At 46.2% G+C, this 60317-nt stretch overlaps 1 protein-coding gene across 2 annotated transcripts; it reads left to right on the top strand.

The window, feature by feature from the left end:
* The first annotated feature begins 28805 nt into the window (after positions 1-28805).
* On the top strand, positions 28806-46377 carry LOC138789797 (uncharacterized). 2 transcript variants are annotated; one of them, XM_069968612.1, is made up of 12 exons: positions 28806-28843; positions 30759-30987; positions 36064-36198; positions 36880-37004; positions 40117-40182; positions 40281-40394; positions 42407-42522; positions 42608-42663; positions 43192-43244; positions 44863-44990; positions 45771-45946; positions 46062-46377. In XM_069968612.1, exons 1-12 carry the CDS (start codon positions 28812-28814, stop codon positions 46065-46067), a joined length of 1236 nt encoding a protein of 411 aa, XP_069824713.1. In that variant the 5' UTR covers positions 28806-28811; the 3' UTR covers positions 46068-46377. The 2 variants fall into 2 exon arrangements, with proteins under 2 accessions (XP_069824713.1, XP_069824712.1); XM_069968611.1 differs by lacking the exon at positions 28806-28843 and having other exon boundaries at positions 30529-30987.
* The last annotated feature ends 13940 nt before the right edge of the window (positions 46378-60317 follow it).

Raw genomic sequence — 60317 nt, 5'->3', positions numbered from 1 at the left:
GTGTGTGGGGTCTTTATAATGGGGGAAAGGACTGGTGTGTGGGGTCTGTATACAGGGGGAGAGGACTGGTGTGTGGGGTCTGTATACAGGGGAGAGGACTGGTGTGTGGGGTCTGTATACAGGGGAGAGGACTGGTGTGTGGGGTCTGTATACAGGGGAGAGGACTGGTGTGAGTGGTCTGTATGCAGGGGGAGAGGACTGGTGTGTGGGGTCTGTATACAGGGGAGAGGACTGGTGTGTGTAGTCTGTATACAGGGGGAGAGGACTGGTGTGTGGGGTCTGTATACAGGGGGAGAGGACAGGCGTGTGTGGGGTCTGTATACAGGGGGAGAAGACTAGTGTGGGGGGTCTGTATACACGGGGAGAGGACTGGTGTGTGGCGTCTGTATACAGGGGGAGAAGACTAGTGTGGGGGGGGTCTGTATACAAGGGGAGAGGACTGGTGTGTGGGGTCTGTATACAGGGGGAGAGGACTGGTGTGTGGGGGGTCTGTATACAGGGGAGAGGACTGGTGGTGGGGGGTCTGTATACAGGGGAAAGGACTGGTGGTGGGGGGTCTGTATACAGGAGGAGAGGACTGGTGTGTGGTCTGTATACAGGGGTGAGGACTGGTGTGTGGGGGTCTGTATACAGGGGGAGAGGACTGGTGTGTGTGTGTGGGGTCTGTATACAGGGGAGAGGACTGGTGTGTGGGGTCTATATACAGGGGAAAGGACTGGTGGTGGGGGGTCTGTATACAGGAGGAGAGGACTGGTGTGTGGTCTGTATACAGGGGTGAGGACTGGTGTGTGGGGGTCTGTATACAGGGGGAGAGGACTGGTGTGTGTGTGTGGGGTCTGTATACAGGGGAGAGGACTGGTGTGAGGGGTTTGTATACAGGGGCAGAGGACTGGTGTGGGGGTCTGTATACAGGGGAGAAGACTGGTGTGTGTAGTCTGTATACAGGGGAGAGGACTGGTGGTGGGGGGTCTATATACAGGGGAAAGGACTGGTGGTGGGGTCTGTATACAGGAGGAGAGGACTGGTGTGTGGGGTCTGTATACAGGAGGAGAGGACTGGTGTGTGGTCTGTATACAGGGGTGAGGACTGGTGTGTGGGGGTCTGTATACAGGGGGAGAGGACTGGTGTGTGGGGGTGTCTGTATACAGGGGATAGGACTGGTGTGTGGGGGTGTCTGTATACAGGGGATAGGACTGGTGTGTGGGGGTGTCTGTATACAGGGGATAGGACTGGTGTGTGAGGGTCTGTATACAGGGGAGAGGACTGGTGTGTGGGGGGTCTGTATACAGGGGGAGAGGACTGGTGTGTGTGTGGGGTCTGTATACAGGGGAAAGGACTGGTGTGAGGGGTCTGTATACAGGGGAGAGGACTGGTGTGTGGGGGGTCTATATACAGGGGGAGAGGACTGGTGTGTGGGGTCTGCATACAGGGGAGAGGACTGGTGGTGGGGGGTCTATATACAGGGGAAAGGACTGGTGGTGGGGGTCTGTATACAGGGGAGAGGACTGGTGTGTGTGGGGTCTGTATACAGGGGCAGAGGACTGGTGTGGGGGGTCTGTATACAGGGGCAGAGGACTGGTGTGGGGGGTCTGTATACAGGGGCAGAGGACTGGTGTGGGGGGTCTGTATACAGGGGCAGAGGACTGGTGTGGGGGGTCTGTATACAGGGGGAGAGAACCCCTTTACACAGACCCCCCACACTGGTCCCCTCTCCCCCTGTATACAGACCCCACACACTAGTCCTCTCCCCCTGTATACAGACCCCCCCCACACCAGTCCTCTCCCCCTGTATACAGACTCACACCAGTCCTCTCCCCCTGTATACAGACTCACACCAGTCCTCTCCCCCGTATACAGACCCCCCTACACACACCAGTCCTCTTTCCTGTATACAGACCCCACACACACCAGTCCTCTCCCCTGTATACAGACCCCACATACCAGTCCTCTCCCCTGTATACAGACCCCACATACCAGTCCTCTCCCCTGTATACAGACCCCACACATCAGTCCTCTCCCCCTGTATACAGACCCCACACACCAGTCCTCTCCCCCTGTATACAGACCCCACACACCAGTCCTCTCCCCTGTATACAGACCCCACACACCAGTCCTCTCCCCTGTATACAGACCCCACACACCAGTCCTCTCCCCTGTATACAGACCCTACACACACCAGTCCTCTCCCCCTGTATACAGACCCCACACCAGTCCTCTCCCCCTGTATACAGACCCCACACCAGTCCTCTCCCCCTGTATACAGACCCTACACACACCAGTCCTCTCCCCTGTATACAGAACCCACACCAGTCCTCTCCCCCTGTATACAGACCCCACACCAGTCCTCTCCCCCTGTATACAGACTCCACACACCAGTCCTCTCCCCCTGTATACAGACCCCACACCAGTCCTCTCCCCCTGTATACAGACTCCACACACACCAGTCCTCTCCCCCTGTATACAGACTCCACACACACCAGTCCTCTCCCCTGTATACAGACCCCACACACCAGTCCTCTCCCCCTGTATACAGACCCCACACACCAGTCCTCTCCCCCTGTATACAGACTCCACACACCAGTCCTCTCCCCCTGTATACAGACCCCCCACACCAGTCCTCTCCCCCTGTATACAGACCCCACACCAGTCCTCTCCCCTGTATACAGACCCCCCACACACCAGTCCTATCCTCTGTATACAGACCCCACACACACCAGTCATCTCCCCCTGTATACAGACCCCACACCAGTCCTCTCCCCCTGTATACAGACCCCACACCAGTCCTCTCCCCTGTATACAGACCCCCCACATACCAGTCCTATCCCCTGTATACAGACCCCACACACACCAGTCCTCTCCCCTGTATACAGACCCCACACACACCAGTCCTCTCCCCTGTATACAGACCCCACACACACCAGTCCGCTCCCCCTGTATACAGACCCCACACACACCCGTCCTCTCCCCCTGTATACAGACCCCTCACACACCCGTCCTCTCCCCCTGTATACAGACCCCTCACACACCCGTCCTCTCCCCCTGTATACAGACCCCTCATCACACCAGTCCTCTCCCCTGTATACAGACCCCACACACCAGTCCTCTCCCCTGTATACAGACCCCACACACCAGTCCTCTCCCCTGTATACAGACCCCCCACACACCAGTCCTCTCCCCTGTATACAGACCCCACACACACCAGTCCTCTCCCCTGTATACAGACCCCACACACACCAGTCCTCTCCCCTGTATACAGACCCCACACACACACCAGTCCGCTCCCCCTGTATACAGACCCCACACACACCCGTCCTCTCCCCCTGTATACAGACCCCTCACACCAGTCCTCTCCCCTGTATACAGACCCCACACACCAGTCCTCTCCCCTGTATACAGACCCCACACACCAGTCCTCTCCCCTGTATACAGACCCCCCACACACCAGTCCTCTCCCCCTGTATACAGACCCCACACACCAGTCCTCTCCCCTGTATACAGACCCCACACACCCGTCCTCTCCCCTGTATACAGACTCCACACACACCAGTCATCTCCCCCTGTATACCCCTCCATGCTACTATGGATATTGCAGCTTCCTTCACTCTGTTTCTGCACAGTGAATGGTGCAGCAGCTCACTACTTCCTACTTCCGGTCGAGGCCCCGCCCCTCCTGGTGACATCACACCTCAAAGGAGAGGATACATTCTAGCATCTACCGTGCTGGTTGTGGCACGTCTACCATCTTCTTCTGCATGTTACCTGCTCACCATTATGTGAGCCATGTGGGGCATACTTATCCATATCAGAGCTCTCCCCCTGTATAATGTATAGAGTGGCAGTGAGTGACAGAAGATGTTGCCCAGTACATGTGTGGTCTTTCCCTGGTAATACTGGAGCATTCTACGCTGGCATGCTGCCCGACTTATGCTAAGAGCATGCAGAGTAGTGCTGAGCAAACTGACGCTCCGGCGTCTGGAGAAGTTGGATGCTGCTCTATGGCTGCCAGGAAAACATGGATACAGTTTTGTCTACTTTAGCTTGGGTACTTTTCTGAAGTTTGTAGAGCACTATCCCTAAGGATCAGGGCCGCTGCCGCCCTAGGCAGAAAACCTGGAGACGCCCCATCTTCACTCACCAATTAGCATCAGGATGTTCTAGTTTCTGAACATCATATAGAACAGTCATGTCAAACTCTGGCCCGTGGGCCAAATCTGGCCCATGGTGCCACTATTTTTGGCCCGCCAGGCAATTCAGAGTTTTAATTACATCTGGCCCACCATGGCTACTATGTAAGAGAATATGGGGAGGGCTGGCTACTATATTAGGCTATGTGGGAGAGCTGGCTACTATATAAAATACTATGGGGAGGGCTGGCTACTATATGAGACTATTGGGGAGGGCTGGCTACTATATAAGACTACTAGGGAGGGCTGGCTACTATATGAGACTACTGGGGATGGCTGCCTACTATAAGACTATGGGGAGGGCTGGTTACTATATAAGAGACTATTGGGAAAGGCTGGCTACTATATAAGAGACTATGGGGGGCTGGCTTCTATATGAGACTATTGGGGAGGGCTGGCTACTATATAAGAGACTATGGGGGAGGGCTGGCTACTATATAAGAGACTATTGGGGAGGGCTGGCTACTATATGGGAAACCTGGGGGGTTGGTTACTATTTGGGCGCTATTGGAAGGGCTGGTTAATATTTGGGGCAATTTTTGGGGGGTTGGCTATTATATGGGTTGGGGTTTAATCATGTCATAGCAATTTATCACGTCATGGAATTTATCATAGTACACGTGGCTGGGAGACGCACACCACTGACAGTACCAGGAACAACACACGTTGCTCTGACAGTGCCATTCGCACTTCAATAATTATCAAGGTTGGCCCGCGACTTTGTCCAATTTTTAAATTTTGGCCCACTGTGTATTTGAGCTTGACACTCCTGATATAGAACATATTGGTAATAGCTCCAGGCATCACATCTAACACTGCCATGCCAGAAGTGACCAATACCACCATACTGTGACTGGGTAACACCGCCACGCCAGACCTGACCAATACCACCATACCGTGACTGGGTAACACCGCCACACCAGACCTGACCATTACCACCATACCGTGACTGGGTAACACCGCCACGCCAGACCTGACCAATACCACCATACCGTGACTGGGTAACACCGCCACACCAGACCTGACCATTACCACCATACTGTGGCAGGGCTGTGAAGTCGGAGTTGGAGTTGGAGCTAGTTTTGGCTGGAGTTGGAGTTGGAGCTAGGTTTGGCTAGAGTCGGTGTTGGAGTCGGAAAAAATTGTAGAATTGAATTTTGATATGAATTTTACAAATTTTGCTCATGAATATATATTATGAGCAACATTCTAATAGGACACTGGCCCTATTACATAAGGGGGGTCATGGAAAAGTTGTTAGTTTGGCAGTTTGTTTCTGAGCTGGAAGAGTCCATTGTGTGGGGGAAGATCTGTGCTGTTCTTTTCCTGGATGCTGGATGACTGTATATGAGCAGCAGTGGAATAAGATATCCTGTGTTATATAGAGGAGGAAGAAAAGACATAAGTAGTGTAGCAGTAACCTCTGTCCTCAATGTGGTGTTTTCTCTCTGGGAGAAGATTGTGTGTTTTTCTTCAGTGTTCTATGGCTGCAGCTGTGTGTCTGTGTGAGTGTATGTGTGTGTGCTATGGCTGCAGCAGGCTGTGTGTGTGCTATGACTGCAGCAGGCTGTGTGTGTATGCTATAGCTGCAGCAGGTTGTGTGTGTGTGTGTGTGTGTGTGTGTGTGTGTGTGCTATGGCTGCAGCAGGCTGTGTGTATGTGTGCTATAGCTGCAGTAAGCTGTGTGTGTGCACACTATGGCTGCAGCAGGCTGTGTGTGTGTGCTATGGCTGCAGCAAGCTGTGTGTGTGTGTGTGTGCTATGGCTGCAGCAGGCTGTGTGTGTGTGCTATGGCTGCAGCAGGCTGTGTGGGTGAGTGTGTATGCTATGGCTGCAGCAGGCTGTGTTTGTGTGTGTGTGTTGGTGCTATTGCGTGCCCCCACAGTGACCTTCTATATCACTCTCTATATCACTATGTGTGACCCCTCTCTATATCACTATGGCTGACCTTTATATCACAGGCATCTGGCATTGTTAGCAGTGTTTCTGTGTGTATGGTGTATATTTAGTTAGAAACATAGAAGATTGTCAGCAGGAAAAGACCATCTGCTCCATCTAGTCTAGTTGTGAGTAGTTCAGGACATGGAGGCTGGAGACTGGCTGCATCCACTGCACACACAGAGCAGAAGCTGCTTTATATACAGAATTCCTTTATTCCCTCAAAAGTCGCCCCAGGATCATGTAGGAAATTAGGGAGAAGCTGGTGAGCCAGTGTGATAAATAACTCCCATGATATCTGATACATGCCTTATTGTGTAATCATGGAAACCACCATGTAACTGGAAATAGAAATTTTCTATGTATTTCCTGAAATGTCACCATTTATTTTAGGGGGAAATGTTAGCCAAAATATGTGTTTCCTGCCTTGGATAAAGTTGTCATGCACAAAGTAACAACCCTGTTTTGGCAAGTTTTATCAAACAGACTCAGATATGTACAGGATCTGCAGTAGATCTCCAGCAGATTTAAAGGGCTAGTGCGGCGCTAAAAAATTATTCACAGAATAACACACATTACAAAGTTATACAACTTTGTAATGTATGTTATGTCTGTGAATAGCCCCCTTCCCCGTGACCCACCACCCCCGCCCGTGTACCCGGAAGTGTGTGGTGCATTATACATTACCTGATCCGTGTTGAGGCTGTCCGCCATCTTGTGCCAAACGTCATCTTCGGACACACGGCCGAATCGCTGTTGTATAACTTTGTAATGTGTGTTATTCTGTGAATAATTTTTTAGTGCCGCACTGTCCCTTTAATGGTGCAGATTTGATGCTGTGTTTAGTTATTTAGATCAGATCTGCACCAAAAAATCCACTGTGATACGGTACACGTGAAGCTACCCCAAGAGTAGCTTCACATGTACCAGATTCACAGTGGATTTCATACGGATCCTGGTAGTGTAAAGGTCTATGGGGTTACATATCCGCAGCGGAATTTTCATTCACTGCGGATATGTAACCCGGCCCCTTTAACCCCCCCGGCCTGGAGCATACATTACCTGCTCGGAGCCGCGGCTGTATGTGAGGCTCCCAGCTCCCCATCAGCCAATCAGTGCACAGCAACACTGATTGGCTCATGGGGACTGATGGGAGCTGGGAGCCTCACAAAGCCGCAGTGCCGAGCAGGTAATGTATGCTCTGGGCCGGGGGCTGCGGGCGGTGGGCAGCGGGGGCTTAAAGGGGCTGGCTTACATACCCGCAGTGGAATTTAAATACCGCTGCAGATATGTAACCCTATAGACCTTCACACTTCCAGGATCCTCAGTGGATTTTGCTGCAAACTCACACCGTGAAATCCGCTGCGGATCCGGTACGTGTGAAGCTACTCTTAGGGTACAAACACACACACCGTATACACAGTGTATTTACTGCTGCGATACACAGCAGATACTATCTAAATAACTGAACACAGCATCAAATCTGCTGCGTATACGGTGTGTGTGTTTGTACCCTTAAGGAGAATACATATTAAGATACAAAACTATTTCATATATTAACAGATCAATTATGAGAAAATAGTAAAATATTAGTAAAATAACAAATTGATTATAAGAAATAGTGTGATATTGCATATACACAAAAATACAATACTAGGTAAAATAGGTAAGAACTTTCATCATCACAAGAAGCTTAATTCTTCATCTGCCAATAAAACATCAGCCATGGAAGTGCTAGCAAAGGCAGAGAACCCCTGGAAGAACAACACGGTAATATACAAGTACAAACAACACTGTGCACAGGTACACAGCTACCATTTGTGTCATACTTCCCTTGTGGATACAGAGGAATGCCATGTGTGTCTACAGTGTAGTAACAATATACATCTCCCCTCCCATAATGGGACTTTTCCTTAAAAAAAATCCTAAGTATACAGTACTTTTCTATTTACCCGGTTGCCTACACTATTTTTTGGGGACTTAAAGGGGTGCTCCAGCGTGGGGGCACTTTTTTGGGGGGACCGGGGAGGAGGTGGCTGAAATAAAAGACGTCCACTTACCTCCCCGATTCCAGCGGTGAGTCCCGCATCACTGCGCTCCGGTGCCCGGCCGCTTCCTGGTGTCTGACGCGGGCCCGAGACGTGACGTCTCAGGTCCGCTCAGCCACTCTGTGAAGGAGGCGGGATCCGTTTAAAGTCCGCTCGGATCCCGCCTCCTTCACTGAGTGGCTGAGCGGCCCTGAGACGTAGCGGCCGGGGACCGGAGCGCCGTGATGCGGGACCCGCCGCTGGAACCGGGAAGGTAAGTGGACGTCTTTTATTTCAGTCACCTCCTCCCCGGTCCCCCCAAAAAAGTGCCCCTACGCTGGAGCACCCCTTTAAATCAATTATCTCTCACCAGACCTATATGGCAAGAACACTAAATGAGGTTGGCCTTTTCAATCTGTGGAGATCTTTCAATCATAGCACACATCAATTTTCATGTTATTCCAGCTCTCATAGGTCCCTCGCAATTATCTTGCTGTAGATAACCCGGCAGCATTTTAGATCACTTCCCAATGCATTAAAAACTGCAATAGGGTGGACTCTTAAGTGGGGGGAAGGTGTACTGTGCCATCTCCATCTCTTCTTGTTGCGCTTTGTGGATACAGATGGGGAAATGAACAACGTCCTTAAAAAATTTTTTAATAAATACAAAGGAACTGCTACGCAGGCCACGATATAGGAAAATATAAAGGTCTTTACATGTGGACTCTAGATACAAAAATATATATGTGCAAAACAAAATTAGGGAACTTACTGAAGCTGATCAGAAACGAGTTACAGAAACGTTAATGGCATATGTAATCAATCCAGCTTCAAGAAATATGGGACATTGGGAGGAAACCCAAAAATTACTGCAAGACCATTTACTAAATGCTGCAGATGACAAATGCTTTTCACCAAACAAACAACTAGAATTTAATTAAATAGTGTCCAATGTCCTGATACCGGTTTGGGTTTACAGTATCATAACCATATCACAAGTACCCTAAAAAAGAGAAACTGTATAACCCTTCTTTATTAGGTGCTGAAGAATTTATTGTTTGCAAAGATAAGTGGTCAACATATAGAAAAGACAAACAAACAAATATATTTACACTTATGTACAAATGTCTGCAAAGTCCCTTCCTTGGCTGATATATTGGAACCCCCCTGATATGGGCGTCCCCACAATTCCCAGTGCAGGGGGCTGCCCCTACACTAGAAAAAAACAACAGATGTATCCACCCAAGGAAGATACCATTATTAGTGTTCATAAATATAGCATATTATTGATTTTTAGTCTTATAAAGATACCGGTCAGCCCGCCCCCACCCCCCGCCCCGCAGCTCCCCGTACCCCCCTCTCCCGGCTTTTACCCGCTCGTTGCCTATGCGTCTAATAGCAGCGAGCAGGGAACAAGGGCTGACAGCGCTCTATTGCTCCTCTGCATCGGCTGGGGGTGGGCTGTTTTTAAAGGGGTGCTCCAGCATGGGGGCACTTTCTGGGGGGACCTGGGAGGAGGTGGCTGAAATAAAAAGACGTCCACTCACCTCCCCGGTTCCAGCGACGGGTCACTCATCGCGGCACTCCGGTCCCCGGCCGCTTCCTGGTGTCTGACGCCGCCCGAGACGCTACGTCTCAGGGCCGCTTAGCCACTCAGTGAAGGAGGCGGGATTCGTTTGAAGTCCGCTCGGAACCCGCCTCCTTCACTGAGTGGCTGAGCGACCCTGAGACGTAGTGTCTCGGGCGGCGTCAGACACCAGGAAGCGGGGACCGGAGCGCTGCGACGAGTGACCCGCCGCTGGAATTGGGGAGGTGAGTGGACGTCTTTTATTTCAGCCACCTCCTCCCCGGTCCCCCCCAAAAAGTGCCCCCACACTGGATAACCCCTTTAACTGTTTTCATGTCTTTACCTCTGTGTTGTCTCTGGGGTCCAAGTGAGGTGGACCATCCAGTATGTAAATGAGTATATTATGTCTAGAACCCGTAGCAGGTATTGCTAGAACAGAAAAACTGCACTTCCTACGGCATCAAGGCTTCACTTCCTGGATAAAATGGTGATGTCACGCCCCGACTCCCAGAGCTGTGCGGGCTGTGGCTGCTGGAGAGGATGATGGCAGGGGGACACTGAGGGACACAGGGCACTGGAGGGACACTGAGCATCCCCCTGCCATCATCCTCTCCAGCAACCACAGCCTGTACAGCTCTGGGAGTCGGCTCGTGACATCACCATTTTATTCAGGAAGTGAAGCCTTGATGCAGTAGTAAGTGCAAGGAAAAAAGCACTTTATAATCATTTCCCATTATAAGTGAATATTGGTGATTTGTATAACTCTTGAGGAGCAATACAACATTTTAATAAAAATTTTCGCCGAACTTCTCCTTTAAACAGGCAATAATCTTACATGTCAGCATTCAGCGTCCAGGATGTGTGGGATGCCGATGCCAGCGTCTCTAAGACAAGGAAGCATATGCGGAGTACTCAGTCAGCGTTCTTTAAATGGGAAGGGTGTGGGTCATAGTGAGCTGGCTTTATAATGTCACCAGCAACTCAATGCTATCCCACCTCTACCTATAGTGATGTGCGGTTCGCTAGTGTACCCTGCTGGTGGGGTGGGGGAAGGGGCTATGATCTATGTAGGCTGTTCTGGTGGTGAACATAAGGCCTGCGATAATGTTGGGAATCAGGGACAGTATGACACAAAGACAGGTGAGCCCTGAAACTGGTACATGCCCTGCTGTCCCTGTCTACTTGCCTCAGAAGCTCTAAATAGCAACGGACAACTGGGCGGCAAAACCCTGTACTCAGCTAGGTGCAACACAGAACAAAACAAGACAAACACACACAATAAGGCAAGGTCAGAAATACGGGTCAAAAACACATGAGCAGCGCAGTACAAAACAGAATCCAGGAGGGTATCACGCTGCGGTCGTGTGGGGAGCCGAGAAAGGGGGCCCGGCCTCTAACAATACCTGTTTGGATCCCTGCTAAATACTCCCAGCCACAATACTGCAAGAACTGATATGAAAAAATATCTATAGCCAGTTAGAAATGCTCTAACAAGGCAAAAATTATGTGGGCCTAAAAATTCATGGCTTGAACCTATACTTTTTAGCTGCACAGCTGGAATATATGAAGGGCTTGGGACAGATAGAGGAGCTGGGTATTTCAAGCTGACTAATATCTTGGCTCACAGGTTATTCTCTGCCGCTAGATGCAATAGAAATAGCTCACACTATAGGAGGAGATAGGCTACTCCCTTCCATAGTCCTAATGGCAAGAGTTTGAGAAACAACTAAACTGTTAGGCCCCCTTCACACGTCCGGAAAAACCATCCGGATTTCCTATCAGGAAATCCGGACGGATTTCCGGACCCATAGACTATAATTGGTCACGGACACCCTTCCGTATTTTTCCGGAAGGGTGTCCGTTCCGGAAAATAGGTCCGGAAAAAATAGGACATGTCCTATTTTTGTCCGGAATTCCGGCCTGGACGCCCCCATAGAAATCTATGGGAGCGCCGGAATCACGGGCACTTTCCTGATGTACATCAGGAAAGTGCCCGCGATTCCGGATTACCTGCGCCCCCCAACACCCGCATAACTCACCGGCCTCCCTCCTTGTGTTCACCTGCTGCTGCCGTCCAGGTCAACTCCCCCGGCCTCCTGCTTCCTGGTGCCGCGCGGCCGGACCCCTCACCCAGCGCCTGATTCCCCCCCCCCCCGGAGCTCAGATCAGCGCCCCCCCCCCAGACCTCAGATTATCGCCCCCCCCGGACCCCTCGGGCAGCGGCAACACCAACCCACCATCCCCCCCCCCCCCCCCCCGGACTTCAGATTACCGGCACCCGCCGGGACCCCTCGCTCAGCGGCACACCCCCTGCCTTCCCCCCCGGACCTCAGATTACGGCACTCGCCGGGACCCCTCGCTCGGCGGCATCGGCGGCACCCCCCCACCCCCCCGGACCTCGGATCAGCGGACCCCTCGCAGCACCGATCTCCCTGTCCCCCCCGCCGCGGCGCCGCTGCATCCTCACTCCTGGTTCGAGATCAGAAGACCAGGAACCAGGACAGGTGAGATCACCCCCCTCCCCCCAGAAGTAAAGCTCCCACCATGTCCTGCTGAGAGGTCATGATGGGAGTTGTAGTTCTGCAACCTGGATGGCCACAGGCTGCAGAAGTACAACTCCCATCATGACCTGTCAGCCGGGTATTATGGGAGTTGTAGTTCTGCAACTTGGATGGCCACAGGCTGCAGAAGTACAACTCCCATCATGACCTGTCAGCCGGGCATTATGGGAGTTGTAGTTCTGCAACCTGGATGGCCACAGGCTGCAGAAGTACAACTCCCATCATGACCTGTCAGCCAGGCATTATGGGAGTTGTAGTTCTGCAACCTGGATAGGCACAGGCTGCAGAAGTACAACTCCCATCATGACCTGTCAGCCGGGCATTATGGGAGTTGTAGTTCTGCAAACTGTGACCATCCAGTTTGCAGAACTACATCTCCCTTTTTTTCTTCTGATCAGGAAATCCTGAAGGTTTTTCCTGATGGTTTCCTGATGGTAAAAACGGATTACTGTCAGGAAATCCTGATACTTTCCTGATGACATTTGAGGTCTCCTGATCAGGATTTCCTGACAGTAAAAACTGACACGGACGTGTGAATGGGGCCTTAGGGATTCAAGGCTTTAATGTATATTCTCCACTATGGAAGAACCTGGCACTCCCGGAATTATTTAGGTTAGAGGGATTCTCTCCCTTGTCAGCAATGGGTATATGTTATATTAGCCAGGTATGGAAGGAAGGTAGTGTGGTCTCATTTAATCAGCTGAAAGAGGATCATTCATACCTCCCAACCGTCCCGGATTTCGCGGGACAGTCCCGTTTTCGGGGTGCTGTCCCGCGGTCCCGGAACGGCCCCCAGTGTCCCGCATTATATGTGGCCCCAGCGAAAAAAACAATAAACCAGTAACTCTGATTGGCTACTATGTGGGGCACTATATGGGGGATTGGCTACTATGTGGGGCACTATATGGGGGCATTGGCTACTATGTGGGCACTATATGGGGGGATTGGCTACTATGTGGGGCACTATATGGGGGATTGGCTACTATGTGGGGCACTATATGGGGGATTGGCTACTATGTGGGGCATATATGGGGGATTGGCTACTATGTGGGGCATATATGGGGGATTGGCTACTATGTGGGGCACTATATGGGGATTGGCTACTATGTGGGCACTATATGGGGGATTGGCTACTATGTGGAGCATATGGGGCATTGGCTACTATGTGGGGCACTATATGGGGGGCATTGGCTACTATGTGGGGCACTATATGGGGGATTGGCTACTTTGTGGGGCACTATATGGGGGCATTGGCTACTATGTGGGGCACTATATGGGGGCATTGGCTACTATGTGGGCACTATATGGGAGCATTGGCTACTATGTGGGGCACTATATGGGGGCATTGGCTACTATGTGGGGCATATATGGGGGATTGGCTACTATATGGGGGGATTGGATAATATGTGGGGCACTATATGGGGGATTGGCTACTATGTGGGGCACTATATGGGGGGATTGGCTACTATGTGGGGCACTATATGGGTGCATTGGCTACTATGTGGGGCATATATGGAGGATTGGCTACTATGTGGGGCATATATGGAGGGATTGGCTACTATGTGGGGCACTATATGGGGATTGGCTACTATGTGGGGCACTATATGGGGATTGGCTAATATATGGGGGATTGGATACTATGTGGGGCATGTATGGGGGGATTGGCTACTATGTGGGGCACTATATGGGGGGATTGGCTACTATGTGGGCATATATGGGGGATTGGCTACTATGTGGGGCACTATATGGGGGCATTGGCTACTATGTGGGGCACTATATGGGGGATTGGATAATATGTGGGGCACTATATGGGGGCATTGGCTACTATGTGGGGCACTATATGGGGGCATTGGCTACTATGTGGGGCACTATATGGGGGCATTGGCTACTATGTGGGGCACTATATGGGGGCATTGGCTACTATGTGGGGCATATATGAGGGGATTGGCTACTATGTGGGGCACTATATGGGGATTGGCTACTATGTGGGCACTATATGGGGGGATTGGCTACTATGTGGGGCACTATATGGGGGGATTGGCTACTATGTGGGGCACTATATGGGGGCATAGGCTACTATGTGGGGCACTATATGGGGGCATTGGCTACTATGTGGGGCACTATAATGGGGGATTGGATACTATGTGGGGCACTATAATGGGGGATTGGATACTGTATAGGGCACTATTCAGTCAGCAGCATGTGGTGACTGTAGGGGAGTGGCTATGGAGGGTTGCTATGGGGGCGTGGCTATGGAGGGTTGCTATGGGGGCGTGGCTATGGGGACCGCGGCGCACATGTCCCTCTTTGCTCTTTGCAAAAGTTGGGAGGTATGGATCATTTACTAACAGAATTAATACCTTTAACTTCTTCATTCGCTACAAGCACAGAACTCCGCTACAAATAGCATCTCACCCACTAATTCTAGACATTGGCAGCAGGGACCTGTTGAAGGGTACTATAATTCCCTCTTTATAAAATGCCCACATAACCTTATTCTCAGTCTGTGATAAATGGACATGTGAAGTGGGGGACATAGATGTCTTACAGTGGCCTTAAATCACTTAGACTAACCCTTTCACTCTGTGACGCTCAGTTATTTCTATTACACCGGGTATATAAAACCTCTTACATGTTTCACAAAATCGGTCTTAGACCAGACTCCAAGATGTGGCTAAAGCAATGTACACATCCTACACATGTCCTGGAGCTGTAGATAATTATGTAGAGTCATATTGGAAAGAAATGAATGACCTGTGTTTAACATGTGTTTGGTATCTCTCTAAGGGTCCTATTACACGGCCCGGTAATGGTTTAGCAAGGGCTGCATGGACATTGTTAGCGAAGTCTGTGCAGCTCGTGCCCAAACAGTTAATACATTACCTGTCCATGTTCCCGGTGTTCTCCTGCGCTCTGTATGCGTCCCGGCACTGCATAGGAGAACACCGGGAACATGGACAGGTAATGTATTGACTGTTTGGACAATCGTCAGCCATGCATCGCTATTACACATAGCGATGCCCTGTCGGCAGCCAATGATTTTAGGTCTGGGCCTAAAGAAACGATCGTTTTATCGACTGATTGTTGTCTCTTTTACATAGAGTGATAATCGGTTGATTATCGCTCCCTGTAATAGAGCCCTTAATCTTACCCCTGGACAGTGTATAATAGGGAGACATACAGATTGATGATTATGATAGGGATACAGCGAGTGCTATATCAAGCTCGGAAAATCATTGCTTCAGAATGGATTCACTCCATACCACCTTGTTCTGGAGAATTTAAAACTACAATGAATGGAGTAATTAGATGTGAGAGAGGGGTATATCTGAAAAAGAATTGTATTCACAAGCTTGAATCCATATGGGGGAGATGGATAGATAACCCAGGTCTACCTTCTCCTATACTTCTGAGAATCTGTTGATGTTCCTGAACTCCCTGTAATTACCTTGCAGTTAAAGGAGAAGTCCTGCGAAAATTCTAATTAAAGTATTGTTCTGCCCCCCAAAAGTTACACAAATCACCAATATACTAATGACCTCCAAACCCCCCGGCGTTCTCCTTATCAGCCCCCTGCTTTTGTGTTATAAATAAAGCTGCGGGTACGGCACGTGACCTGCGCCTCTATTCATTCTTATGGATCCTGAAGTCTGTGATGCGGCACATCAGGGGCACAGGGATAGGTAAATAGCATTGTTTATTATGTTCCTTCCTGCCCCTGTCTGCTGCCAAATTTTAAATATCACCAGACTTTTCCTTTAAACTTAAACCGTGTGTTTTAAAATTAAAATTGATCTGAAAAAACTAGCTTCTGGAGTCTGGCTAGAGTCTGCTAGCTCAGATCCTGCTAGTCAAACCATTTATTCAGCTATTAAAGGGAATCTGTCAGCACCCAGCCCTACCTAAGGTGCTGACAGTGTGCTGTAGCTGGCAATCCCCTAGTGAGCATGGTGCCTTTTGGTAATTTGTCTGTGCAGTGGATTATACAAACATACACACATATCTTAGGTCCCCTACTTTAATGAAGAGTGAAAGAGGAGTGTCACATCCGCGGCAGCGCTGTCACTCCTGGTCACGGCCAGTCTCGCCCCCGGCCACGCAGGTTCTGCCGCTGCTGCCCCATCCCCTGCTCTGTGGCGGGGCTCCTCCTCCTCCGTCTCCCTGTCAGCTCGACGGGAGCGTCCCTGTCTTCTAGGGAGTGCGCGCGCTGGCTTTGCTATAATTTAAAGGGTCAGTGTGCCTTTCATTGGCTGCTGCTCAGCAGTTCTCCTATAAATTGCAGCCCTGCCCCTCCACAGGTGTTGGAGCCTCTACATGCTTCCCATTAGTGTGTGGCCCAGCTCTCCTGTATCCAGCCTGTGTATCCTGTTGGTATATTCCTGCCTGTGTATCCTGCCCAGTGGTTACAGCCATTCCTGTTTCCTGCCATCTGACTGCTGTCTCAGTTCCAGCCAAGCCACCTGCTGAGTATCTGTTTATCTGCCTACTAGTCTCCAGCTGCACCTCGTCACCGCCACTAGCAAGCCAAGCCAGGGGTAGCGACCTGGGGATCGCCTGCCGCAGCAAATCCATCCTGCCTTGCAGTGGGCTCTGGTGAAAACCAGCGGCCCCTTAGACTCCGCTAGTGGTGGCACAGGGGAACCACAACTCCTAGCGTTACAAGGAGTTGTTTGTGCCACACTCTGGCCGCCTCACCACTCCTTACCCCTCCCTTTTCTTCATGAATAAATAATGCTGCCTGGCCTTCTGCTCGCTTAGCTGTCAGCCAGTGTCTCTGATTGCAGATCAGTCCTCTGTATTCAGTTTGTGTCTGAAAGAAACACTCAGCTATAGTTGAATCTCTGGGCTCAAATGTGTTGCAGCTGTGGTGTAGGGGTAACTCACCTGTTTACAGACCTACCAGCAGTTCATCAATTGCCCCACCAATTGTACTGGTCAGTAACGTTTACAGTTGTTTTACTACATCCTAGTGTCAGAAGTCATTGGCCTGTATTTTCTATCACTGAAACAGCTCATTGAAAAGGCTCAGCCAGTCAGTGGCAGGGGCGGGATCTGAGCGGACTTGAAACGGATCCCGCCTCCTTCACTGACTGGCTGAGCCGACCTGAGACGTCGCGTCAGACACCAGGAAGCGGCCGGGAACCAGGCAGCGGAGCGCCGCGATGCGGGACCCACTGCTGGAATCAGGGAGCTGAGTGGACGTCTTTTCCCTCAGCCACCTCCTCCCCGGTCCCAGCAAAAAAGTGCCCCCCCACTGGAGTACCCCTTTAAGGAAACTACACTAGCCTCACCACTCTGCCAAATGACATACACTGAACACTACTGTACCCAGCTCGCTCTGCACTATACCATCTGCTGCCACACTTTGTGGTCACCACAGTATCACACAAGACAGACTTAGGTACAGTGGCTCAGCAGACTGTATCATATATAGTAGGCTTAGGTACAAGGCTTAGAAAACAGTGTCACCAGATAGGATTAGATACAGCTGCTCAGCAGATCACGCATAATAGGATTCAATATAGGGCCTTAGCAGACAGTATTTACATAGTAGGTACAGCGGCTCAGCAGTCAGTATCAGATATAATAAGATACACATCTCAGCAGTCCATATAACACATAGTTGATGTAGTGATTGGGAAGACAGTATGTCACATGGTTGTGTTAGATACGGTAGCTCAGCAGACTGTAAAACGCTTAGATACAGCAGACTGTGCCATGCATGGTAGATGGCACAGTTTAGTCCTGTTTAGTCATTTAGGAGGATTTGCACATAACATGTTTTCACTTCTGCTCTAAGTATAAATTTCCTGGAATTTAAGGGGAATATCATGTTCAGCATCAATACACAAAATTGCATCAAGAAAGTCTCAGGAGAGGCCACAGCGTCTCCTCATTGTCCAGGATCACTCTTCTGCATTATTTTTGCACATTTTTTTTAGGACAGAGGAAATTAATTATTTTCCAATGTTGCACCTTTACCCTTCTGCCTTTATCAACAGCGCCAAATGTATTATTGTATTATTACATTTGCTATTATATCAAATATATATATATATATATATATATATATATATATATATATGTATATATATATATATATATTATCAGTGATATCTATAATAATACAATATTTTTATTAAATTATAATAAATTTATGATGGCAAAGCTTGTATTTCATTGTTTGCCCCCATCATTTTGCACTCATTAAACCATAATAAGAACATGGAGACAAAATTTCCTCTGTTCTTACCAATCACATAAACATTCGCCATGGCTAAACATTTCTGTGTTCTCTATAGGGGAAGGTGTAGCCAGACTGCTCTGGCATTGGCTTATCTCTCTAAGAACAAAGGGGTCAGGTGGTAAAATATCATTATGCCTGACCCTTGTATCTACAACTGTAGTGTCCCAGCACAGGTGTGCCACTAACTTTTTATTGCACCTGATCAAAGTAAGTTCTCACAGTGGGATATGGTCTAAGTGTATTCTGTGTTTTCCCCACTGGGTGTCACTGCTGTGTTTTCGTATGCCTTATGTTCTGCACAGCTGAAGGAATGTATAGGGTTAACTGTTCTTGTCACATGTTGTTCTTATGTCCAGTCACAGGTGCAGACCTGTTTCCCTACTTTTTCTATTCTCTCTCCTTCTTTCTTCCTTTTGCACACACAGCCCACCAATCACTGGGAGACTTAGCTGCCCCTACAAAAGAGAGGTTAGTTCCTGGTGGGAGGAGATCTCTAGTCAGTTCAGAGAGAGCAACCTAGAGACAGTTCCTACTGCAGTGAAGCCAGGGCCTGGCTTAGACCAGGACCCTTGTCAGAGACCAAGAAAAGACTTTATTTCTCTATGCAAGTAAAGTCAGCTAGCATGCAGTGCTAGACCCCTCAGGAGGAATGGACATCCTCTGAGGATTACACTTGGGTTATCCAAACCTGCGGAAGCAGTACCTGCCTGACCGGGGGTGGGTACTAACGCCACTTCAGGCTACCTTGATAAGTGCCCAGGTGACCCACACCCTCCTAGCAGCCACAACACCGCCAAGCTACCTGACCAACAGCGCCCCATACTGCTTTTTCGCACAATATTATCTGTTGATGTAGTCTCGAGAAAGGCCCATAGCCTAAGGCTGAGTCTGATCAGCTTTGCCTTTTACAGGCATAGTGCATTGCAGTGTTGATGAGCATTGCAATGCAATATGTCTGTAATCAGGCAATTTTTTAGTAAAGTCCCCATGGTGGGACTAAGGGTATATTCACACGAACGGGCTTGCAGCGAGATTCTCGCTGCGAGCCCGGCAGGTCCTGGCAGTTCCCATACACTACATACTTGCTGCGGTCTAAACGACCGCAGCGAGTATGTAATTCTGCTGCCCTTAACCCCTTCTGCTCCCGGCCGGCTCCCCCGCTGTAAGCATACATTACCTGTCCTTGCTGCACGGGTCCGGCGTCCTGCTCTCCCGTCCGGCCAATCAGTGGCTGCGGCTGGGCAACACACTAATTGGCCGGACGGGAGAGCAGGACGCCGGACCCGTGCAGCAAGGACAGGTAATGTATGCTTACAGCGGGGGAGCCGGCCAGGAGCAGAAGGGGTTAAGGGCGGCAGAATTACATACTCGCTGCGGTCGTTTAGACCGCAGCAAGTATGTAGTGTATGGGAACTGCCAGGACCTGCCGGGCTCGCAGCGAGAATCTCGCTGCGAGCCCGTTCATGTGAATATACCCTAAAACACAAAGTGTAAAAAACAAACAAACAAACACACAAAAAAAATATTTATAATAAAATAAAATTTACACATAATCCCCATAGCCCCAATACAATAATAAATGTAAAAAAAAGTACACATATTTAGTATCGCCGCGTGCGTAATGACGCAGGCAATACAAATATCACATGAACCCCTTAGTGACCGCCAATACGTAATTTCACAGTGGTCACTAATGGGCTTTATTCCGATACGTACACCTTTTAGCGGCGGTCATATTATGACATCCGCATGTAATGGGTTCCGGTGGCTGCTCACGTGATCGGAGGTCCTGCGGCGCCGTCCGGTCCCTTGATGGTCTCCATGGTAATCCCAGGGGCCTAATGAAGGCCCCCAGGATTACCATGGATATGCTATCAGGCTGACAGGCATGGCTATGCAGATTGCCTGTCAGCATGATAATACACTGCACAGTATTAATGCAGTGTATTGTATCAGTGATCAAAGATCACCTTACAGTATTACACTAGTGTACAGTAATGTACGCTAGTGTAAAAGTAAAAAAAAAAGTGCACCAAAACACAAAACACCCCCCCAGCCCCCCCCCCAATAATAAAAATGCATTGTATTCCCTATACACTATAATCCGTTACATAAAACAGATCAAAAACACAAAACCTATGCATGTTTGGTATCGCCACGTCCATAACAACCCAATCTATAAAACTAAATCATTAAATATATCGCACGATACACGCTGTAATTTTATTTTTTTTTTAAAACAGCAACAGAAGTTTATCAATCTGCTTTAGAAAATATGTCATAAAAGAGATCAAAAGTCCTATATATGTAAAACTTGGTGTCAATAGAAACTACAGATCTTTACGCAAAAAATGAGCCCAAAACCAGCTCTGTCGCACAAAAGATAAGAACGCTATGGATCTTGCAATGTGGCGACAGTTTTTGTGGGTTTTTGTTAGGAAGATAGTCGCCATTACTGTGAACAGACTCTGGTCACAGTGATGGATTCCTAAACATGATCAAAGCTCCATTCTCTCTACCACCAGAGGTGTTGGAGAGCATGGGGCAATGATCAGGGACCACCTGGTGTGGTCCTGGTACAAGCAATCAGCGGTATATACTATATACCACTGATCGCTTGTTCCAAATGCTGCCTACACTTTTTTTTTCCTGTCACCGCAAATCATTGGTGACGGGATAAAAAGTCAGGTGCCCCGGGTTTACCTGTAATCACCCCGCATTACCTGTAACCACCCCAGATTACCTGTAATCACCCCGCATTACCTGTAACTACCTCGGATTACCTGTAATCACCCCGCATTACCTGTAACTACCTCGGATTACCTGTAATCACCCCGCATTACCTGTAACTACCTCGGATTACCTGTAATCACCCCGCATTACCTGTAACTACCTCGGATTACCTGTAATCACCCCGCTTTACCTGTAACTACCTCGGATTACCTGTAATCACCCCGCATTACCTGTAACTACCTCGGATTACCTGTAACCACCCCGCATTACCTGTAACTACCTCGGATTACCTGTAATCACCCCGCATTACCTGTAACTACCTCGGATTACCTGTAATCACCCCGCATTACCTGTAACTACCTCAGATTACCTGTAACCACCCCCAAATTGCCTGTAATCACCCCGCATTACCTGTAACCACCCCAGATTACCTGTAACCACCCTGCATTACCTGTAACCACCCCAGATTACCTGTAACCACTCCGCATTACCTGTAACCACCCCAGATTACCTGCAACCACCCCGCATTACCTGTAACCACCCCACATTACCTGTAACCACTCTGCATTACCTGTAACCACCCCGCATTAACTGTAACCACCCCAGATTACCTGTAACCACTCCGCATTACCTGTAACCACCCCAGATTACCTGTAACCACCCCGCATTACATGTAACCACCCCAGATTACCTGTAACCATCTCGGATTACCTGTAACCACCCCAGATTACCTGTAACCACCCCGGATTACCTGTAACCACGCTGGATTACCTGTAACCACCCCGGATTACTGCATTACCTGTAACCACCCCGCATTACCTGTAACCACCCTGCATTACCTATAACCAACCCAGATTACCTGTAACCATCTCGGATTACCTGTAACCACCCCAGATTACCTGTAACCATCTCAGATTACCTGTAACCACCCCGGATTACCTGTAACCACGCTGGATTACCTGTAACCATCCCGGATTACTGCATTATCTGTAACCACCCCGCATTACCTGTAACCACCCTGCATTACCTATAACCAACCCAGATTACCTGTAACCATCTCGGATTACCTGTAACCACCCCGGATTACCTGTAACCACCCCGGATTACCTGTTACCACGCCGGATTACCTGTAACCACCCCGGATTACTGCATTACCTGTAACCACCCCGCATTACCTGTAACCACCCTGTATTACCTGTAACCACCCCAGATTACCTGTAACCATCTCGGATTACCTGTAACCACCCCGGATTACCTGTAACCACACTGGATTACCTGTAACCACCCCGGATTACCTGTAACCACCCCGGATTTCCTGTAACCACACCAGATTACCCGTAACCACACCAGATTACCCGTAACCACCCCAGATTGCCACGGACTACCCATAACCCCCTCGATTGTCCATCACCACCCCAGATTGCCTGTAACCACCCCAGATAGCCAGTAAACACCCCCAGATTGCCTGTAATCACCCCAGATTGCCACAGACTTTCCCGTCACCACCCCAGATTGCCCATCACTACCCCAGATAGTCAGTAACCAGCCCAGATTGCCCGTAACCACCACAGATTGCAAGTAAACACCTCCAGATTACCTGTAACCACCCCAGATTACCTGTAACCATCTCAGATTACCTGTAACCACCCCGGATTACCTGTAACCACGCCAGATTACCTGTAACCACCCCGGATTACTGCATTACCTGTAACCACCCTGCATTACCTGTAACCATCCTGCATTACCTATAACCACCCCAGATTACCTGTAACCATCTCGGATTACCTGTAACCACCCCACATTACCTGTAACCACTCTGCATTACCTGTAACCACCCCGCATTAACTGTAACCACCCCAGATTACCTGTAACCACTCCGCATTACCTGTAACCACCCCAGATTACCTGTAACCACCCCGCATTACATGTAACCACCCCAGATTACCTGTAACCATCTCGGATTACCTGTAACCACCCCAGATTACCTGTAACCACCCCGGATTACCTGTAACCACGCTGGATTACCTGTAACCACCCCGGATTACTGCATTACCTGTAACCACCCCGCATTACCTGTAACCACCCTGCATTACCTATAACCAACCCAGATTACCTGTAACCATCTCGGATTACCTGTAACCACCCCAGATTACCTGTAACCATCTCAGATTACCTGTAACCACCCCGGATTACCTGTAACCACGCTGGATTACCTGTAACCATCCCGGATTACTGCATTATCTGTAACCACCCCGCATTACCTGTAACCACCCTGCATTACCTATAACCAACCCAGATTACCTGTAACCATCTCGGATTACCTGTAACCACCCCGGATTACCTGTAACCACCCCGGATTACCTGTTACCACGCCGGATTACCTGTAACCACCCCGGATTACTGCATTACCTGTAACCACCCCGCATTACCTGTAACCACCCTGTATTACCTGTAACCACCCCAGATTACCTGTAACCATCTCGGATTACCTGTAACCACCCCGGATTACCTGTAACCACACTGGATTACCTGTAACCACCCCGGATTACCTGTAACCACCCCGGATTTCCTGTAACCACACCAGATTACCCGTAACCACACCAGATTACCCGTAACCACCCCAGATTGCCACAGACTACCCATAACCCCCTCGATTGTCCATCACCACCCCAGATTGCCTGTAACCACCCCAGATAGCCAGTAAACACCCCCAGATTGCCTGTAATCACCCCAGATTGCCACAGACTTTCCCGTCACCACCCCAGATTGCCCATCACTACCCCAGATAGTCAGTAACCAGCCCAGATTGCCCGTAACCACCACAGATTGCAAGTAAACACCTCCAGATTACCTGTAACCACCCCAGATTACCTGTAACCATCTCAGATTACCTGTAACCACCCCGGAGTACCTGTAACCACGCCAGATTACCTGTAACCACCCCGGATTACTGCATTACCTGTAACCACCCTGCATTACCTGTAACCATCCTGCATTACCTTTAACCACCCCAGATTACCTGTAACCATCTCGGATTACCTGTAACCACCCCGGATTACCTGTAACCACGCCGGATTACCTGTAACCACCCCGGATTACTGCATTACCTGTAACCACCCCGCATTACCTGTAACCACCCTGCATTACCTGTAACCACCCCAGATTACCTGTAACCATCTCGGATTACCTGTAACCACGCTGGATTACCTGTAACCACGCTGGATTACCTGTAACCACCCCGGATTACCTGTAACCACCCCGGATTTCCTGTAACCACACCAGATTACACGTAACCACCCCAGATTGACACAGACTGCCCATAACCCCCTCGATTGTCCATCACCACCCCAGATTGCCTGTAACCACCCCAGATAGCCAGTAAACACCCCCAGATTGCCTGTAATCACCCCAGATTTCCACAGACTGCCCGTCACTACCCCAGATTGCCCATCACTACCCCAGATAGCCAGTAACCAGCCCAGATTGCCCGTAACCACCACAGATTGCAAGTAAACACCCACAGGTTGCCCGTAAACACCTCCAGATTACCTGTAATCTCAATTTTTTTATTTTTAGCAATTTTGCTATTCTAATAACCGACACCAGCTGCGGTTTTGCTCCAGCAAAATGACGCTCCCGTCCTTCTGAGCCCTGCTGTGTGCCCATACAGTGGTTTATGCCCACATATGGGGTACCGTTGTACTCAGGAGAACCTGCGTTACAAATTTTGTGGTGCGTCTTCCCCCATGTTCCTAGTAAAATTGAGAAATTTTAAACTAAACAAATATATTATTGGAAAAATTCAATTTTTTCATTCTTAATGTCTAATTTTGAATACTTTCCTCTAATGCCTGCGGGGTCAAAATGCTCACCACACCCCAAGATGAATTCTTTGAGGGGTGTACTTTCCAAAATGGGGTGACTTATGGGGGGGGGGGGGGGTGTTTCACTCCACTGGCACTACAGGGACACTGCAAACGCACCTGGCGCTCAGAAACTTCTTCAGCCAAATCTGGACTGAAAATGCTAATTGGCGCTCCCTTCCTTCTGAGCCCGGCTGTGTGCCCATACAGTGGTTTATGCCCACATATGGGGTACCATTCTACTCAGGAGAACCTGTGTTACAAATGTTGGGGTGCATCTTCTCCTCTGTTCCTATTGAAATTGAGAAATTTCAAACTAAACAAACATATTATTGGAAAAATTCGAGTTTTTCATTTTTACTGTCTACTTTTGAATACTTTCCTCTAATACCTGTGGGGTCAAAATGCTCACCACACCTCAAGATGTATTCTTTGAGGGGTGTACTTACCAAAATGGAATGACTTTTGGGGGGGTTCTATTCTGTAGACATTACAGGGGCGCTGCAAACGCACCTGGCGCTCAGAAACTTCTTCAGCAAAATCTGCACTGAAAATGCTAATTGGCGCTCTTTCCCTCCTGAGCCCTGCTGTGTGCCCAAACAGTGGTTTATGCCCACATATGGGGTACCGTTCTACTCAGGAGAACCTGCGTTACAGATTTTGGGGTGCGTTTTCTCTCATGTTGCTTGTGAAAATGAGATAATTTAATGTAAACAAATATATTATTGGAAAATTTCAATTTTCCATTTTTTACAGCCTAATTGTGAATACTTTCCTCTAGCCCCTGTAGAGTGAAAATGCTCATTATACCCCTAGATTAATTCTTTAGCGTGTGTAGTTTCTAAAATGGGGTCACTTATGGGGGTTTTCAGGATACAAGCCTTTTAAATCCACTTAAAAAAAAGAACTGGTCCCTAAATAAATCAGTTTTGGAAATTTTATGCAAATTTGATAATTTGCTGATACATTTCTAAGCCCTGTAACACCCTAAAAAAGTAAAATATGTTTATGAAATGAAGGCAGAATAAAGTATATATATTGAAAATGTGACTTAGTAGCTATTTTATGTGATACGACTTTCTGTTTTCAGAAACAAAGAATTTCAAAGTTTGTAAAGTGCAAATTTTTCAAATTTTTCATATTTTGATGTTTTTTACAAAAAACACACAAGACAGTGACCAAAGTTTGCCTTTAAGATAAAGTACCATATGTTACGAAAAAACAATCTCCGAATCGCTAGCATATGTTAAAGCATCACTGAGCTATAAGCGCATAAAGTGAGACAGGTCAGATTTTGAAAAATGAGCCTGGTCATTAAGGCCCAAATAGGCTTGGTCTTGAAGGGGTTAAAAAGGTCTTAACCCCTTCCCTCCGCAGGACGTACCAGCACGTCCTGCGGGGGGATGGGGAGGTTCAGAGAGGGGCCGCGCCGTGGCCCAGCTCTGAACCGCTGCAATCCTGGCTGCTTACTGCAGTACGGGACCGCGGCTATTAGCGGGTGCCACCGATCGGCAGCGCCCACTAATTAGAACAGTTAAAGGGGTTGTCCGGCGATAAAAAATTATTCACAGAATAACACACATTACAAAGTTATACAACTTTGTAATGTATGTTATGTCTGTGAATGGCCCCCTTCCCCGTGTCCCCCCACCCCCCACCCGTGTACCCGGAAGTGTGGTGCGCTATACATACCTGTCACGTGCCGACCACGGTCTCCGATCCTCAGCAGTGACGTCTTCTTCGGGCGGCCACCGGATCTTCCCGAGTGCTGGCCGCCCTCTGCAGCGTCATCCGAAGCTCAGCCGCGATTGGCTGAGCATAACTGTGCTCAGCCAATCGCAGCTGAGCAGCTGATGACGCGGCCACTGCTGAGGATCGGAGACCGTGGTCGGCACGTGACATGTGAGTATAGCGCACCACACTTCCGGGTACACGGGTGGGGGTGGTGGGACACGGGATAGGGGGCCATTCACAGACATAACATACATTACAAAGTTGTATAACTTTGTAATGTGTGTTATTCTGTGAGTAATTTTTTATCGCCGGACAACCCCTTTAAATGCAGCTGTCAAACATGACAGCTGCCTCTAACAGTCCTGTGTCCCCTTGTCCCTGGTGTCTAGCGGCCGGATCTCCCCCCGCGATACGATCGTGGGGGGGAGATCCGATGTAATGAGCCGGCCAGGGCTCAGCGTCGGAATGACGCTTATCCCGCCTCGGCAATGTATTTAGATGGTCTGCAGCAGACCATTATAATAAAGCACCGATCTGATGGATTGGTGCTCTATTATATACACTGCATTGATCTCAATGGGAGATCAGTGCTGTGTATATAGAAGTCCCCAAGGGGGCTTCTAATTACTGTTAGTGAAAAAAAAAAAAGTGTTTTTAATAATAAAAAAATCCCCTCCCCTAATAAAAGTTTAAATCACCCCCCTTTTACCATTTTATAAATAAAAATAAATACATAAACAAACATATTTAACATCGCCACGTGCGTAATCGCCTGAAATATTAATTTATCACATTCCTGATCTCGCACGGTAAACGGCGTAAGCGCAAAAAAATACCAAAGTGCAAAATTGCGCATTTTTCGTTGCATCAAATTCAGAAAAATTGTGATAAAAAGCGATCAAAAAGTTGCATATACGCAAGTAAGATACCAATAGAAAGAACACATCATGGCGCAAAAAATGACACCTCACACAGCCCCATAGACCAAAGGATAAAAGCGCTATAAGCATGGGAATAGAGGGATTTTAACGAACATTTAGTTTTTTTGAAAGGTTTTGATTTTTTACAAGCTATCAAATAATATAAAAGTTATACGTTACATATCGTTGTGATCATAACATCCTGAGCAACATGCATAACAAGTCAGTTTTACCATATGGAGCATAGCGTAAACACAAAACCACCCCCAAATAAAAAATATTGCGTTTTATTTTAAATTTCACTGTGCATTTAATTTTTTTCTGGTTTCGCAATATATTTTATGCAAAAATTAAGTCAGCCATTGCAAAGTAGAATTAGTTGCACAAAAAATAAGGGCTCATGTGGGTCTGTAGGTGAAAAAATGCAAGTGCTATGGCCTTTTAAACCCGAGGAGGAAAAAACGAAAATGCAAAAACAAATATATATATATAGCCATGAAGGTTTAACTTTTTGTTTGTATACACACTTGCTTTGGAGAACTTACTGCAGAGATGATCCGTGCTGGCCATAAGAGCTTATACTGTACAGCAGAGAAGACTCTGCTGCCTGTAAGAGCTTATACTGTACAGCAGAGAAGACCCTGCTGCCCGTAAGAGCCTGCACTCTACAGTAGAGAGGACCCTTAATGAGAATGGCGCCTCAGGCAGCAGATTCTCAGGTCCCCGAGGGGACGCAACTTCTGCCCAGTCCTTGGCGCTCTATGTATTCTGCTGCCTTTCTCCCCCTGCACACTGGGACCTGTTCCCTGATGAGCCGCTGACTTTGTGTGCTGTGCATCTAAAACATCAGTCTATATGTGCCTAAAACACCAGTGCCCACAAACTTTATACTGTACACACTTGCCCACATACTTTATACTGTACACACTTGCCTACTTACATCCTGTCACTGTGTCAGGGCAGCAGATGCAGGCGCCTGTCCTCCGCCCCCATAAGCCCCGCCCCCAATTGTAGCTACTCACTACAGAAGTCCCAGCATGTCTTCAGGTGGAGGAATACAGGTTATTAGGTAAGATAAACTCTGCTTCTGCAGTATATATTATGGCACTTGTGAAATATGAGGAATATAAGAAATCTCAGCTGGTCCCTTCTACTTACCAGCCTGCTGCTTCTAGGTACTGTCTGTGTATATTGTATTCTGTATATGTAGTGTGCATACATGTGACTAGGTATATAATAATAATGTGCAGACAAAGGGCATGTTCACACAACGTAAGTTAAGTATTAATCACAGTCAGTGTTGCCAATTTGCATTGTGCTGCAGTTGGAGGGAATCCCGGCCGGAGTGCATACACATAGTATACACTCAGGCCGGGATCGCTAGTGGCCGCACAAAAAACTGACATGTCAGTGCACACAACGGAGCGTGCGGCTCCTGCTGCACTTTCCATTGTGTGCAGCGATGTATTGGGATGCCGGCACACATTGATGTGCCCACATCCCAATTCATCAGAAATGAAGATCATGCAGTAACAGCCATTATGATCTTCTCAAACACCGGTGTTTTACAAAGTGTGAACATGGCCATAAACTGTATAGTCAGAATATATGTTTTAATATCAGCCTTCCAGATGGCCCCAGGAGACACTTACTAGTGAATCTCAGCATATATTAGGTGTTTATTAGGTGTTAGGATGCTAGTTTCTTTATTAAGGGATTACAAAATGAACTCTAAAGCATGCTGGTAACTGCTGGTATATCTATGGTATATGCACTGCAGGGAGTGTCGGACTGGCCCACCAGAGGACCGGAGGATCCTCCGGTGGGCCTCTAGCTTAAGAACCTGCACTTATACTGACTGACATGTTGTTTCTCACTGGTTCTTCATTGGTGGGCCCCCAGGATCATTTCCTTTGCTGGGCCCTAGATACCCCAGTCCATCACTAACTTCAGGTATAATTTTTTGTGCAGTCTATATACTGCAGGTATATATGTGTGCTTGTATACATATGTGTAGTATGCTAATGCATATAAATGTATATATTTAGTTGGAGGGAGGCCACAATTCCGCCTCGTGCAGCAGGAAAGCTAGAATTGGCCCTGCTTACACTCTACAGTAGAGAGGACCCTGCTGGCCATAAGAGCTTACACAGTACAGCAGAAAGAACCCTTCTGGCCATAAGAATTGACACCACTCAACACGAGAGAAGACCCTGCTGACCAAAAGATCTAACACTTGACAGAACAAAGGACCCTATTGACTACAAGAGATTGCATTCTACATTTGCAATCAGTAAAAAGAAGTTTGCTGACCATAAGAACTTAGTCTACAGGATGTAGTACCCAGCTGACCATAAGAACTTACAGTCTACAGGATGTAGTACCCAGCCGACCATAAGAGCTTAAGGGTCTTTTACACAGACTGGTTATCATGCAAAAAAACTGTTAAATCGTTCAAATTTAAGCGTTAATCTTTTGGTGTAAGCACGGCAACGATTAAATGGCGAACGAAAATTTGTTTGTATGTTGTTGATCGCATCTTTTGAGCCAACCTCCTAATTGTTGTTAATCATTCTCAAATCATTTAGTGTAAATGCTTGTCGTTTACAGTATATAGATACGAATGCAATTATGATCATTTACAACTCATGTGTAAGTGTAGTGCAGTGCTGTATGTAATGGGCAGTGTTTTTTTCTGAGTAATGTCCTGACTGGTATATGAGTAACTTCTCGTCCGTACTTTCACTTTTCTTAGGCATTTCTTAGGAAAACATCTGTGCTCTGCATTGATCCTTTATTGTGAAGTCAGAGGATAACTTCCGCGTATACAAATTCTGTACTCGGGAAAGGGTTTGGAGAGCTGTATTGCCAGAGCAGAGTTCAGTAACTCTTAAGTGTCTCTGACACCTGGGAAAGGCTATGGCTTTCATACTTCTGTTTTTCTTTTTGGCATTTCTTTTCATTATAAAATGCTACCTAAACAGGATGCCACCTGACCCCTCAGGAAAGTACCCGACACCAGGACCGTGGTTTTACATCAAGAGGTTCATCTACCTGAGGCTGATACGTCATTCACCGATGAAAAGCACATCATATGGAGCTCTGCGGGAACAAGAAATGCATGGGAACAATAAGTCAGGCAATCCAAGTATTTCTCAGCAATTGTCCACAGGTGACCTAGAGGCTCCACAAAAGCTGGTTGACAATCCTTATGTGAGTATCTGTCATTCTGATATAATAATATATACATTAGATTAAGGTGGCACCCCTCTACGCTGCCAGTTTACCTGTCAATCTTCTGTTCATTCATATCTATTATATATTAATGTGAGCAGACACAAACTTTTTTAGTACCTATAGGACTATGAGGGTTGCCCAGTGTTATAAATGTATGTTTAAGGGCTATAGTTGATGTGACTCTTAGGGCATTTCTTTTATTGTGTGGTGAGATGTGCATGATGAAGTGCTGATCAGCAGAAATCAGAACAGTAACAGCTAGTAAAAGGGAAGGTATTATTTCATAATTTTTTTCTTTTTAAAGTGTACCTGTCATTATAAAAAAAACTTTTGACATGTCATAGAGATGTGTCAAAAGTTTTGATCGGTCTGGGTCTGAGTGTTCAGACCCGTACCAATCGGAAGAGTGGGGAGAGGACCGCAGCTGCAGTTAAAAAAACTAAAGTCTTGCACCATAGGGGCCCTCTATAAGTCTGACTCTCTTATATAATTCAGAGCAGAGAGTCTTCTTCCCACTCTATTTCCCAATCGATACGGGTCTAACCGATCAAAAGTTTTTTTTAATAACAACAGGTACACTTTAAGCCAGTCTGAGCACTTTAGGCTGTGTTTTCATATGTGTTTGAAATGCAATGGAAACCATGTGCCCAGTTCTCCTCCAATAGCCATGCGATGTTGCTGATACTGTAATTCCAGCAGTTCCTGAAAACATGTGGAAACACAGGCTAAAAGATTTTCAGCAGTTTATCACATACTGTCCCCATTGGGGTTTCCCAGTTTAATCTTAGTATGTTTTTTGCAGTGTGAGGGGAAAGTGGAGTACCCAGAGGAAACTTACACAAACACTGGGAGACTATACTAATGTAGTCTTGTTTTAAAGGGTTAAAGATAGCCATACACCTTCAATAACTAATGGCCAATGCATCTGAAAAGTCCAGGGGGGGGGGATCCACAACACAGCAATTTTTCCCCTTAAAACTATTACATTAAATGGGCAGCAAAAAAGCACCATTGGTCTACCCTATAACTCACATAGATTGGAAAGAGAAAGGTGAACCAACAGATTCATATAAGCTGTGTTCAAGCATAAAGAGAAAATGGAGCCCGTGCACCAAATTGAAGAGGTTTTACAAGCAAAACAGCAACATTTTAATACAGATCTATGGAGAAAATATGCACCAATATAGGTGTAAAGCCAATATAAAAAAATGCATTTCAAAGCCATCGATAGCCTTTATCTACTGATACGTAGTTCAGGGAAATGTAGTGTAGTTTCTATTTTTTAACAAAGGAGTATAGTTCCCAGAATAGAGAAGTTACTAGAGCAGAGAGTACAAAGCAGTCATTCTCTATGGGGCGTCGGACTCATCTTTGGGAGCGCACGCACAGCTTCGGACGGAGATATCTCATCGGCGGGAGCGGGTCCAGGAGCGGGACTTCTGGGAAGCGGTGAGTATATGAGTCTGCATCTGGGGGTTGGCTGGGCTCTGTCCCGGCACGGGGGTGGGGGGGGGGGGTAGTTGACAGGTCTCCTTTAAAGGAAATGTGTCATCAAATTTTTAAATCAAGATTTAATAGTCATAATCATTATTTACGGCTGTCATTATGAAGAGACAGATATCTTTTCGATGGCTGCCCACAAAGATGGCTGTGAAATCCCATTATGGGAACATAGCCTCAGATGATGGAATATTGAGAGGTAAAGCTTCTGTTAATAAAAGCTTCTGGTAATACCTTTGTAGCCTGATAGCTTATTATACTCCTGTAGTGTGCATAGAGAGTAAGGAGGACTTCATCTACAAATAGGGAAATTGTAAACTCTCTGTCTCCCACTATAACACCTTTGATGTCAGGATGTTAGCAGCTAAGGGCTTAATACACAAAGCAAAAAAGAGGGTTGATAAGGGAATCTTTGCCTAATTCTATGGAAATTAAAAGGGTCCTAGAGGGAAGTGTGAGTAAACCTGACTGCAACAGAAGGATGTGAGTAAATAACTGATAATAGTGCCAAGAAGTGATCCAAGAGCAGCAAACATTAAAAGACAGCCTTAAAGGAGAAGTCCGGCGATTCCTAAAAGCCAGCAGCCTGTAGGGGAAAAAGGAAACTGATTACAAGTTGCCTCTCCTCATGCCTGAGGTGAGCAGGAGGACTGGCCGCGGCACCCCCACTGGAAAATGTCCCGGCTGATGGACTGGCTGGTCAGCCAATCAGTGACTTAAACAGCATCCTGCCCCTTTCACTGATTGGCTGATGGGCTTTCCATTAGCCCAGCCGTGATTTGGAACCCTGGAGCCCAGCGGGGGTCCCAAAATCGGTCCAGTCACTCACTGCGGGCACAGGGAGGGCTAAGTTCCTACTTGTAATCACTTTCACCCCCCCCTCCCCCTGTAGGCTGCCGGCTTTTAGAAATCACCAGACTTCTCCTTTAAGGCCCTATTACACAAAGCGATTATTGGCCTTAATGCTTGTAGTGCAGCACACAGGGGGTCTATATACAACTGGGGCACCACACAGGAGGTCTATATACTTCTGGGGGAGCAGACGGGGGGTCTATATACTACTGGGGGAAGCAAACAAGGGGTATATACTACTGGGGGCAGGACACAAGGGGTATATACTATTGGGGGCAGCACACAAGGAGTATATATTACTGGTGGTAGACAATAAATAACCAACACCGCACTACTAGAGTAGTATATCAGTCCATGCACATCCAGCGGATTCCACTAAATCCGATATACAACAGCAATACTTATAGGAAGATGTGTCTAATGTGCGAGAAATACCTTAAAGTTGCAGCTTTTCAGTGTTCACTCCACGAGATCAAGGAGAATACTCACACAGATGCGAACTTTTTGCGTAAATTTATTTTTCATTACACCGGTATCTCGTACAGGACTAAATCCAATGCTCACAGGCGCATGAGGAAGGAGGAGCCTGTCCTCCGAAACGTCCGCCGCGAGGTTGGATGGTTTGGACTGAGAGTGGAACACGCCAGCCTGTGAGCATTGGATTTAGTCCTGTACGAGATACCGGTGTAATGAAAAATAAATTTACGCAAAAAGTTCGCATCTGTGTGAGTATTCTCCTTGATCTCGTGGAGTGAACACTGAAAAGCTGCAACTTTAAGGTATTTCTCGCACATTAGACACATCTTCCTATAAGTATTACTGGTGGTAGCGCACAAGGGGTATATACTACTGGGGCAACACACAGAGGTCTATTGTTTTGGAACGCGTGTCGAGGGGGGGCCCCAGACATAACTTCGCTTGGGGCCCCAGAAATGCCAAGACCGCCCCTGGTAGTGCTGTGTTATAAGAGTGGTGGAAGCAGACTGCCGCTGACTTCAATGAGCAGCCAGTGTACGAGTAGGCTGGCCTCGTGGCCAGGTGCCCTGACCTGCTGCAGATTTTTCCTCAAAAGCTACTAGCAAGTGATTATAGCCTGCTGAAAACTTAAAGGGGTATTTTGCCCAGACATAACTTCTCATATGTTGCTGCCCATGGTGAGACCAGAGGGGCATCCACAGGTCTGTAGAAATCCTGCACTTGTGCATTAACATCACTGATACAGCAGCTTGCTAGTGTAGCTATCTGAGAACATTTACAGCAGGGGAGTCATGTTAGTATTTCCTAAAAGAAGTAGCTACCGGGCCAGTGGACCAGTGGACCTGGGGGCCAGGGAACACACCCAGTGCACCACATCAGTAAGTTGCATATTGTTTTTTTTTAACTATATTTTCAAATGGAGCAATGGATTGGGGTAAGAAAGCCCTATAATCACATATCACCAGGTTTCTATAAATGTGTGTGTGTTGTATGAATTTGCCATTTGTTTTCTTTGAAACAAATGGAAGAGATGTTGCTGGGCTTATATATATATTTTTTCCAGTGATGCTTAGCTTTTCGTAAACTTTCTGTGAATCACTCACTCTGCTTTCTAAGGAGAACTGAGCAGAGACAATGGGACACAGCGCTTAAAGTGACACTGTCACCCCCTTTTGTGCATTCTGACATCTCTACACAGGTGTAAAGGGTAAATTTAGCAGTTTTCACACCTTTTTATATCATATGTCATGGTGCTTGTTCAAGTAAAAAGTGATCTTTTATAAATGACAGATTGTGTTAAGTGGGCGGGGCCTTGTGGCATTAGCGACACATGGCCCCGCCCACAATGCCACAGTTGGCCCAGCCTCCTTGGTGGCCATTGGTGGGCCGACCTAGAGGGGGTGGGGCCTAGACCTTTAGCCCAGACTGTTCCAATGGCTGGTGAGGGGGCAGGGCCAACGGTGGCGTTGTGGGCTGGGCTAAGTGGCGGTAATGCAGCGAGGCTCCGCCCACTTAACATAATCTGCAGTTGATAAAAGATCACTTTTAAACAAGCACCATGACGTATGATAAAAAATAAGGTATGAAAACTGCTAAATTTACCCTTTACACCTGTGTAGAGATGTCAGAATGCACAAAGGGGGTGACAGTGTCACTTTAACTGAGTTAATCATAACTTTCAGAAACATTGTAATATATCTTACCAGACAAATATGCTTCCTTGTCCTGTTATGTAGCATCACATTTTTGTATGTGCTCAGTATCTGATTCATACTACTGACCTCTTTGTATAATAATATAACTACTATAACACTGCTTCTATGTACTAGAAAATAACTACTATAATACTGCCCCCTATAAACAAGAATATAAGACTATACAGATGCACAAGGATATCCACATATTTCTGCACATTTTTGCTTTTGTATTTTTCTCCCATCTTTGCGCAGAATAGCCCCATGCACTGGAAATAATCCACATCCCGGCTCATTTCTCATCCGAAATAAGTGACTTTTCACCTATTCAAATGTATTTGAAACATTCACCAGACACATATGTAATGCAGTTCACAGTGTGAACAACACCATGTATTCCATTGAAAACAATTCACTGTATATTGAATGTGCGGTCTAATACTGCCCTCTTTTGTACAAGTATAACATTACTATAATACTGCCCCCTATATATTTATGGTAACTAGTACTGCTTTTCTTTCCCTTCCAGGCTATAGATTCTGCTTACTTCACAGCCTTCTCTGAGGTTGAAAAAAGTTTTATCATCACTCGTGTCGCCAGGAGACCAGGGAACTGCAGTGAAGTTTGGCTCTTTATGAGGGTGGATGGAATTGGGGATTTTGAGGTAAGTCTATAATGTTGTATATATTACTGCCAGTATGGTTATTGTTCATAATGTATAGAGGTATTATTTAGACATAATATGGCAGTATTATTTTATGTATTCTTCTGTTATATTACACTAAAAACCATCTAAAAACAATTGTAGCAAACATAGAAAATATAAAAAGAAGAGATACAGCTCACCATGAAGTGGATGGAGTGACAGCAGGCAGGATTTGGTAAAGGAGGGTGCTCGATCTTCAGGGCGTTGGCCAGACGCCGCATGCAAGGTATAGCTGGAAGGAAGTAGTGTGGAAGACGGCACTCCTGGACGTAGATACTAAAATATAACTTTTATTCGTGCATATTAAAACATTAAGGTGAGCATAGCAGGACCTACGCGTTTCGCGCTACTGCGCTTAATCATGATTAAGCGCAGTAGCGCGAAACGCGTAGGTCCTGCTATGCTCACCTTAATGTTTTAATATGCACGAATAAAAGTTATATTTTAGTATCTACGTCCAGGAGTGCCGTCTTCCACACTACTTCCTTCCATCTAAAAACAATGGCAGCCCTACTTTGCCATACTGTAAGACCCCATTTTCTATAGGTCAAGTCTCCTGGTGGGGATGGATATAAAGAAACTGTCTACAATGTAGCAGATAAGGTAAATTCTTTTATATAGGTTTTTTTTTTGCTATAGTTACCTGAACACCCTATCACTCTCTTGGCGACTGAGGTAAACAACAGCTGGATCGCTGGGGGTCTTACGATGACGTGTGTGCAACCATACCAGAAATGGAGGATTTCTTTTGATGGTCAATTAAGGTAGATGTCACCTTCTGTCTGCCCTTCTATGGGATTGGGGGATTATCAGAGCTGTGTGGAAAAATGTAAATTCTGCTTCCCTTGCCCTCTTATGAACATGACAAAGCACTGAAGACCCTGGCCTCTTATGATAATGACATAGCACAAGAGACCCCCAACTTTATGATAATAACACTGCACTGCAGACCCCCGCTCTCTTATTATAATGAGATCACTCTGTTCATCCTCAGTCGTTAGTTACGATTGTTACTGCAATTGTCACTACCATTGTTTACTCCTTCTGATCACAGCAAAAGAACAAACAATACGTACAATTAGCGAATTTTTTTGCAGATATGTAGAGAACGATCAGCAAAGGTTAACAATGATATTATGGTTAGCTTCAAAGATGTGATCAACGACACAAATGATTTTTCAATCGTCCACCCAAAACAATTATTGTTTACATTCGAATGATATAGCGATTTTTCGCATGATAATCACCCCATGTAATATGGCCTTTACTTGTAGTTTCTCCATTTTCCAACTGCTGGGTGTAGACTGATGATTGTAGCCTTTTTAGCCCTTTTTAGCTCTCAATTGGCCAGGTCTGTTGAGAAGTTCATCAAATCCTTGATTGCAACAAAGTCCTTGTACCCTCACTCTTATCTTTGCTGACTCGTAGTATGGTCCTCCACTAGCAGTCACTTAAAGAAGCAGTTCAAAAAAACGTTTATTGCCCCCCCCCCTCCGGTAGCCGCTGCCACATATACCCATCATAGCTGATCGGTGTCCTGCGGTGCGGCTTCGTTCTGGTCCTGCGGCGCCATTCAAATCCGGTGCACGCTCACATCCACCTCTGCAGTGACTCCTCTTCTCTGTCCTGTCATTATACGCCGGATCTCACACACTTCCATGCATTCTCTATGGAAGCGCGTAACTTCCGGCGTTCAATTACAAGGCAGAGAAGAGGAGTCACTGCAGAGGCGGATGTGAGCGCGCGTCAGATTTAAACGCCGCCTCAAGACCAGAATGAAGCCGCACCAATCAGCTGTGAGTTTATGTGCCAACGGCTACCGTGTGTGTGGGTGTGTGTGTGTGTGTGTGTGTGTGTGGGCAATAAAAGTTTTTTATGAACTGCTTCTTTAAGGCCCTATTACACAGAACAATTATCAGACGTATTCGGATGATATGGGCCAACTGCCGCTATCCTCTATGGACTGTCTGGATGATCTAGCGATCACATGGGCAGCCCCCCCCCCCCCCACAGCTCCCTGCGCCCCCTCCTGCACTTACCAGCTCGCTACCGCAGGGGGCGGGGGGCAGCGCTTGTTTGCTCCTCACAGTCGCCCTATGTTACAGGGGCTTTAGGTTGGATTTAGATAGTAAGGTCATCTTGAGCCCTGGATTAGTAGAACCCCTTGGATAAAACATTTAATCCTGGATCTTTAGCTGTGTTTACTGAGGTATAAGTTCATGAGGCGCAGGCTTTCAGTAGGCTGTCCACTCTGCACTTGTCCTCCTAAATCTCACCTTACACTCTCTATTCTCCACTGACTAGACCAGGGCCGTTTCTTGCACCACGCGGGCCAGGCCACCGCACAGGGCGCCGAAAGTTGGGGGCGCCAGGAGCAATACAAACCCCCTCTGTTCCCCCCGTCTCTCCCTCAGCTCCTCATCTCAACACTGCCCCCCACCTGTTCCGCCGTCTCAGGTCATGCTTGCCCCCAAACTCCCCACCCCAGACCCAAGCATGCTGCCCCCCCCCACCAGATCGCACTGGTCTCCCCACATTGCCCCCTGGTCTCCAGGCCGCTCAGTGTCGCTCGCACCGGCACGGACCTCCGCAGTTACTGAGATGTCAGGAAGCCAGCAGGCGCAGTGATGTGACATCATCGCACCTGCTGCTGCCTACCCTGGCCTCTTATAGTAATGAAATGACTGTCTACCCTGGCCTCTTAAAGTAGTGAAGTTACTGTCTACCCTGGACTCTTATGATATTAAGATGACTGTCTACCCTGGCTTCTTATAATATTCAGATGTCTGTCTACCCTGGCCTCTTATAGTAATAAAACGACTGCCTACCCTGGCCTCTTATAATAATGAAACGACTGCCTACCCTGGCCTCCTATGATATTGAAATGACTGCCTACCCTGGCCTTCTATAGTATTCAGATGACTGCCTACCGTGGCCTCTTATAGTAATAAAACGACTGCCTACCCTGGCCTCCTATGATATTGAAATGACTGCCTACTCTGGCCTACTAAGATAATGAAATGACTGCCTACCCTGGCCTCCTAAGATAATGAAATGACTGCCTACCCTGGCCTCCTAAGATAATGAAATGACTGCCTACCCTGGCCTCCTAAGATAATGAAATGACTGCCTACCCTGGCCTCCTAAGATAATGAAATGACTGCCTACCCTGGCCTCCTAAGATAATGAAATGACTGCCTACCCTGGCCTCCTAAGATAATGAAATGACTGCCTACCCTGGCCTCCTAAGATAATGAAATGACTGCCTACCCTGGCCTCCTAAGATGATGAAATGACTGCCTACCCTGGCCTCCTAAGATAATGAAATGACTGCCTACCCTGGCCTCCTAAGATAATGAAATGACTGCCTACCCTGGCCTCCTAAGATAATGAAATGACTGCCTACCCTGGCCTCCTAAAATAATGAAATGACTGCCTACCCTGGCCTCCTAAGATAATGAAATGACTGCCTACCCTGGCCTCCTAAGATAATGAAATGACTGCCTACCCTGGCCTCCTAAGATAATGAAATGACTGCCTACCCTGGCCTCCTAAGATAATGAAATGACTGCCTACCCTGGCCTCCTAAGATAATGAAATGACTGCCTACCCTGGCCTCCTAAGATAATGAAATGACTGCCTACCCTGGCCTCCTAAAATAATGAAATGACTGCCTACCCTGGCCTCCTAAGATAATGAAATGACTGCCTACCCTGGCCTCCTATGATAATGAGATGTTATGATCATGAAATAGCTGGCTAGCCTGCCCTCTGCACGCTGTTCTGCCCTGGTCTTCTTTGTGACAAGTACCTTTTAAAATGGTGAAAAATCATTTTATAATTGTAAAAACCATTTTCTGAAATATCTTACTTTCAGGAAGGGACCTTTCCAACATGTTAGAAAAGGTGGCGACGTGAGTGTGCACGTGAAGTTCTCGATGCTGTATGTAAAATATATTATTGGTTTGGGTAACTACGGGTCCAAATATATGCCAGATTTATAGTAAATGTATATTCAATCACTTTGTGTCTCCCTTGCAGCTGGTCGGCTACCACTGATGTTTTTGACTTTGACAGTGACTTTCATCCTAACACGGCTGCAGAGGCAATGGCTTTGGAGCCACTAACGCTAGAATTTTTAACAGCAGTAAAAAAGTAAGATTCAAGAAAATATGAAGGGGCAAGGAGGAGGGCATTAAAAAAAAGAAGGGCTGAGTAAGAATATCGTAAAGGCCCTAGTACACATACAGATTTAAACTGTGCGCACTTTGTAAGAGACCACCCGTTCCGTGACCCAGCCGGGTCATGGAATGGCCGGTCTCTGAAAAGATCCTCTTTTCCGCTCTGAAAAGATCTTTCGGCCACAGAGTTCTGATGCGGGCGCATCCGTGCACGCCCACATCAGAACTCCCCACAGCACACAATAGAGTGAGCTGCCGGAGCCAGACAGCTTATTAACACACACTACAAAGTTATATAACTTTGTAATGTTTGTTAATTTAGCAGAAAAAGAAAAACGCTGCACTACCACTTTAGGATGCAGTCACACATCCAGGATCTGCTGCAGAAGAATGCATTTAGTTACATTGATACTGTATCTGCAAATCTGCAGCAGATCCTGGATGTGTGACTGCATCCTTAGGTCCCATTCACACATCAGTAACCCTGTCTGTAATTGCAGACCTGCAACTGTGGACAGGAATACGAATATGTTTCAGTAACTGTCCCCATTTGCAAGGACCCCCTGATTCGCATAGGTGACACGGACGCACAATTGCTTAATCATTTTTTTGTGGCACAGATCATGTCCCCAAAGAGGTTCGGTACAGATGTGTATAGGGCCTTATGAACTGCGTGTGTGAAAGGGGCCATTATGTCACATGATACATCTGAATATAACAATTTTTAGGATCCAATTTGCACCACATGATGGAATAATGTGCCAGTTTGGGTCTATTATAAAGAACCAGACACTTTCTAGAGCAACATAAAAAGGTTTATAAGTGTAGATCTACTTTCTATGTTAAAAAGAGGGACATGTAAGGGGCAAAGAGGAACAGAGGGACATGGGTCAAAAGTAGGGACTGTCCCTCCAAAAGAGGGACACTTGGGAGGTATGCACACTAACCCAGCTGCCCCAACACTGCTATATGAACCGCTGCTTCCCTACCCCTTTTTCCTCACCTTGCAAGACCTCATAAGCAGGTGCTCTCTCTGTAACATTCAGTCTTTTTTGAATTTCCATATGGACTGTAATTCGCTGTACCTGTCTATAACTTTCAAAATCTAAATCAACAGTAGGTTGAAATATTGTAACCTGAAGCCATTGTAAGTTGAGGGAACACTGTATACATAATCTGTTACTGTCATTTAAAGACCAGAATTGTTGATTTTTATATGTCACATCATATACTATAAATAAATAAATAAATAAATGAAAAGAAAACAAAAGGTCTCATACATCCCAAAATGCTACAGATAAAAACTACAGATCATGCTGCAAAAAATCGCCCCTTACAGTGCCATAGATGGAAAAACAAAAAGTTCCAGGGGTCAGCTTAATAAAGAAATTAGAAGTATAATAATATGTGTTTAAAAAAAAAAAAAGTTTACATTTTTATGAGCTATATAAATTGGGTATCTTAATACAGATAATGTGTCACTGCAAAGAGTACAGTTTCCTCTGCAAAAAAAAGCCTTTATATTACTTTGTAGATGAAAAATTAAAGACTTTATATTACTTTGTAGATGGAAAATTAAGAGAGCTATGGCTTTTAGAATGCGAGAAGGAATAAATTTAAATGGAAAAACTAAAATTGAGGATTAAACCCATCTTTCTTATATACATCGCCTTTAAATGTAATCATTTTGCTAACATGATAGTAAAACCATAACTGTTATTACTGCAATCATTTTTAGAACTACTATTGCTACTACTATGACTGCTACCAGTACTACTACCACTACTACCACTACGGTAACCACTATTTGTACTACTACTCTCATTAGCACAGATACAGTATTACAACAACTGAAACAATACTGTAATTGCAGCCGTCTTTATTACTACTACTAATAGCACTCCAATCCTAGTTTCACAGCTTCTGATGCCGTTGCTTGCTGTTGGTATTTTTCTCTATCGTTATTTCTTTGTTGCCTCTTTGCAGATCTAAGAATGAGCACTGTCGCTACGAGCAGTGGGGCAGCCTCCTGGCTGAGGTGTCGATCGGTGGTGACGCAGAACGCCGGATGTCCTTCAGTGGGATCCGCAGCCATTCCTATGGTACCACCACCACCATCATTCTCTGAATGTGTACATATCAAACTCATTAGGATCATGTGATGACAGGGTTCCCTTTCTCCTGTAGGTGTAAGGAACTGGATGGATTTCCACAGATATGTCATGTTTTTAATGCAATTTGAGGTGAGGGGGATAATGGGTCCCTGAAGCCGGATATACAAATTTCATTCATCCCATTCACTGCAGTGTATTATCTGTAATAAATAAACCAGTGACCAAAGTAAAAGTGGAATGCTCCAGTAGTCTGGAAGTTACAATTAGGCTGGGTTTGCATGATGCATTTTTTTTCGCATTTTTGTTGCATTTTGAAGGTCAGTAAAAAAAAAGACCTATTGCAAAAACCACATGCATTTTAACTGCTACTTGACAAGACTTTGCAATGCAGTTATTAGCAGGGAAGTTTACAAGTGCAATATTTATCATGTGTTACCTGTGTCACAAAGTCAATAACCACATTGCATAACCAAAGCAATTTGCATAAAAAAAGTATTCTGATTTTGCAAGCATTCATTCCCTGACTTTCAATGTACAATAAAAATGTGAAAACAATGTAATGTGTGAACCAGGCCTGTGTAGAGACTGACATGCAGAGCTCCTCAGTGAAGGAACATTCTATATCCTAATCCGAATTCTGTTCTTACTTTTCTGTAGAATGGGATGTCTGTGCACCTCAACATTATCAGCCTCCCTAAAACCACCAGACAGTAAGTACAAATGGCAACTCATCAATCACAGTGTAAAGCACCCACCTGTCAGAAAATCTAATCATCACCTCTGGTTACATACACTTATGTAAGGCCTCATTCCCACGTCGTAAGACAGCGGACATTCTGTGACACGGCCGTGTCACAGAACAGCCGCTGTCTGTGAAGTTCATTTTGCATCCCGTTCGTACTGCAGTATTGGCTGGATAAACATCACTTTTTTGAATTAGAATGTTCCAATTAACCATAGCAGACACCATAGCAGGCAATGTAAAGTGCGTCCGGAGCCACACTTTACATTCTCTGCACAGTCAATTTTGTGTGGCCGCTATTCAATGAATGGCGGATGCACAAAATTGACACATACATGGAATTCCAGCCGGATTGTATACAGTGGGGGACATTTACAAAGCCTCCGCCCGAGGAATACGCCAGGGAGAAGGTGCAGATTTGCCCCTTCTCCCTGGGGTACGCCTCCCGTACTGATGGGAGGGCTGGGGGAGTTTGAGGGGGGGGCGGTATAAAGCGGGGAGGAGGCGCGGGATTTACGCCTGATTGCTGGAAGCAGGTGCAGATTTAGTACACTGGGCGCAGGGGGCGAGGCCTAATATAAATCTTTATAAATCCCCCCCAGTGTGTATACACTCCGGCCGGGATTCCATAGTAATAAAAGCAATCGGCCGCTGTCATTAAATAATGTCCGTTGTTTAATGAATTTATACATTCCGTGAACTTTGTAATATATGTTTTTTGTAGCAGAATTTTTTTCAATTAAGGATTTTAAAGTAAATAATAAATAATAATAAATTGCTGTTTTTTTTTAATTCATCATTGTTTTGCTGTCAGTGAATGACGTAAATTTTAAGAAATATTTCCCCCATGGATTTCCAGAAGGTTATAGAATAAGCCATTGCTCAATTAGGCTATGTTCACACTTTGTAAGACACCGGCCGTTCCGTGACCGGCTGGGTCATGGAACGGCCGCTGTCAGAAAAGATCATCCAGGCTGATACTGCAGTACCGGCCAGATGATCTTTTCTGCCGCTGAATTCGGATGCAGGGGCATCCGTGCGTGCCAGAGTCCAAATTCCACACTGCCCACAATGGAGCATGCGGCCGGAGCCGCACGCTCCATTGTGTGAACTGACAGGTGAACTGACATGTCAGTTTCTTGTGGCACTGCTAGGGATCCCGGCTGGAGTGTATATTATGTGTATACACTCCAGCCGGGATTCCTTAGAAGGCAGCACTATGTAATTTCCGCAGTAATCACGGCCGTTGTAACAACGGCCGTGATTACTACAGAACTTACATAGTGGGAACATAGCCTTATTATGCTTTATTTGGATGATACCGATGTGACCCAGGATCTGATGTTCTTTTCATGAATTAAGAGGACACCATACTTTCTTAGTGACTTACCCATAGGGGGCAGTCAGTGTAAGGTGTTTCTAATTTACTTCCTAAATCTGTTTCCTGCACTTATGTTGATGGGATTTTAAATCAGAAAGGTGCCCTCGTGTTTCTTATCGTTTCCTGTCTACTGATTTTTTTCACCCATTCTTATTATTTCCCTTAGTGCTTATAGTTTATACTTTGTTTTTACTTTTGTTTTTAGTTTCATTACAGGTTATGTATTTTTTCCTGATGGTAAGAAGGCTGGGATTGAATGGTCTGATGCTCACCTCTTAAACCTGGCCGATGACCACGTCATTGAGGAACATTACCGGATCTGTTTTACTGCTGGTGGGTCATCTCACATGGTGCCTCCTACATCACGCCATAGTGCCATAGTGGTAGTCATGCAGCATTTTTGGGGGACACTGTGGCTGTGTGGAATATTTTGTCTGTCTGTTGTCAGAGGGGGAGGGGTACTGTGAGTGTTAGGGGCCTTTTACGCAGGCTAATTATTGTCAAGTAGCATTGCTAGAATGCTCCTTTGATCAATAATCTGCCCATGTAAAAGTGTCAGTGATCAGCCTATGAGCGGGAAAGTGCCCTATCCTCGGCTGGTCGCATGTTTTATGACACACTTTAATATATCCCTATCAGCTGCACATCCCCCTACACAACTCTGTAATGTCTTAGAGTGCCTTTACACAGAGAGATTTATCTGACAGATTTTTGAAGCCAAAGCCAGGAACAGACTATAGACAGAGAACAGGTCATAAAGGAAAGACTGAGATTTCTACTCTTTTCAAATCCATTTCTGGCTTTGGCTTAAAAAAAGCTGTCAGATAAATCTCTCTGTAAAGGCACCCTTAGGGCACGATTAAGAAGAGAAAGCGAGTGCTGACCTGTCAGCTCATCACTCATGCAGCAGATCGTCGTTATTACGATTGAGATTTTTCAACCACTTGAAAGACCATGATCAGCTGACATTGTGCATGTTGGCTGCTCGTGGTCTTTTTAACAGGCCCTATTCCACCAAACGATTATCAGGCAGAGCGGCCGGTAGTCAGACAAGTGAAGCCGATAATTGTTTGGTGTAATAGGGTTCTTATTCATCAGATTCTTTTCCTTTAGGAGGTCAAACATTTGAGGTCTCAGCGACTCTTGACTCTAAGAACAGTCCCCTTATTTACAACCCTTCCCTGAATTCTTCATCAAAGCCAACTGCTGGAATTACCCATGAATGCATTGCCACCTTCAGGGTGGGCACAGGTGGCAGGGGATGGGGCCTGGTTGAATTCTTCTATGGGGTAAGAGTATTTTAAGGGACTATTTTAAGGAATACAGTTATTGACTTTGCTGTTGTTACCTTTTTTTTAGCCTTTCACATATTAAGGGCTGATTTTTTTCCCATTTGTTCTGCAGGGATAAGAAATGTGCATCCTCTGGTCCCTCACCTTGCAGCTCACAGCAGATTTGTTTTTATATCTGGAAAAAAACTTAAGTGTCAATCCAGCAGGAGGCTCAGGGGTTAAGGTCATGTTTTGCTGAAGATTAAACATAGGGTTGTAACTTAGAATAGTCAAATACGCTAAATAAATCACAACAACATAAAGATTACCAATTATACATTTAACATATCCCATGGAAACAGAGTAGGATGCTGCCAATCATGTTGGCAGGCACTACGTAGGAAAGGTATTTTATGCATTTTCCACATCGCAGGGTCACCTTGCCCGCAAACCCCATGATGTTGAAGGGGTAAGTGTAATCTCACAGTGGTTGATAATAATAATAATAATAATAATAATAATAATAATAATAATAATAATAATAATAATTGCAATCAATATTGGCATAGAATTATCAATGTATGTATAGTAGAAACTGGTGTAAAAATGGTGGGTCACCCTGCGATCAATACCTTTTGACATGCCTGATGACACGTCAAAAGTTATTTACAATGACAGTGATTATTTAATAACTTTGGGCCAATTTCTTTACTTTGGCATTTGCATAAGTGACATATAATGCAACAAATTTGCAGTCCTGGATGGCATCTGTGCTTATATATGGATGTATAGATGTACTGATGTATGGTGCCATCTAGTGGATCTGTGAGGGATAAAATGCTGCACAGCATAAAATATCTGCAATTTCTGAATAAATCATCATTATAATTATTAATATTATAATTATTATCTAGTATTATAGTCATCAGCACATTAGAGACATGACCATGGCAGTCTAACAAAATACATTTACTTCTCTCATGGGGCAAGTTCCATTAATAATGTATAAGGGAGCGGCTAATAATGCAGTCACCCAATATAATTACTTTAGTACCTAGATGGAATTTAGAGGAACCCTCTTCTATTGGCTAGGCAAAATATTGCCCTTTCCGAGTGCCAGTCTACAAGTTGATTATTAAAACCATTTAGAAAGGCAGTTTCTGGGAGTCAGTGGCTGCACAAACTTTCCCTGCATCATTTGTGTGGCTATACACTCACCGGCCACTTTATTAGGTACACCATGCTAGTAACGGGTTGGACCCCCTTTTGCCTTCAGAACTGCCTCAATTCTTCGTGGCATAGATTCAACAAGGTGCTTGGATCCATGCTTTCATGTTGTTGACGCCAAAATTCTGACCCTACCATCCGAATGTCGCAGCAGAAATCAAGACTCATCAGACAAGGCAACGTTTTTCCAATCTTCTACTGTCCAATATCGATGAGCTTGTGCAAATTGTAGCCTCAGTTTCCTGTTCTAAGCTGAAAGGAGTGGCACCCGGTGGGGTCTTCTGCTGCTGTAGCCCATCTGCCTCAAAGTTGGACGTACTGTGCGTTCAGAGATGCTCTTCTGCCTACCTTGGTTGTAACGGTTGGCTATTTGAGTCACTGTTTCCTTTCTATCAGCTCGAACCAGTCTGCCCATTCTCCTCTGACCTCTGGCATCAACAAGGCATTTCCTCCCACAGAACTGCCGCTCACTAGATGTTTTTTCTTTTTCGGACCATTCTGTGTAAACCCTAGAGATGGTTGTGCGTGAAAATCCCAGTAGATCAGCAGCTTCTGAAATACTCAGACCAGCCCTTCTGGCACCAACAACCATGCCACGTTCAAAGGCACTCAAATCACCTTTCTTCCCCGTACTGATGCTCGGTTTGAACTGCAGGTGATTGTCTTGACCATGTCTACATGCCTAAATGCACTGAGTTGCCGCCATGTGATTGGCTGATTAGAAATTAAGTGGTAACGTGCAGTTGGACAGGTGTACCTGATAAAGTGGCCGGTGAGTGTATGTAACAGGTGTAAACAGCTAGGTGACAATGATCAGACTTGCTTAACTTTTTAATTAGCACATACAAGACTTAACAGATTTTATATTATTCAGACGATAACCAAAGGGCTTAGAACACTCTGACAATGGTCTCTAATGGTTGTGATGCTGTTGCTCTTTCTCTCTCGTAAGGGTAGAGCCATCAGTCCAAGTCCCACTCTGAGCCAGTCAAGAGGATCAGGAGTCCATCTTATAAACATGCAGGTCCTAAACATGTTTCAGTGCATTGTGCAAAGAGGATCGCATACATTATACAGTAGTTCTGTACATCATCCAGTCACCAACTTTTATTGGCAACCCTCTCAGCCTGTGATTCACAGCTATGAAATTCAGCCCTAACCATTGGGCCACCAAATTGTAAATTTCTTATATATCACGATGATGCCTCCACATCTATGTTTGTGGTATCCAGTGTTCATTCTTTATTAACTCCTATGTCCAAGTGCAAAGGAGTATAGCCTGTTCCTTAAAAACATAAAAAATTCTTGTTATTGGTGAGGGTCCCAGTGTTAGACCCCAAATGTTCAGCTTGTTACCCCCTGTCCTGTAAATAGAGGATAATATTTGTATCCAGGCCTGTGAGTGGACCAAACATGCACTTCTACATCTACTGAACGAAAGATGACTTTTTTAGTTTTACTTGAGGATCCTCAGTGCGGTGAGGTTCATGGTATCTGTGTAACTCTGTTCTTGATCCAAAAGGAAAAATTGTCAAGACAGGGGAAGGAATAGCTAAGCATGGACTCTCCTGCTACACTTAAAGTGAATTTCTCATCTCCTGATTATAACTGTCGTATCATAGCTGCGAAGCCTGTGCCTGTGTTTTATATGAATAAAAATATGTTTACTGCACCCTAAGCCCTGCCTTCATGACATTACCCTAATATGCATTTAGGATGTTGCAGATTTGCTTTAACTCTTTGTGTCCTTCTAGCCAGAGATAGTGCCTATTGGCTTTTACATCTCGACTACCTTTAGCATGAACCTGATGGACACTTGTCTTTTTTCAACCTTATTATGTTATTATATGTCCTTCCTCAGGGAAATCTTACTGCAGTCTTCAGTAAACTACACCACAGTCAGACAAATCTGTGGGGATCCTGATTAGCAGAGCTAATCTAATTGGACTGTATATGCACATCTCTACCAGCAACACTATTGTATTCAGAGACGTTTATTAAGTGCTATTTGCAAAGGGAACTGTGACCAAATTCCAAACATCCATTCTGAAGGTCCCCATAAACCTTATTAGGTTGAACCTGACACTACTGATGGGTTGAGCTGTCAGTATAAATTTACTGTACGGGGGTCTCCCAAGACTGCACTGACAGATGATGATTGTAAAGAGATTAGGTGAGCATCATGGAATGTTACAACTGAACCCCTTTGTTCTTGGGGAGATAAGCTGCTGCCAGAGCTGTCTGGCTGTGATTTACTTCTCCCCTGCCAAACATTCATGTGTATGGGGAAGATAGGAGAGATAACTGTTGGCCGACGGGTATTGAAGCTATATGGCCACCTTAAAGGGGGACTGCTGAGATAATTTTTGCTAAAACTTTGCTTTAATAAAGTTAGTATAACTTTAGTAAAATTATTTACTTTTTTAATTTACTAATACAGAAGAAAGCCGCACATCCAAACCCCAATGGTGTGGGTGCTAGCAGACAAAATTCCTTGGTCAGGGGTCCCCAATGATGAATATGCACAGCAAAAACGTGATTTTATTTCATGTAAAAGAGCATAGTTACAAAATGCAATGTTTCAACCCTCCCACAGAGTCATTCTATTTAGATATGCACTTCCGTTGACTGGCAGCAGAAAGGGACAACGCAGGCCCTCTGCTGCTAGTAGTGTTTGCAGATAGCCCTGCACTTCCGAATCCCTGTTCTGCTCAAGCTCTGTCACACGGTACTGTACAAAGCAGGGTCTTGTTCCCTAATGTACTCTATACTGTCATGTACAGTACCCAGAGGGAGGTCTCACGATTGCTATCACTACCCACTGTATTAGAACTATTAGCAAAGCGAGCAGTGATAGCACAACATCACAGGTACACCCCCAGATACCATAAACTAATGTACCCTGCGATTAAAAAGAAGTAGCAAGGTTCCACAGGAGGCATCTAGAGGGTCAGCTAACCACAGAGCCACATATAACATCCTAATAGACTCTCCCTGAGGAAATACTACCCTCTGTTGCCCTGTCTCTCCACCTCTCACCCTCACATCTATTATAATATCAGACAGGGCCGGATTAAGGTTGGTGGAGGCCCTGGGCAACAATTTTTTTTGGGCCCCCCCCATTCCCCCCCTCCTCTCAAAAAAAATAAAAAATAACTATACTGCAATCTATACAGGTGGCTGATTACTGTAGGCGACTTAGCACAGACCCCTTCTCACTCCTGGCTGTGTGGCTCAGCATCCTCCTATGTTGTGCATGTGATGGTCACTGGAGGCTGCAGTGCAGAGGAAGATGCCAGGCCTAGAGACAGGAGTGGGGAAGGCTGACTATCAGGGTGTGTTCTCACTTTGCATTATTATCACAAACACAATGTGAGAACCCAGCACCTTCTGTGTGTTCTTACCCACTGGGTAAGTAGCGTCGTTCTGCTAGATTGGCGCTCGCTTACAGAGCCTTTTATAAGGCTGTATCAGCCATCGGTCGCACATCACTATTAAACGTAGCGATGCACGGCCGGTGGCAGATTTTTGAACATGTGGGGACATTTTGCTAGGGAGAAGCAGTGTGGGTATTATGGCTTAGAGCAATATAGTCTAACATTTTTTTTATTTTACCCTGGGGCACCCCTACCGAATAATGTGCTAAAAAATACAAAAAAAACCCCCATCATTCAGTGACTCACAGGTGATGTCTTCTTTGATCTGAAGTGTCACTTTCCTTTTCCTCTCCATCTGGCCTGGACCACCATGATGATTTCTTCCAGCTACAATTCATCTCTTTAGAACCTGCGAGACAAACATCTTAGGCTCCGCACTTTTTCAACAACTTACTTCCTTTTTCCCAACCTATAAGGTCTCAAACAGTAGTAATTCCACTTTTTGGTGTGATTTCCAGTAAAGTGAGTAAGTACTGTATGTGAGTTGCCCGTGTATGTAGAATTCCCTTGTTGTGCGCCCAAATAGTTATAAAGTCCCTATGTCCCCATATAGTAGTAATGTCTCCTGCTGTGCCTCCATATAGTCATAATGTCCCTGGCTGTGCCCTCCAAATAGCAATAATATATTCTGCTCCTGCTGTGTCCGCACTTAAAGAAGCAGTTCACTTTTTATTTTTTTCGCCCCCCGGGTAGCCGCTGTCAAGTATACTTACAGAAGATGATCGGTGTCCCGTTCCCGTCGGTCAGTTCCGTCCCCCGGTGCCGTTCACATCGGGCGCGCGCTCACTTCCGCCGGCTGCTGCGAGTCCTCTTCTCTGCCCAGTGATTATACGCCGGAAGTCACTCGCTTCCATGCATTCTCTATGGAAGTGCGTGACTTCCGGCGTTCAAATGACAAGGGAGAGAAGAGGAGTCACAGCGCCGGCGGAAGTGAGCGCGCGCCCGATGTGAACGGCACCGCGGGACGGAACTGACCGACGGGAACGGGACACCGATCATCTTTTGTAAGTATACTTGACAGCGGCTAACCGGGGGGGCGAAAAAAATAAAAAGTGAACTGCTTCTTTAATGTTATACTGTGTGCAGATGTTCAATCCCCTCTGGTGTGCTGGTAGCTGTATCCCCCCCCCCCAATCCCCTCTGGTGTGCTGGTAGCTGTATCCCCCCCCCCCCAATCCCCTCTGGTGTGCTGGTAGCTGTATCCCCCCTCCAATCCCCTCTGGTGTGCTGGTAGCTGTATCCCCCCCCAATCCCCTCTGGTGTGCTGGTAGCTGTATCCCCCCCCCAATCCCCTCTGGTGTGCTGGTTGCTGTATCCCCCCCCCCAATCCCCTCTGGTGTGCTGGTAGCTGTATCCCCCCCCCCCCAATCCCCTGTGGTGTGCTGGTAGCTGTATCCCCCCCTGGTAGCTGTATCCCTCCCTGGTAGCTGTATCCCCCCCCCCAATCCTCTCTGGTGTGCTGGTAGCTGTATCCCCCCCAATCCCCTGTGGTGTGCTGGTAGCTGTATCCCCCCCAATCCCCTCTGGTGTGCTGGTAGCTGTACCCCCCCCCCCCCAATCCCCTGTGGTGTGCTGATGTAGTAAAAAAAACAAAAAACACTCCACTCACCTTTCCTCGCCCCTGAGCTGGCCGGGCCCTCTGCCATCTTCTGCAGCGCACGTCTTCTCCGGCAGGCGGTGCGCGATGAAATGACGTCATCGCGCAGCCCGCCAGAGAGAAGAGGCGTGCGCCGCCTCACAGGAGCTCACAGGCACAGCGCTCTCCTGTGTCTAGCGGCAACCGGACACAGGAGAGCGCTGGATGACATAGGCTGCATTCCCACGTTCCGTGATCCTGACGGATCACGGACGTGGAATGCCAATACCGGAGTCCCCCCGCGGCCGGACAGCATCTGTAATTAGATGCTGGGAGCGGGGGAGACTGTATTCATAATTGCCGCGCTGTAGTAACAGCTGATTTATTACAGCGCGGCGCTTATGAATACAGTCTCCCCCGCTCCCAGCATCTAATTACAGATGCTGTCCGGACACGGGGGGGCTCCGGTACATGCCTTCCACGTCCGTGATCCGACAGGATCACGGAACGTGGAAATGCAGCCATAGATGCACCAATCTGAACCCGGAACTCTGCTTCCGGGTTCGGGTTGGTGGGGGCCCCTTTGTGGTGGGGGCCCAGGGGCACGTGCCCCTGGTGCCCATTCCTTAACCCGGCCCTGATATCAGAACATGGCACTATTCACCTAAGGACATTGCACTATTCTGCAGAGCATTGCATAGGCTCTGCTGGTTTTATTACTCTTTGTGTACATAATTTTTATGAAAGTGAGACAATATTTTCCCCTAAATACCTCTAGGTACTATGGCAACATCAGCTGAGCCCCATGCCCACCGCAACCCTCTGTACATCCTGCTATCAGAGCTCACAGAGGATCCTGTTTATGCTGCCGATTCTTGTGTAACTGGTATCTGTATCATTATACCTTTATAATGTGCTCAGCTGGATTCCTTCCTGTGATAAGGGCTGCAGTCACAGCTAGAGATAACTCAGCAGCCGAACAATGAATCATCAGCGAATGACCCCCCCCAGACAGAAAGTGTCAACATCTATAGAGACTGGACAGGCCCCAAACCAGAGATGAAATCTGCTGCATTAACACAAGGCGAGCAAAGCAGCCAATACATGTAACCTCTGGTGACAGAGACTTGGCGCCCTTATATTGTACTATTGGTCAGTACAGCCACATTAGATGGCCTGCGCACATGATAAGCGAGCGCTGATCTGCTAGGCAATACATTACGAAGGCTGGGATATTGTTTGCCTATTTCTTTTGCAGAATATTCTGCAGTGTGTTGCAGCCTCATACAATGGGACAAATGTGTGTTCTGGCTACGCAACAAATTCTGTCTTAACTAAGGTTTTTAGTCTCATTAACACCAATGGCACAGTTATAGGCTACGTTCACACTTAGCAAAAGTGACGGAATTATGCAGCGGAATGCCGCCAGCCTCCCTGTCATAATGACAGTCTTTGGGAGGCTCATGTGCCTCCTCTCTCGGCACTGAACAATGAACATGTTGATTCTTCAGCGCGGAGAGAGGAGCCGTGCGGCATTTTGCGGCGGAGAATTCCACCATGATATTTCGCCACTTTTGCTATGTGTGAACATAGCCCTATGTGTATGCTTTCGAATACACATGGCCCAGAGGAAGCCATACACATTAGATGAACATTGGCCAGACCCACTGGTTTTGGCAGAACTGTCCTATTATCCCATGTGTATGGGGTGTCCCTGCTTTCCATCTGATGTGTTAAGTGGTGTATAGCTCTTCACAAATTACCTCCTAGGTCAGGGATGATGGGAGTTATAAAGTGTCTGTGAGTTATAAATGCCAGGAGTGAGGAATGATTTGAGTGATACATGATGTGTAACAGGAGGATTAGATAATGGTAGCCTGCATTCAGGGATGATAGGAGTAGTAACTGTGTAGATAGAATAAATTGTGAGCTCATGGAGCCAGGAATAATATCTGGTGATAGGTGTGATGGGAGTGATACACTGATGAGCGTCGTGTGGAATAGGTCATTGCTATAGATAGGTGGTCTGTAGAAGCGCAAGCCAGCGTGAAACAGACTGTTACCTACACATTGTTGGCGTCTTCTTTGAGGTGTCCCATATCATTGTTTGTATATGTTTGCACACTAAAAAAAGAAGTCTTTACAAGCATCAAAAGGTGAGTGCAGCCACTGTTCCTTTGTTCATTGCTAAAGAAATATCACATCATCATAGAATTCTGGAAGCCTCTGCTTTGTATAGACTTTTCTTGAGGATCCCCCAGTACTGACCACTGCTATAGCGGTCACACATCACTTCAGATATAGGGAGGAGAACCGGCTCATGGCTCCCTTCTGCAATGTGATTATTTGATCAGTGTCTCCTCACAAGCAGATGTCTGACAGCTTTTCTCATCCGTCTCATGATGACAGACGAGGCTGCAGGGCTTGGGATGGTTAACACTGGAGGTGATGAGAGACACCCTCAAAGTGGCAGCTCCGGCACATGAAGGTCAGTGCCAAGGAAAAATAAACATGGCTGATAAAACACTGACAGCTATCATGAAGGATAGATGAAGGCCTAATATTAATGGACCACTGGATGCGCTGCATGCGCATCACATTACAGGTGGATGATAATACAGCTGATATCACAGATAGCAGAGGTGTTGGTGCTAACCATCTAATGTTTCCCCATCATCAGGTATATCGATCAGAAACACAAATGCTCAGAACAATGATTTATATCTTTTTATGACCTTAGTAAACATCCCCACACCAGCAAACATCCTAACAATAGCTGAGTGCAGGAAGTTTGTAGTCTGCAGGACAGACTGTTTAGCTTACAGAGGATTGTTTAGACTGGATACAATTGTTGCAAACTCTCCTCTGTGATAAGCATTAGGCCTGGATGGAGTTTCTGCCTCTTGCCTCCTTGGGCTGGATCATCACCACCATGGTGGTGTGACCCTCATCTTGTATCCTACCCCTTTATTACTACTGTGGAGACACCCTGCACCGGGTCAGACCTTCCATGGAGAAGGAGAATAGGTGCAATTACGAGCCTAATAACATGCCCAGATCCCACCTTTATAGAACCACCAGAATTCACATGATACTCTCCCACGTTTCGGGTAGGTGGGGTTTTTTGTCATCAGCAACTACTGTGCCTGCTTTATAGTCTCCAACTTCCTTTGACAAAGGTGTCCTGGTTATATTTTTGGTAAAAAAAATGCTTTAAATAATTAGTGGACAGTGTGGGGCTTCTCGGCCATTGTGTTGCTTCCCCCTGCCTCGGTCTGGCACTGTAATCCATGCCCCTTCCCCTCCCCCCCTTATATCTTCACCGTTGGGGAGGGGGCAATCCTAATGCAGCAAGTGAGTGGAGCTGAGAAGCCCCGCCCCTTTGACACTGTCCACTATGACTAAAAGCATGTTTTCACCTAAAGGAGGACTAGGACACCTTTCTGGGGAACGTAAAGCAGGCACAGTAGCCAATGGTGCCGAAAACAGTACCTACTCAGAGGGGGTGACAGTATCACTGTCAAGCTCCAGCAATGTTCAGGTTCCCCACTGGCTGTCTCCCCATTCCTCCAAGGTGTTTAACAGAGCTGCCACAGCCTTGTAGCCTCTGATGTGAACTGTATAAATAATTCACTTCTCTTTGCCTTTGGTAATTTAACATGAACTTTATGAACTGATCCTGGAATGTCCGCCGCTCACCGGTGAAATCGCAGCTTCAGAGCGTCGTGATTGCAATAAGTTGTGTGATTTGGAAAAAAATGTCTACCCTCTGAAGCTGCTGAGGCTGCACTTTTAATGACTTGTGCTGGACGAGACCCAAAATTAACAATGAAAAAAAGCAGTGCTGCCAACTGAGCGAGAAAAATATAGAGGGAAAGAGCAGAGCAAGAGAGAGAGTGTGTGTGTGTGTGGGGTGGGGGGGTTGGGCTCGAGACAAGCCACTATGCCTCAGACATGTCCCCTAACAAGCAGATTAAAGAGCTACTTTCTGCAGATATTATTCAGTGACATAGTAAACTGTTATTCACATTTTATACTAAAGTCACCTCAGAGCTGCATTCACTATTCAGCTGAGATATATTACACAGCATGAGGAATAGTGATAAGATATTTATTCACCTTTTTAAAGACACTTTCAGCTGTGAAAGGTATTCTGTGTCTTCATACCATTCTAAGGTACAATCATCCAGTACAGCTTACCTTGGGAGAATTCCATTACACAGGTGATAGCTTTTCTACAGGATAATATGGAAGAGAGTGGAACAGATGGCAAGAGTACAATGGGGCCGTTTTGGTTCATGCCACCATACCACCCTGGAAGCAGGACAGTCAGGTATACATACAACCTATTATCCCTCCCGTGGAGAACAGGTGGGCTCTAGAGCTGCGTCTCCTTGGACAAGAAGGATGGTTTATCACTGCAGTTACTTTTATGGGCCACAAACACACAATGTTTTTTTTCTCTTGGGCTGTTTGACAGACTTTTTTTACGGACGTCATTTCGCATGTGTGGTTGTGGCCATGGTATGTATGGCTGTGGTGGTCATGGACACATGGCTGTAGATGCCTATGTAGACATAGAAATGAAAAATGCTTTTCATGGTCCTTAATTCCTAAACTGCAGTAACTTCATATGGTCAATAGAATTAATTTTTAGCTGTCTTTCCTTAGTCTCCTTTATTCTTCTCTACTTTAAGGTGTTATCCCAAGATTGCAACAGATCACCTATCAACAGGATAATAAGTTATTGGTAGGGGTCTATCCACTGGGAATCCCACCGATCACAAGAACTGGGGTCGCCTATTAACCTTTGATATGAAGTAGGGGTAGCACATGCATGCTACTGCTTCATTTAGACAGAGGGGCATATAATCATAGCACTACTGTTGTTGGAATGGGGGGGGGATGCTGTATCTAGACATGAGCGAACCTCGATCGCATGCTCGAGTTCATCCGAACCCGATCGTTCAGCATTTGATTAGCGGGGGCTGCTGAAGTTGGATAAAGCCCTAAGGCTATGTGGAAAACATGGATATAGTCATTGGCTGCATCCATGTTTTCCAGACAACCTTAGAGCTTTATCCAAGTTCAGCAGCCACCGCTTATCAAGTGCCGAACGTCCCGCATGCTCGAGGTTTGCTCATCTCTAGCCCTGTATCCTTTGGAAAGGTGATAAATTGTAACCTTGGAGTAATCTTTTAAATCTTTTGTCTGTTGCTTTTTATCGACTCTCAGGCTGCTGATGCCAGGTTTTCTGCTAGGTGGCAGCATTTGACTCTGTCGATGTGCAGAACCTTTCTTCACCCCATTTAACTTGCAGAAAGGGTTTGTTTAAGGAAATCAAGGTTGTTACTTTGTATTAAGATGATGTCACCTGGTAATGCAGACCTGGGGTTCCTGATCTGAGACTTGCTGTAATCTGTCAGCCTGACAAGGGGATCAAAGGAATAAAGTAGTGGATTGCAATTCACATCAGTTACTTCATTTGTTGAACAATTAAGACAGTGACCTGAGCCCGAGCATCTGTGTAATTTACCCTCATTAACTTTATTTCTGTTTTCACTTATTCTTCTGCTTACCATCAGTATGCAGGATAAGTGTTGATGACACATTTATTACCTTTGTTCACATGCAGCACATTTCTCTACTGTTTGACATGTTGATATTTTATGCCTAGTACGTTATAGAGTTACTGCAGATTTCACCTTAATACTTAAACATCTATGGTAAAAATCTAGAGGAGCTAGAAGTACAGGTAAAGGAGCAATGAGCAGTAAATCGAAGAAATCAACAAGTGAAGGTGAGAAATAATGGACTAACTCTGTTTTACCAAATACAGTATGTCTTTTCAATGTAGCCATCTCTAGCTTTACACAATTCAGGCTTTCTTTCTACAATTGCATTGTTATTGGTCAGTACTAGTTCGGTTCGGCCGGTATGGGATCCGGATAGGATTTTCCCAAAAGTCCAAGTCCGATCGGATTTGGATTTTTAGAAGTCCGCTCCGAATTTTATTTTATTTTTTTTGTTGCTTTCTAAAATGGCAGCCACCATTTTAGAAAGCAGGAAGTGTTGCGGGTGGGAAAAGCGCTTTCCCATGATGCCCGGAACACTTCCAATCAGCAGGGATGTTGCACTAGCCCACCCCCCTGTGTGACGTTGGTATAGCTTTAAGAGTAGCGGCCTCCATGTTGACTACTGCTGCTCCTGTACTGGCCTCAAATGACTATTGCTGGACCTCCACTGGCCTCCGCTGACTACTGCTGCTCCTTCACTGCATTTGTGACCTTTTTCCTGCATAGACCCTGTAATGGTGAGTTTCCTGCATGGACCCTGTAATGGTGAATATTGAAGTCTAAAAAAAAATTTGACTTTGAGATATTGAAAAGATAATGATGTTACTGACATGTAAAGCCCTAAATTCAACCAAATACACTACCCCCGTGTCATATAGATGCTTTAAACTATGAAATCCGAAGAAATCCGAAATCCGGTCGAAACGAACTTTTAAAAAAAAATCCGGAAGTCCGGTCGGAATGAACTTTTGAAAAGTTTGCTCATCTCTAGTCAGTACTTTCTTCCCAACATTGTTGCAGATGTTCCCACAAACAAGCTGCACTTGTACATTGCTTTCCCCCTTCTTTCCAGTTCATCCCAAACAATCTCAATAGAGCTTAAAGCGTAACTGTCATATTTTTTTTTATTGCAGAAATCAGTAGTATAAACGATTTTAAGAAACTCTGTAATAGGTTTTATCAGCCAAAAAAGCCTCCTTCTGTACTCAAGAAGCAATCTCCCAGCCTCCCCCCCTGACTTCTTATCTGTGCATTATCAGGCAAACATGTCTTCATTACAAAGAAGCCAGTGAAGACGGGCTCTGCTCTCTCCATTGTAACCCTATGAAGGGGGGAGGGGCCGAGGGAGATGAGGGAGCAGGAAGAGGTGACATGAAGGTCAGCTGTTTGTAGACTCTCTGGGCACCTAAAACGCTAAATTCAGGTGTCAGAAAGGTCAGTGCTTATCTATGAACTTACTGAGAGAAGATTGCAGGGTGTTGTGCTTTGCAGGACTGCTCCGTGCTCAGTCACTCCTAACAGCCCCTCCCCTCTCCATAGCCACATAATGGAGACAGAAATCCTGCTTCATTTGATGTGAGGGGGGAGGCTGGGAGATTGCTTTTTCAGTACAGAAGGATACTCTTTTAGTACATATAACCTATTACAGAATTTCTTAAAATCGCTTGTACTGTTGATATTTAATGTTTCCAAAAAAATGACCCTGAAATGACAGTTACGCTTTAATACTGAAGACTGTGCTGGTCATGCCATTCTTTGAAGTATACTGGCATCTTCTTATCTCCTTAGGTAGTTCTGACATGACCTAGAAGAACATTTTAGATCATTGTCTTACTGTGATGTGACCTCTTGACCAACTAGGCATAGACCATATTGCATTACACATCAAAATGCTCGGGTTGCCACTTTTTGTCCAGATTCCAGTCACCTTGTGCAAAGTTCCAACTCTGGATCCAGCAAAAGAGCCCCAGAACATCACACGTCTTTCTCCATGTTTGACAGTTGGTGTCACACACTGAGAAGCCATTCTTTCTCCTACTCGCCTACTCTATGTTTTACTGATACTGGCAGGGCCGTATATACCACTAGGCACCTGTGGTCCGGTGCCTAGGGCAGCACCTTGCAGGGGGGCAGCACCAGGGAGCAGGGGGACAGAAAAAACTAATTTTTTTGTTTTTATTTTTTTAGTTTCCCTCCTCCCGTTCAGACTTGCCAGTAAATCTGGTGTCTTTTCCAGTGGGGTGGGGGGTATGGTGTTATTGGTCAGGTCTGATATCGCCAATAGGTGCATGAGGATGGGGCGTCTTAAGGTTTAGTGCCTAGGGCATTAGCAGCTGTTAATACGGCCCTGGATACTGGACCTGTCAAACAACTGGTGTGGGACAAAAGCATGCACAGCTGCAGTCTTCCTAGTCCTTTTGCGATTGGCGCTAATGTCTGTTACCCAAGTGGGTTACAATAAGTTTCTGGAATATTTGTTTATGGTGATATTCAGTGTACATCATAGGCAATCCAGTATGGCAGCCTATCTTTCTACACTGTTCCACACTCCATGCTTTCATTTTTACCTTGTG

Source organism: Dendropsophus ebraccatus, chromosome 4 (assembly GCF_027789765.1).
Source record: "Dendropsophus ebraccatus isolate aDenEbr1 chromosome 4, aDenEbr1.pat, whole genome shotgun sequence".
NCBI classification, from domain to species: Eukaryota; Metazoa; Chordata; class Amphibia; order Anura; family Hylidae; genus Dendropsophus; species Dendropsophus ebraccatus.
Note: the sequence above shows the minus strand (reverse complement) of the source record. Positions and strands in the feature narration are given on the sequence as shown.

Coding starts and splice junctions, on each gene's coding strand:
- LOC138789797 (XM_069968611.1), top strand. CDS start 30,694: ATGGCTTTCATACTTCTGTTTTTCTTTTTGGCATTTCTTTTCATTATA. Junction 40,395..42,406: donor TTTTTAACAGCAGTAAAAAA/GTAAGATTCAAG, acceptor GCCTCTTTGCAG/ATCTAAGAATGAGCACTGTC. Junction 43,245..44,862: donor CTCCCTAAAACCACCAGACA/GTAAGTACAAAT, acceptor TTTTGTTTTTAG/TTTCATTACAGGTTATGTAT.